Source organism: Ictalurus furcatus, chromosome 6 (assembly GCF_023375685.1).
Source record: "Ictalurus furcatus strain D&B chromosome 6, Billie_1.0, whole genome shotgun sequence".
NCBI classification, from domain to species: Eukaryota; Metazoa; Chordata; class Actinopteri; order Siluriformes; family Ictaluridae; genus Ictalurus; species Ictalurus furcatus.
In genome coordinates this window covers 34081103-34152602 of record NC_071260.1, presented here as the reverse complement: position 1 = coordinate 34152602, position 71500 = coordinate 34081103, and the positions used below count along the sequence as shown (strand labels likewise).

General features: G+C 40.4%; 6 protein-coding genes across 7 annotated transcripts in view; 5 read left to right on the top strand and 1 right to left on the bottom strand.

The window, feature by feature from the left end:
* LOC128609296 (E3 ubiquitin-protein ligase SH3RF3-like) overlaps window positions 1-1524 on the top strand; it is an 89709-nt gene extending 88185 nt beyond the window's left edge. Inside the window, exon 10 of the mRNA XM_053627820.1 lies at window positions 1-1524. This exon is cut by the window's left edge and continues 3856 nt beyond it. The gene's annotated coding sequence lies outside the window, so the exon portion shown is untranslated.
* A 5857-nt stretch (window positions 1525-7381) lies between these two features.
* Window positions 7382-13631, top strand: akap17a (A kinase (PRKA) anchor protein 17A). Its single transcript, XM_053627829.1, has 5 exons — window positions 7382-7584; window positions 8509-9272; window positions 9558-9706; window positions 10023-10263; window positions 10508-13631. Exons 2-5 carry the CDS (start codon window positions 8517-8519, stop codon window positions 11192-11194), a joined length of 1833 nt encoding a protein of 610 aa, XP_053483804.1. The 5' UTR covers window positions 7382-7584; window positions 8509-8516; the 3' UTR covers window positions 11195-13631.
* A 1242-nt stretch (window positions 13632-14873) lies between these two features.
* On the top strand, window positions 14874-20648 carry asmt (acetylserotonin O-methyltransferase). Its single transcript, XM_053627852.1, has 8 exons — window positions 14874-14945; window positions 15162-15339; window positions 16272-16401; window positions 16527-16595; window positions 17582-17700; window positions 19170-19310; window positions 19686-19808; window positions 20189-20648. Exons 1-8 carry the CDS (start codon window positions 14874-14876, stop codon window positions 20407-20409), a joined length of 1053 nt encoding a protein of 350 aa, XP_053483827.1. The 3' UTR covers window positions 20410-20648.
* Window positions 20649-29003: 8355 nt separating this feature from the next.
* On the bottom strand, window positions 29004-31610 carry LOC128609317 (serine protease inhibitor Kazal-type 1). The gene is made up of 4 exons (XM_053627851.1): window positions 31500-31610; window positions 30935-30972; window positions 30711-30820; window positions 29004-30359 (listed from the first exon to the last, which is right to left on the bottom strand). The coding sequence occupies exons 1-4, from the start codon at window positions 31546-31548 to the stop codon at window positions 30314-30316; spliced, it is 243 nt and encodes an 80-aa protein (XP_053483826.1). The 5' UTR covers window positions 31549-31610; the 3' UTR covers window positions 29004-30313.
* A 2941-nt stretch (window positions 31611-34551) lies between these two features.
* On the top strand, window positions 34552-38436 carry LOC128609307 (E3 ubiquitin-protein ligase TRIM35-like). The gene is made up of 6 exons (XM_053627841.1): window positions 34552-35290; window positions 35504-35599; window positions 35692-35922; window positions 36051-36073; window positions 36160-36278; window positions 36760-38436. The coding sequence occupies exons 1-6, from the start codon at window positions 34892-34894 to the stop codon at window positions 37302-37304; spliced, it is 1413 nt and encodes a 470-aa protein (XP_053483816.1). The 5' UTR covers window positions 34552-34891; the 3' UTR covers window positions 37305-38436.
* Window positions 38437-52130: 13694 nt separating this feature from the next.
* On the top strand, window positions 52131-56779 carry LOC128609306 (E3 ubiquitin-protein ligase TRIM35-like). Of its 2 annotated transcripts, XM_053627840.1 has the most exons (7): window positions 52135-52167; window positions 52484-52771; window positions 53159-53254; window positions 53347-53577; window positions 53706-53728; window positions 53815-53933; window positions 55333-56777. In XM_053627840.1, exons 2-7 carry the CDS (start codon window positions 52541-52543, stop codon window positions 55875-55877), a joined length of 1245 nt encoding a protein of 414 aa, XP_053483815.1. In that variant the 5' UTR covers window positions 52135-52167; window positions 52484-52540; the 3' UTR covers window positions 55878-56777. The 2 variants fall into 2 exon arrangements, with proteins under 2 accessions (XP_053483814.1, XP_053483815.1); XM_053627839.1 differs by having other exon boundaries at window positions 52131-52771; window positions 55333-56779.
* The last annotated feature ends 14721 nt before the right edge of the window (window positions 56780-71500 follow it).

Sequence of the window (71500 nt, the reverse complement as noted above, 5' to 3'; positions counted from 1 at the left end):
CATGACTCAGCTACACACAAATACAAATAAACAAACCCACCATTTCTGCCTTTTCCTGATAGAATACACCGTATAAACAAACCCCGATGCCTAGTGTGCTGTCCACATCGCCACACATTAAAGACAGCATCGTGTGCTGCTTGTATTTATTTATCTTTTTTATATATATATGTTTGTTTCAACATACCAATATTTCTTATTTTAATTCATGTAAGTTGTTTTTTATTTTTCTGTACAAATGTTGTTTAGGGTTTTTTTCTCCCTTTATTTATGTTGATTGTCATTGTTTTGGATTCGCCACACAGGATTTTGTGTGGATTTTAGGATTAGCATGCTAACTAGCTCCGTCACAATCATGTTGTCGTCATATTAGCTTGATTAGCTAACATTAGACCTATACAAGCTATACAAGCTATACACCTATACAAGCTATACACCTATACAAGCTATACACCTATACAAGCTAACTGTTCTTTGGTGCTTGTCTGTTGCTAGCTAGCTACTCGGCTAGTCATTTTTACAAACATAGGAAAAAACTGCATAAAAAAACTAATTATAAAACAAAATCCAAGAAGAGAATTCACTGTTTTACAACAAGCCATTTGTGAAGGTTTAAATGTTTAAGGCGCTAACACTGCGGTTAGCGAATCAGTTGTCTTAGCTTTACGGAGTCATTTTTTTTTCTTTCACTTTCTTTCCTCCAAAACAAAGATTTATAAATGTGGAAGAAATATGAAACATGGCTTATTTTATCTAGCTAGCTAATTTCTTACAACCTTACTGATTAGCATAGTTAGCTAGCAATAGTAGCTAATCATTTATTTTCCATTGGTGCTTGTTTGTAGCTAGCTAGCAACAAAACAGGAGTTTTTATTTTTTTCATCCAGAAGACATACAAATGTTTACCAAAGCGGATGGGAATAAACATTGATTCAGCGTAACCATGGTAACAGCTAGTGAAATGCAGTGCTTCAGTGAATGCTTATAAGGTTGGTTCTCTGGTTAAACCGCTGTCTATCTAGGCAGGAAGGGACTCACTAGGTATTGAGACAAAGCCTCTTTTTGATGTTTTTTATTTAATTTTTTTATGAACCTTGCAATGAAAAGACGAAGTTGCTTTCGATCTGTTTTTGTCCTGTTTTCTCTCTCATTTGTGAATTTAGTGCCAATGTTCTCACAAGCACAAGTGCATCTCCATGTTGGAGATCCGGGTTCCATGCCTGATTTTAAAGAGAAACATGACTGTGTTGAGAAGGAGAAAAAAGAAAAAAAAAAAGAAATATAAATATGAAAAAATATATATTGTGAAAACATATTTATAGGCCATTGGTGCTACAGTCGAGATACTGAGGAAAACTGCCTCGTGAACTTTTGACAGTGTGTTCATTTACACATCGTCTTGTACTGACTACTTGTGACTTTTTTTCCATGTAAAAAAGTGCATTTTAGCAATAAATGCCATTGTTTTAAAAACATAACGATTGTGCTGCTGTGCTTCCTGCGTAACACACTCGGAGGAACGCACTATCCGCCCTCTAATGCATACATCAACTCACTGCTGCCAGCGACTGGGTGTGGCTGTGACTGACAGGACAGAGGTATGAGGCAGGTAAGAGCCCGGCAGGTGTGCTCCCTTGGCTTCCTGGACATGGACGGCTGCCGCATTGTCAGGTTCATCAGCAATCTCTCCACGGCAAAGTGAACACGGTTTTCTGTTGTTGTTGATTTAGTATGTTTAAGTGAAAAAAACAAAACAAAAACAAGATCAGGTATGAAAATATATATATTATTTATTGAATGGGGAGGATTTCAGCATCATGACAAGAACTTCAGACACTTGAAGATCGGTGGGGTAGGACTGGAGGATTTCAGCACGGATCTGATCTGTAATCAAACAATTTGCTGAAAATTGCAGCAAGTAGCATTTACTCCCACTGAGCAGCTTTCAGAATGAATAGCTTAAAACAAATAGCTTCATCATTTCCAGAACCAGCCACCAAACAACTGCTGTCTCGCATATAATCACCGTCTCTGATGATGATACTGATCTCATATAGATTTGCTTTTTCCCTCCTAGCAAGCTTAAACAAATACATTTCATCAGCCATTGTCGTCGTGGTTATCCGAAATTCAGCAGGTTGATGTTCCAGCTACTCCCCGCTGGTGGAGAAACCCGGTGTGGTGTTGAGAAGGAGAACACCGGTGACTCTGTATCGCTGATGAAGGGATGATCAGTGGCCGAGTGCCAAGTTTTTGAAGTTTTCTACTCTGAACCTGCACTGATCGCCATCGCATCGTTTAAGTGTTGATGAGGTACTGCAATTTTATATACGGATTACGCTGTTAAGTTTAAATCACTTATTTATTTCAGTTCGCACCAATTTAATGAACATTTTGTGAAAGTCATTTCCTTTAAAGTAAGCGATTCAGTCAGGACAAAAGAAATGGCACCCTGTAAAAGCAGGAGGAATGAGTGTGTGTCTGTGGTCGATGGAACGGCGCTGCAGTGGCTGAGCCGCGTTAATGGAAGACTTAGCACACGCCGTGATTAGGACGCGCTCTTTCACCGTTTAGTCGTCATCAGGGGGTTTTGTGGCCGTGGATAAACGTGAGGGTGTTTATCGACATACACGTGAGTATGAATAATATCATTGTGTGAATTTTAGTTGGTTTGTCCATGAAAACATTCACACAAAAGATTGATAAATGAGACCAATTGTTTGTTGTTGTTGTTGCTAGAAGATTCCACTGACACTCATTATGTAATCTGCCCACAAGTGACAAACTCAAGTTTTCTTTTTTTGATGTTATAGCTAAACACTAAAGGTCTATGTTTGGTTTATGACTGAAACCATGTTGATGGAGACATTCAGAATATCTCCATCTCAAAAACACACCCACGCTTCCACCCACACACCTCCAGTTTCTATAAACAGACAGTCTCTGGCTCGCTGTGGGATATCCATCCTTCTTTCTTTGTCTGTAATGTGACAGTATCTCACTACAGCGTCTCCAGTTTATGCTGTGGATCCTTCTGGAGATCACAGAGCATCTTCAGCGCTAATTCTTCAGGTTCGTTATGATTCAGATTCAGCTCTCTGTGTGATGAGAGGTTTGTCATCAGAGCTGAAGCCAGATAATCACAGTCTTTCACTGCCGCACATTTCCAGCCTGCCGAGACAGGCCACACATTTATAATTATACGCCATTGCGCTGATAAATTGTACACAAACTACACAACTGACCTCTGTTTCTTTCTACAAAGAAAAACAAATAGTGTATCAGAGCTCCATAAGTAAGGAATAAAACAGGACGGGGTGTGATGTTATAGGAAAATCATCAACAATACACAAAGACAGCTATAAATATTCGTACCCTTGCCTCTTGAAGTTTCTGTTTTTTTGGAGGTGCCGCACGCATGCGTGGTGAATATGTGGTGCCTCTGGTGGTGAAATGTGGTATTACCGCCTGTGACTGACTGCCTGTCCCTGTATACGGTCTACCTTAGATTTAAAAAGCTAATATATATATATATATATATATATATATATATATATATATATATATATATATATATATATATATAAAATATAACCCTAAAGCTTCATACACCACAGTGCTGTTGAATTCTCAGATCAGAAGCTGTTGATTAATGTTCTATAACAGCAGCTCTGACAGTAGTGATTCAAATCACAGATTTATATTAAAGCGCTCATTTTAATACGTTATCATTTCTTTAGTAACAGCTCATTACTGTACAGTGGTTATTTAACATAAAAAATGTACAATTAAATGATATGGTGAAGTTTTCTGTTAGGAGATGCTTATTTAACATTTATGGAAGGAGTCTCCAGTGTCAGCACTTTGTAGGTTTCAGACACGGGGAAGTCTCCAGGACAGAGGAGTTTTTGAGAAGCTTTGTGCTTTCTCAGTAACACGACATGTCTTAACTTGACGAGAGAGACAAAAGTGGCTGGTGACGGAACGACTGTTTATAGCTGCTTCCACAACATTAAATGTATCTATAAATGGTTAAAAAGCATGATGCGTCATTCATTAATAAATGAAACATCACATTTCTTGGCAGACTGCTGCAGTAAAAGAGGAATAAAACACACTGGAATCACACCACACAGTCAGTGATTATTTTCCTATAACTGCGCGCCCCAAGTGTTTTATTTCTAACTGTGGACAGCACCACGGCCGAGCTTCATCTAGTGGAGTTAGCTAATTCACATCCACTACATAAACCTACATTTGGAAACATAAAAACATGTTGGTGTAAACTGAATAGAAAAAATGACTAATTGCTAAATTTTCATTAAAATGGTTCAGATTTAGACGACTAAAATTGCTATTATTATTATTATTATTATTATTATTATTATTATTATTATAAAATTGTTTAAATTGTCCTGTTATCTATCTTTTCTCAAATAGCTGTCAAAATTAAAACTTCTTTGTGGAATATTCCATGCATGTGACGTTTTTCTTCTTTTTCATGTCAGTCACACACGCACAGACATGTTAGCGCAGTGTTTGTGTGATATGTCTCCAGTGTCTCCAGTTTACAGTGTGGATTCTCCAGACCGGTAGAGAGCAGTAGAATCCTGCAGGTTATTGCAACTCAAATCCAGTTTCCTCAGACTGGAGGACTTGGACAGATATCTTCTGTGAGATTACAACCACACAGCCTGGGAGAGAAGGGACAGTATATCAGAGCTCCTGAGATACAAAACTCTATCGGTACAATAAAGTAAAGATTAAAGCATTAGTTTAGTGACGATTCTCAAATTCGATCCTGGACACAGTTGTGGTACGGCTATGGACAGTAATTGGCTTGCTAGTTAAAGCTATGTATTGAAAATACTCGATCATACGTCGGATTCAGAAAGTATTCAGACCCCTTTACTTGTACATTTTACTGTCAGATTTTTTGCAGCACGGTCTCTTTAGGCTAATTCGGATTCACTGCATGAATGATGTGGCTGACAATTCTCCATCAGACTGTTCACACCTAACAGCCGTCCTGAGCTGTAGCTCTCAGGTGATATCTGACTCCTACCTGGGGTCTAGATCACTGTGACTTCTGCACATGACTCATCTGTTTCAAGAACTGTCACTTTGAGATGATGAACACCAAGACATCAAATTCAAAAGTGATGCCTGTCCCTGGCTTTCAGACAGCGTAGACGTGTGAGTCCTGCATTATCACCATAACTTTCCTTTTTGTTCGCCAAGCTGTCAATAGTGGAACAAAAACATGTCTTTTTCAAGAAGGTCAGTTTTAGAATAATGCTCTTAGTGATGAGTCACAGAACTGCAATCCGAAAATGCACCGCTCGGTTAAGAAAAAGAAAGTTAAGCTTTATTGTGAAGAGTGGAGTTGGCAATTCTGTGACTCACGAGCATCCCTCTCAGCAATGCAGCACTGATAACAACACAGCATTGTAGTGTACTGTGACTGAAATATCACTGCGCAAACCCAGAGAATGAACTCTTCAACTTTCTGCAGATGAGCCACTGAGGCAGTAGGTCAGCTACAAGGGATTGAAGCCATGCTTGGCAATCTTGGCATTGCTTTGCTGAAAGATACCAAGGGTCATATTGCTCTGCACTGATAATAATGATATTGGTCTTTATTGGTCACATATACAGTAGAGCACAGTTTTCTTCACATACCCCAGCCTGTCAGGGGTCAGCTCTGGGGTCAGAGTGCAGGGTCAGCCGTGATACAGCGCCCCGGAGCAGAGAGGGTTAAGGGCCCTGCTCAAGGGCCCAACAGTGGCAGCTTGGCAGTGCTGAGGCTCGAACCCCCGACCTTCCGATCAGTAACCCAAAGCCTTAACCACCATCATATGCGTTGTGGTTTCTCTGTAAAATGACTGTATTTTTTATCTTTATAACTACAGGAGAGACAAAATAGGGGTGTGGTGAGGAGAGGACTACAGCTGCTATAACATCACAACAGGAACTAACGTCTCTTGCAGATGTTCCACAACATTAAATGTATCTATAAATAAAGTATGATGGATCATTCTTTAAATAATAAAAGAGTCATGGTATAAGTGGAATAAAACACTTGAAATGCTGTTATAGGGAAATAATAACCTCAGGGTAGTAACAGTGCTTCACTAATCTTAGATCAATTTATATAATCTGACATGTGTAACAAGTATGGTCCTGATCGTCCTTTGTGTAAAGTTCAAGTGATAGAATAACTTCATGACCTGGAGCTCTTACTGGTTTGCAGTGTGACAGAGAGGTCATGCAAGGCTGGGCCATGTTCTTCAGGATGTGTAGCGTTTATCTTCAGTGCTCCATCTCTCACACAGCTAAGATCCTCCTCATCCACCAGCGAACTGCATTAAATGAAGCCTTTTCAGGAACTGAACAATGTTCCTTTGTTGTCTATATTTGGTCCTTTGAAACTCACTGTTATTGCCGTTTAGCCTGTAATGGAAAACGTTCTATTTCAACGTTCCACGAGAAGATGGACACTCTGAACGAGAGAAATGACCGCTCCAACCCATATAAATCCCATATAAACCCATATAAATCCCATATAAACCCATATAAATCCTTACTTCATATTTACAAATCCACACAAGTTTCCTGTCACAAAATTTATCATCCAAAAATGTTTTATATTACAGTGCCATAGCTCCAGTGTGAGAACCACCGTTCATGATACACATATGTTCAGAGCAGTATATGTGCTGCTAGTTCTTTTTATTTGCATTAAATATTTATTCATACATACATATATATACCTCCCCCATGTAACACAACCTGCTATTCTCCATCTAATGGTTGGATATAATATTCTATACCCCACTGTACAGTATGCAGTGAGCATGTATACTGAATAAGAACAAAACTGGGAGTTTGCATGTAAGAGTTAAAGATGGTGGCTTTTTAAATGTTAATCTTGGATAATCTACATCTAAAAATGTTTATATCAGCAACAATATTATATGACTTTATATTATACCTTATATTAATGTAGCCTTTATAATAATGGCGTAAATAAAGAGTTACAGTAACATTAAAAAATAACCACGTGTAAACATTTGAATTAGATACACAAGACCATATTCAGAATGTGTTTATTATTTAGGGATATTCCAGTATTTAATGGAGTTTTATTTTTAAATATAGGAACATATCGGATTTATATATGTATAGGAATGTTGGCTTTATGTAAGATTTTATACTGAAAGTGAATCATTTCCAACAAAGTGTTCTGCCTTGCATAGACTACAGTTTCGTTTTAATTATGTACACAAATTTAATTAGACAAAGCTTCATTCGCATAAAAATCCATGTCTGATGAAAATAGTGAAATAATACACCGTAAAACATCACAAAATACCGATTTTAAAAAAGAGTACAAAACAGGTTACAGGGCGGTACTTCCTGTGAATTACTTCCGGTTTACTGTGACGTACCCGGAAGTGACCTCCTTCCAGGAACGTTTTGTGTGCACTGACCGATGAGAGTTGCGGTGTAGTGTTGGAGAAATATTTCATACGATGTGAAGAGAAAACCATCAGATAAATTCTCCTGAGGTTTATCCGGAAGGTTGGTGGAAAGTTAACAAGTTGAAAATGCAACGTTATTTATTTCAGGGTCGGAAAACCTCGCGGTACCGGCTAGCGGAGCTCAATGCTAACTAACCTAGCTCTGTTCCGCTCATACAAGAACAGTGTAAAGTTCAGCTGAATTATTGTCAAACATTATTATTTAACATTAAAGTTAAACCCCGTACACGGTACATGGAGAGGATTCGGAGTGCATTACACCACTGGAACATTTCCCAGTTTATTTTCCAGCGTCTCTGCACGGCATTGTTTCAGTGGCTCTCGGTAATAAAGGTGTGCCGATTACCGGCTCCGTGATATATCGCGATATTCAACACAATATTTCCATTGATATCAGTAATACCTGCATAGTATAGTTTTGTCTACCGCACTGTTTAAAAATACACATTCAAATCAAACTTGGTGTTGTTTGTACACCTCTTGTTGCTCTAGAGACGAATATGACCTCATAGATGGTTAAAAAAAAACGCAAACTCTAAAAGTGTGACATGTATTATTAAGCATGTGTAGTGATGTTACGAAGAAAATAAAGCTTGTAAGGAAGGACTACTACCTGTGTCTGAAACAGGACTGAACAGCCCTGCTGATAAAAACATTATAATCCCAGAAATTCTAACGGTTTCCACTACAAATAACATAACTAACCATTAAAACCATTACCAGTCCTTAATGGTATCCACTAGATGTAATGTGATACCAATAGAAGGCAACAAATTACCAGTAAAGACCCACAGGGACCATTACAGCTGCCATTAAAACCATTACAAATTCTGTGAGGGTTTGTATTGGGTTTTTTTCAGCAGGGAGGCCACGCCCACCTGCGTCATGAGTGACTGAGGGCTTGGGAGCAAACACAGGGTTAACCTGAGAACCTGATGATCTTCGTTTCTTTTGTTCCCCTCAGTGTACAAGATGACGACGATCGTCCACGACGCCTCCGAGTCCGTCCTCCTGTGTCGGGACTACAACCTGTACCTGAAACCCATCGCCAAGATGACCATCAGCGTTTCACTTCCTCAGCTCAAGATGCCCGGGAAGTCCATCTCCAACTGGGAGGTGATGGAGCGCCTGAAGAGCATGGTTCACCCGGAGCAGTTTTCCTCTCTCCGGATCTCCAAAAGCACCATGGATTACATCCGCTTCGAGGGCGAGGCGGAGAACAAGAGCGCCGTCAAGCGCTTTCTGAACAACTTGGACGGGAAGAGCATCAAACTCAGCGGCTTTACCGACGTCCTGAAGGTGCGCGCTGCTGAACCCAAGATGGACTTCCCCACGCGTCATGACTGGGACTCGTTTTTCCGGGACGCTAAGGACATGAACGAGACTGTTCCGGGAGAGAGACCAGACACCATCCATGTGGAAGGACTTCCCTGCAAATGGTTCGCCCAGAAAGACACGTCATCAGACAAACCTTCAGAAGACGTCCTGAAGTGCGTGTTCGAAAAATTCGGGAAGATCCGGAACGTCGACATTCCCATGCTCGATCCGTACAGGGAGGAAATGACGGGAAAGAACTTCAACACGTTCTCGTTCGGTGGCCATTTAAACTTCGAAGGTTACATCCAGTATGAGGATCACACGGGGTTTGTGAAGGCCATGAGCTCGCTGAGGGGAATGAAGCTGCTGTACAAGGGCGAGGACGGGAAAGCCATGGCATGCGGGATTAAGGTACATCCTGTTTCCCCAGACTTTCGGGCATTGTCTCTTCTCTTAATCAGCGTGGGCTGATCTCCATCAGATCTGATCTGTCTGTCCAGGAATGGTTAGTTAGACCAGGCTGGTTTAACTTTAAGCTAGATGTTTGTGTTTAGCAGAGCTCATAGCGCTCTGTAAGATGGATCAGGGAACACATGAGAAATCCAGGACATAATTACACTTAATAATATTATTATTATTATTATTATTATTATTATTATTATTATTATTGATTAATATTCTCTGAATTCCCTCCAGGTGAGCTTTGACACAACCAAACACCTGAGTGACTCCTCGCTGAAAAAGAGACACCAGGAGCGCATGAAGCTTCAGGAGCTAGAAAGGCAGAGAGAGGAGCTGAAAAGAAGAGAGAAGGAGGAGGAGGAGAGACGCAAGGAAGAAGAACGGTACTGCTTAACGTTATTAAACATAACGATAGATGCAGAATATGTAGTTGTATTATTGGTTAGGATTCCGTCATGTGGGGATTATTTAAAGGCTGGAGAGAAAACATCTGTGATCAAAACAGAGCCAGATGTTCCACACGCAGAACATCAGTACCTCAAATCACTAAACTCTTCATGGTCATGAATATCATACGAATCAGAACTGAACAGAATTTTAGGTGCTCGGTATCTTTGTGCAGTTTTTACATTTGTGTTTGTTTTTAAGTTTAAATGCCACCTTAGGGGGAAAAAGTCTGATATTAGTTTTTGTTTGTAGAAAGCAGCGTGAGCTGGAGGAGGAAGAGAAGGAAAAGCGCAGAGAGGAAAAGCTGAGGAAACGAGAGCAGAAACTGAGGGAGCGCGAGGAGAAGAAGAACCAGAAGAAAGTGAAGAAGCAGCAGGAGGAGGAGCAAAAGAAACTCCACCAGAAAATCGCCATGGAGGAACGGAAGCTGCTCCTGGCACAGAGGAACCTGGAGTCCATCAGGCTAATCGCAGAGCTGCTGAGCAGAGCTAAGGTTAGACTCCACACTTTTATCCGTTTATAGTTACATCTAGACCCCTCGTTTCTTCTACTTCACCACGGAAAAATAAAAAAGAGGAACATCCTTTTTCAAGGCGGAGAAATGAGCTGTTACTATAGAAACGATTCCATATGAGAACGGAAAGCTCAGACTCTGGTATTTGTTAAACCAGTAGCGAGCTAACGTTAGCGTTATTGTCTCTGTTCTCGATAACATGCCGATTCTGTACCATTCTCAGGCCATGAAGCAGCAGCAGTTGGAGCGAGAGACGGCAGAACTCGCCCGTTTGCAGAAAGAGGCTGAGATTCGTCGCCAGCAGGAGGCGGAGCTTCGCCGTGCACAGGAGGTGGAGCTACGGCGGGTGGAGGGTGAAAAGGCTCGAGCTCTGGAGCTCCAGAGGAAAGAACGAGAGCTGAGGGACCGATTGCTGGGGAACCTTCTGAAAAAAAGCACGAACCAGGGGGCGGAGTCTAACGGTGACGTTCAGGAATGGGAGGGGCCCAGCGCTGAACCTCCCACCATGGAGGGGCCTAACGGAATCCCCACCTCTGTCACTAAGAGTCGCCAAGAGAGCAAATCAAGGAAAGGAGAGGAGCGAAGAACCTCAAGAGAAAGGAATCGCAGTTGTGGGAGGAGCCAAAGTCAGGGTAGGAATGATCAAAGGAGGAGCACGAACCGACGTAACCGATACGGACACAGCCCGAGTCGAAGCGGGAGTGGTCAGAGACGCACCCGAAACAGGAGGTCCAGCCGTGGGCGGAGCTCGAGCGGTAGCCGAAGGCGGCATAGCCGGGATAGGCGGAGCCAAAGAAGTGGGCGGAGCCATAGGTACAGTCACGGATGGAGCAGCAGCAGTAGTAGCAGCGGAAGGAGCGTGAGCCGTTCCTCCAGTCGAGGGCGGAGTCGACGATCCAGGCGACACTGAAAGTTATTTCAAACAAAAATAAAATAAATAGCAAAAAAAACCCCTAATTACTAGCGATAATTTCGGGAATGGTGTTAATTTGCATGTGGTGCTGCTTAGAACCTCGGAAGAGAACCCTGGAGTCATGAAGGTGGAGCTACAGTGCTAAACACATGGAGATTCCACCAGAACTGCTAGGTTATATTTCACTCGCCTTAGCACGAGGATGCTGTAAGGTTACATGGATAGCGTTTTTCATCACTGAAACAGATTCATGCTAAACAAAGGATTCAGTAGGGCTTTGTACCCAATCGCTCAAATTATTAGGCTAGCATATTCATCCTGACTGATTAGCGCGATCCCACCGTTGAAGCACATTTATAAACAGATTACACCCAAATTCCTAGGTTACGTTTGGCTTGTTTTGATTAAGTGCTGTTAAAAATGTTCTTATAGAGCTAGCTGAAGTAATCCTAATGCTTAATTTACATTGAAATTGCTTCCACCATGTTGTTGGATACGTCAGCATGCTAGCTGTGTTGCGTTAGCGTGGTATTTACACACGGAGTGGGTAAAACGCTAACCGAAGTCAGCACCATGGGTGTTAACCTGTTGTAAACTTGGCCAGTAATTATTTCAGACCCGCTCTCAGTGTTAGGACGGATCGAGTCGAGCGACACTAAGAGTATAATCTAATAAACAAATTCCTAGCGATTGGTTCCACAATGGTGCTTTAAATACCGCTGCGAGAGCGCACGTGAGACGGCGAGATAGATCATGAGAGAAGGACTGTGTACACTTTTATACAAGCAAACATTTCTGCTGTTGTGATGTTCTGAGTCGTTATAAAGGGGCGGGTTTTATTTAGCGGAGTGATGTAGCGAATACCGAAGCTGCTCACTGAGCTTACTGAGCTTCGACAGCAGAGCTCCAGGGGATCGCACGGACCTCGGGGAAGCGTTACGTTATTGAAAAGGTCTGTGATTGGGACTGGTTTTGTTGGCAGCGTGCTATGTTTAACGTTAAATACACGTGGCGTGAGGTGACTTGATGGCATGTATCCTGCTGATTGATCAGCGTTCTTGGATCGTCGGCTCAGATTAATTTATATTTGATTACTCACGCTCAGTCCTGGTCTTATGTCCTCACCGGTAGCCTTAGTTTGAAGTTTTCTTTACCATCGTTAATTACAAAATATAATTCAATATGATAATGACTTCATATGAGCTAGGTAGTTAGCTAAATGCAGCGCCGCGCTAACGTCGGGCCTCGTTTATCCTGCTGGATACGAACGTGTAAATTGTTTGTATGAGCTCAAGTTCACGTGAGAAATTTAGTAAACTTTCGTGACCTGCTCGCGACCTGCTCGCGACCTGCTCGTGCTGCTGAGCGTGTAAATGTGTGCATAAGGAAAGTCAGTAATGTAAACCTGCACTGATTGGTTTGATATTCAGTTTGCGTTTATACACTGATTGCGCTCGCGGTTAAATAGCTCCTGTATTTCTAGTTACACAAATTAAATGAAACGTCTGTGAAACCCGGTCGTTTCCTATTAAAGGAATAATTACAATAAATAAAAAAAATAAAAAAAACAAGCAAACCGAAATGATGACAAATAAGACCAGTAATACAATTAAGAAGGAAGACTGGTGTGTGTGTGTGTGTGTGTGTGTGGGTGTGTGTGTGTGTGTGTGTTTCTCATTTTCAGACCATTTTCTTTTAACTTCATCCTGTGCAGAAATTGTTGGAGATTTGTGGGCGTGGCTAAATGCAAATCAGCTTGCTCTCAGAATAACTAGCAACATAGCTTATGGTATATTATATATTATAGTGTATGATAGTATAGAATATTATACAGTTAAAAGCCAGTGAGTTTTGTGAGGGCGAGTTAGGGAAACTTTATGAGGCTGTATGGTCATGTTTGTATTATTCCATTCCTTCTTTGTCGATCCAAGAACGCCTGGCCTTCAGTAAAGTCACGATGCTCGTGTTCTTTGTGCTGTTACCTGCTTTCTGCTTTCAGACACAGCAAAGCCAAAGACATTAGTTGGTTTTCTGTAGATAAAGCACCAATGTTCTGAAGAGGAGAGAGAGACGTTTTGCTGCTTGAATGTAAGAGACCTCACATCTCATGGACTTTCCCCCCAGTGTTTCCTGCTGTGTGATTTAAACACAGCACAGAAGTTCAGAGGAAGCTGAACACAACTGTGTAACTTTAATTTCCTGTAAGTGTTTCAGAACCTTTTTATTTGTAGTGAGTTAGCGTTAGCCTGCACTCTGCGTGTCGACATTTCTGAGGAATTTTCCTGTTTTTATGTCAGATTAAATTAGTGCTGTTTTATTCTTCAGAATGTTTTTGTGTTAGTTTTTTATGTTATTTTTGCTGTTTATGTTCAAAGGAAAAACAAGAACGAATATTCTCTGGTCAATAAATTTATTGCCGTTATTCCAGACTGAACCCGTGTTCTCCAGTTTGTTCTCATTCCACGATATCCAGGTCAAACGCTGATCACTTTTACTGTCGTTATCTGAAACGGTCACTTTTATCAGCTCGAGTGACGTTTATTAGGTGACTTTGTGTTGAGGCTCTGAAAAGATTCGAAATTTTATTCCAAAATGTAAAAATGTTGACCGCTAATCACAGTAATTACCTTTATATCACACGCTTCACCTTCTGTTCCTCATTCTGAAGCACGGAAACCCCTTCATTTAACCAGCAGAGGGAGAATCCTGTTCGTTCAGCCTGAGCAGTGGGACATGTCCCAGTTCGTCCCAGTTCACATGTCCCCACACTTCACATTATTGTGTTGGGGAATTCTGATTAAGAAGAGAAGAATCCTGTATTTAGTCACGTACATTACAGCACAGTGACATTCTAGTTCTTGTCAGGAAGTTGGGGTCCGAGCACTGGGTCCTCCGTGATCCGGCGCCCCTGGAGCAGATACGGTTAAGGGCCTTGCTCAGGGGCCCAGCAGTGGAAGTTTGGTGTTTCCCAGGCTAACCCTTCTGTAACCCAGAATAACCCTTCAAAGTGGTGAATTGGTTTAAAAACTCGTTATCAGTTTCAGAAGAACTTTTCCGTACGTGGGATCTTTTTATTAAGAAGGTCAGTTTAAGATATTATTCATGATGCACCAGTTTTGGTGACGAAAAACATCAAACGAGCAAAAAGGCCAAACGTTCTGTTATATTTGATATAGTATTTGTCTTCAGCACGTATCGAAAAGACACGTTTTTAAATCCTCGATATCTTGCAGTTTTTCAGTGAAGTATGATTTTTAATTTTTAAAAGTTTTCAGAACAAAATGAATACATTTTATACAACAATACAAAAGATCGTTTATTTTCTTAATCAAATCCACCATCCGGGTTTCAGTTTCTCCGTGAGTTCTGCTTCATTTCACTTTCACTCAGGTTTGGAAAAGTCCTGGTGACCGAATGCACCCGGATCCGACCTGCGTGTCCTGATTTGTTGCAGCACTTCATGTCGACTTTATTCCCATACTCGAACAAGTCCTGTGATTGGACCCACAGCATGGGTTTACAGTGAAGCAGCTCTGCGTGTTCAGCAAGTTAGAAGGTCCAGTAAGCTGCTGTAATCCGATTATTCTCATTGTTCGTCTGTCTCTTATATACACACACACACACACACACACACACACAAGCCTGAGTGGACCAGCACACACACACACACACGAACATGGCTGTAGCTAAAGAAGACATTTATCCTAAAAAGATTCTGGAGTACATGGAGGGTTTCATGATGTCGAAGGTAACTGATGTTTGTTTGTAAGATGTTTTATTCTGTAAACATTAACGATGCTCTATTTTAACCCTTTAATAAATAAAAACCCTGCAGTCAGTGATGCAAATTTCAATATTAAATGATTAGACTCGCAGACAGAAGTGTTACCCGTTCAGGTCTTTATTATTAGTATCAGGAGAACAGTCTACTTCAGTGTGTACATTTTTGCTTACTATCACTTAGACTCTGTTCGTGGCGTGTGAGTTAGGGGTGTTCGATCACCTACATGCCTCAGAGCGCCCCCTGACCGCAGAGGAAGTAGCGCAAGAGTTGGGGACAAGTAAAGATGGAACAGAGCGACTTCTTTCAGCTTGTGTTGGACTTGAGCTCCTGATCGCACAGTCCGATGAAACAGGGCAAGGTACGCTGACTTTCTTTCATGAGGAAACTTTAAAGTGTTTTGTTTTATGCCTAAATGCTATAAGAATATAATTTAACATTAGTATAAAATCCTGTCAATAACAACAACCTTTGAGGGGCAATTAATTTGAAGAAACTTCACAAATGGAAAGCAATGCTAGCAAATCTTGAACATAGTGTGTAGAACAGGACGATACCGGCGGCTGGAGAAAAGACAACCAGGAGAAACATTTTCCTGGAGAAAAAGACACCAGGTTTGTCTGGCTGTGCTTGTTGTTGGTCCTGACTCCCACCTCAGACGCGTTCCACCTGGACCGCGAATGCCACTGCAGGATCTGGATTCGAGTCATGTTAAACTTCCTCTTGATTGAGGTGAACACCTCATGTGCAGCTGGAAGCCAGCAGAGCCTGCATCAAGCACCTTTAATGGTGTGGTGATGGTGTTGGAGTTCCAGATATATCAGCTGGAGAAAGCATTCTGTATGGCTCTGGGCTGTGACCACTCCAGCACTGCCTTCACCTTTCCCTCCTCTCAGATCATATTCAAGGAGACCGTGGTTAGGTGTAACTCACATTTCCATGCCTTCACATAGAACTGCTGCTGCAGTGACTTCATAAAAATGGCTCTCGCATGACAGATATGTTCTTCTAGACTTGAGGAGTATAACAGAAATGTTGTCAATACACATGATTAGAAGATGTACGAGGTAGTTCACAGAGGGTCTCGTAGAAAAAGGAGTAGAACATTGGCGGGGTATTAGTTATGCCATACAACATGTCCACGTACTCATAATGTCTGATATTGTACAGAAGGTGGTTTTCCACTCTCCTGTCTGCTATATGTGCTTTTTTGGCAAAATATTGTGACAGAAAATGTTTTGTAAGCGTGTGTGCGTGTGTGTGTGTGTGTGTGTGCGTGTGTGTGTGTGAAAGTCGTCTACAGTAACGCAGAAATGTCCTCCATGTTTCTGACGAAATCGAGCCCGAGATCTCTTTATCACTCGATTGAGTACAACTCCAACACTATTTACCTGTGCTGGCGTTACCTGACTGACGCAATCAGGTGAGTTTCTCTTATCTTCTGCGTGTGGTGTACGTGTATGAACTAAGGGAGCCATTTCAGAGATGTATGAAATGTATTTTTTACAAATACCCCATGAATAAAGTTGAGTTTTTCTTTGTTTGTAGAGAGGGAACGAATCAGTACGAGAAAGCTTTCGGCATTAGCTCCAAGGATCTGTTTAAAGCCCTGTACAGGTGAGTGTGTGCAGTAGGTTTGTTTTGAACAGGTACAGTACATTTCTGTACTTAGTATTTACATTTATCACACACACTTATCCAAAACAGCTTTTTAGTCTGTATCAAAAACATATCCTCATGCCAGTTCACGAGGTTCAGAACTAACAGAACCATCATTGTAATGTTTTAAATTTGAAAAAAAATGTAAAGGAGAAACATGTTCAAGTTCAATTTCATTTTATTTATACAGCCTGAGACTGACCAAAGTGCTGTACAGTAAACACAATAAAACAATGCTAGAATACAATGAATAAATAAATAAATAAACAAACAAACAAACAAATAAATAAATCAGTTAAAAGCCAAAGAAAAAAGATCAGTTTTAAGAAGTGGGTAGGGAGGGCTTCATAAGCAAGTGACGTGAGGAGAGAAGGACAGTTGGTTGTCCACCTTTACCCCACGGTTGTCTCAGTGACAGACGGTGAAATCTGAGAGCTGTCCTGAGAGAGCAGAAGATCTCGACATGAGGCTGCATTTCCAGGGAGCTCAGTGCAGCTCAGTGTAGAGTGTCAGCAGCATAGCAGCACCATGTGAAGATATGACCTCATGGAGAGAACAAAAGAGGACTAACACTGAGCCTTGTGGGACACCAGTGGAGAGTGTAGATCCCCTCCATGTCACCTGATATGAACGACCCTCCAGGTAAGAAGCAAGCAGTTTGCTTATGAATTCCAAGACTCATAAAAATGGACGAGCGCCTTTTCATTGACTGTCAAAGGCTGATGAACGGTCAAGATGGATGAGGACTGATGACAGATCTAGAGCCATGAATCTTCACCGTAGCAGCCACAAGAGCAGTTTTCATGGCATGTGCTGCTTTGAAGCCAGACTACCAGTTAGGATCTTGGAGGTCATTCTAAATAGGGTTTTGAGCATGATAAAGTTACTCATGTCAGAGTTCTTGATAACTTTGTAGCTGAACAAGCAGCATGTTTGTATTACAGGTCTGCGGAGGAAATGGTGAAGTTCATGCAGCTGATGAACTCCATCTGGAACATCTGTGGCCAAGATGTGATCACTGCCTTCAACCTTTCTCAGTTCAGGAGCATCTGCGATCTCGGAGGTACAGCTCATGGTCTTTGGAGCCCTGGTCATGGATTACATCAGTGTAAATAGCTTGACTGAGGAGTTCACTTCCAGACTTTAATTCAGTTCTACTGAGAGATGTGTCCCTACCATTTCTATCCAACTTTGCTCCTAACTCCATTAAAGGGGTGACAAGATAATGATGTATATTTTTTTCTATTACATTAAAATTGGACTCATCAGTAATATATGTCCAAAATCAGCTGAAAGCAGCGTAGGTGATGGTATGGATGGATGATCGTATGGATGATGGTATAGATGGATGATGGTATAGATGGATGATGGGATGGATGGATGATGGTATGGATGGATGATCGTATGGATGATGGTATAGATGGATGATGGGATGGATGGATGATGATGGGATGGATGATGGTATAGATGGATGATGGTATGGATGATGGTATAGATGATGGTATAGATGGATGATGGAATGGATGATGGTATGGATGGATGATGGTATGGATGGATGATGGTATGGATGGATGATGGTATGGATGGATGATGGTATGGATGGATGATCGTATGGATGATGGTATAGATGGATGATGGTATGGATGATGGTATAGATGATGGTATAGATGGATGATGGAATGGATGATGGGATGGATGGATGATGGTATAGATGGATGATGGTATGGATGGATGATGGTATGGATGGATGATGGTATGGATGGATGATGGAATGGATGATGGGATGGATGGATGATGGTATAGATGGATGATGGTATGGATGGATGATGGTATGGATGGATGATGGTATGGATGGATGATGGGATGGATGGATGATGGTATGGATGATGGTATGGATGGATGATGGTATGGATGGATGATGGTATGGATGGATGATGGTATGGATGATGGTATGGATGGATGATGGTATGGATGGATGGTGGTATGGATGGATGATGGTATGGATGGATGATGGTATGGATGGATGATGGGATGGATGGATGATGGTATAGATGGATGATGGTATGGATGGATGATGGTATGGATGGATGATGGTATGGATGATGGTATGGATGGATGATGGTATGGATGGATGATGGTATGGATGATGGTATGGATGGATGGTGGTATGGATGGATGATGGGATGGATGATGGTATAGATGGGTAGTGGACACCATGTACACTTATTTACACAGATATAGTGTGGATGTGTCTCAGATATGAATAATCTGAGTAATGTATTATGTTAGTGTTTGATAACTGATTAAATAGAAACAGGTATTTACTGGTGTTATTAGGTTTGTTTTTATTTTACACAGTAGGAAGTTAGCCACTAGGTGGTGCCACAGTGTGTGTAATGTTCCACAGGCTTACTTTCCTTGTGTATAGGGTGTATTGTCTTTTACTGCATTTCAATGATGTCCTACATTATAAAATAGCATTGTGAATAATTCCAATATTATATATATATATAATAAATATTTGTTTTTCAGGGTGCAGTGGAGCTCTGGCGAAGCAGTGTGTGTCGATTTACCCGACATGCAAAGTCACCATCTTTGATTTGCCGGAAGTCGTAAGAGTGTGTCGTGATCACTTCCTGTCTGAGGAGAACGAGAGAATATTATTACATGAAGGTAGAGGACGGTTTCATAACGAAATGAAAACAGAGCATGACATTTTAAAGTTTCATCAATGATACGTAATGAGAATTTGTAAGGAATAAAGCATACCGTGTTGAGCTGGAATCAACAACAGGGTGAAACGATAATGTATTAGAACTAGCGCGTGAATATAAACCTATGATGTGTAGCTGCGCTACTGTCTGCTATAGAGAACTAATCAACACCTCCTGACCAATCACAGTCCAGCATTCAACAGCACTGTACTGTAATGAGATGCATCATTTCACTGATTATTGGACCGTTACTTATCACAGTTTACAGGCTAAAGTAAGTGTGTCTGTGTGTGTCTGTGTGTGTCTGTGTGTATGAGTGTGTGTATGTGTGTAGGAGACTTTTTTAATGATGATCTTCCCGAGGCCGATCTCTACATCCTGGCAAGGATTCTGCACGACTGGACAGATGACCGATGTATAGATCTGCTGAACAAAGTTTACCAAGCTTGCAGACCAGGTATACACACACACACACACACACACACACACACACACACACACACACACAGAGACACAGACACACACATACACACACATACACACACACACAGACACACACACACACACACACACACAGAGACACAGACACACACATACACATATACACACACAAACACATACACACAGAGACACACACACACAAATACACACTCACACAGACAGACACACACATACACATATACACACACAGAGACACAGACACAGACACACACACACACACACACACACATACTCACACTCTATTGGATTTATCCAGTTGGCGATGTGTCTCTGACTGATCTGAGGACAGTAGTGACGATGATGATGGAGTGTGTGTGTGTGTGTGTGTGTGTGTAGGAGGTGGTGTGTTAGTGATCGAGTCTCTCCTATATGAAGATGACACTGGCCCTCTCTCCGCTCAGCTCTACACACTCAACATGCTGGTTCAGACAGAGGGTCGAGAGCGAAAAGCGTCTGAGTACACACACCTGCTGGACGCCGCCGGGTTCAGGGACACACACGTCCACATGACAGGGAAACTCTACCACAGCATCCTCGCACGCAAAATGACAGAATAACGTTTACCAATACGGACAAAGAGACAGACAGATCATGTTTTACCAACAGTGAAAAAGTTTTGTGATTCTTTTACGAACCTTAAAATCAGCTTTAACTGTTCTATTCCTCATCCTTTTCTTTCATTTTAAACACAAGTAACATTTATTTTACTTTCTTTTACAACCTATGTGCATGTTTTAGATTAATTACTGGATACATTAATATATTTTTTTTCACAATGTATTTTTTTTTATTCCACTTCAACAATTTGGACTATTTTTTATGACCGTTACATAAAATCCAAATAAAAATCCATTTGAATTCTAGCTGTAAGGCAATAAAACAGGACAAACACCAAGGGGGTGAATACTTTCACAAGGCACTGTACACGGCGTGCAGGTAAACACCAAGGCAAGGTTAGAAAGTAGCTTAAATGAAAACATTTTCACAATGTTTTGACGAGAAATATTTATATCAAAGTATTATGATTGGCAGAAAAAACACTGGTTTAAAATCCCTGTAGAAAAAAGCATAGAAATACAGCACTGTCATTAAATACTACATACAGTCTGGTTTATCAGAACATTTCAGGTAAATATACAAATAATACCACAGTTAATTATTTAAACAAAGATTAAAATGAACAAACTTCAGCTCAATAATCTACTGAGATTACTACTGACAAATATTATTAAAACTTTATTAAACTAAATAGTTCATTATTGATGATTGTTGTAGTTTCCACTACAGGCTTATCCATCCATCCATCCATCCATCCATCCATCTTCAACCGCTTACTCCTTTTCAGGGTCGCGGGGGAACCTGGAGCCTGTCCCAGGGAGCCACTACAGGCTTATATCTGTACTATATATATATTAAAAACAACATTCGGTTACTGTGGACTTTATGAAGATTCACTTGTTAAACAGCTGATATAAACAGTGGGTCCCCTATAGACAAGCCAAGACTGTTACCATGGTAACTAATCCCGCTGCTTGTTTACAGCTCATTAATGTCGCTGATATAAATAGAAGTAAGGTGAGACCGGATGAGCCGGAATGACAAGAAGATTTCAGTTCGTTTCAAAACCCCATCAGCTGATTCATTTCCAGTGTCTGAGGAAAAACCCATCAAAAACACCTAGGCCTACCCGACGGAAAAAATCTTCCTTACTGTACTGCGTTACTGTACTGCGTTACTGTACTTTACTGTACTGCTTTACTGTACTGCTTTACTGTACTTTACTGTACTGCGTTACTGTACTGCTTTACTGTACTTTACTGTACTGCTTTACTGTACTGCTTTACTGTACTTTACTGTACTGCTTTACTGTACTGCTTTACTGTACTTTACTGTACTGCTTTACTGTACTGCTTTACTTTACTGCTTTAGTGTACTTTACTGTACTGCTTTACTGTACTTTACTGTACTGCTTTACTGTACTGCTTTACTGTACTTTACTGTACTGCTTTACTTTACTGCTTTACTTTACTGCTTTAGTGTACTTTACTGTACTGCTTTACTTTACTGCTTTACTTTACTGCTTTAGTGTACTTTACTGTACTGCTTTACTGTACTGCTTTACTGTACTTTACTGTACTGCTTTACTTTACTGCTTTACTTTACTTTACTGTACTGCTTTACTGTACTGCTTTACTGTACTTTACTGTACTGCTTTACTGTACTTTACTGTACTGCTTTACTGTAATTTACTGTACTGCTTTACTGTACTGCTTTACTGTACTTTACTGTACTGCTTTACTGTACTTTACTGTACTGCTTTACTGTAATTTACTGTACTGCTTTACTTTACTGCTTTACTGTACTTTACTGTACTGCTTTACTGTAATTTACTGTACTGCTTTACTGTACTTTACTGTACTGCTTTACTGTACTTTACTGTACTGCTTTACTGTAATTTACTTTACTGCTTTACTTTACTGCTTTACTGTACTGCTTTACTGTACTGCTTTACTGTACTTTACTGTACTGCTTTACTGTACTGCTTTACTGTACTTTACTGTACTGCTTTACTGTACTTTACTGTACTGCTTTAGTGTACTTTACTGTACTGCTTTACTTTACTGCTTTACTTTACTGCTTTACTGTACTGCTTTACTGTACTTTACTGTACTGCTTTACTGTACTGCTTTACTGTACTTTACTGTACTTTACTGTACTGCTTTACTGTACTTTACTGTACTGCTTTACTGTAATTTACTGTACTGCTTTACTTTACTGCTTTACTGTACTTTACTGTACTGCTTTACTGTAATTTACTGTACTGCTTTACTGTAATTTACTGTACTGCTTTACTTTACTGCTTTACTGTACTTTACTGTACTGCTTTACTGTAATTTACTGTACTGCTTTACTGTACTTTACTGTACTGCTTTACTGTAATTTACTGTACTGCTTTACTGTAATTTACTTTACTGCTTTACTTTACTGCTTTACTTTACTGCTTTAGTGTACTTTACTGTACTGCTTTACTGTACTGCTTTACTGTACTGCTTTACTGTACTGCTTTACTGTACTGCTTTACTGTACTTTACTGTACTGCTTTACTGTACTGCTTTACTGTACTTTACTGTACTGCTTTACTGTACTGCTTTACTGTACTTTACTGTACTGCTTTACTGTACTTTACTGTACTGCTTTACTGTAATTTACTTTACTGCTTTACTTTACTGCTTTACTGTACTGCTTTACTGTACTGCTTTACTGTACTGCTTTACTGTACTTTACTGTACTGCTTTACTGTACTGCTTTACTGTACTTTACTGTACTGCTTTACTGTACTTTACTGTACTGCTTTACTGTACTGCTTTACTGTACTTTACTGTACTTTACTGTACTGCTTTACTGTACTTTACTGTACTGCTTTACTGTACTGCTTTACTGTACTTTACTGTACTGCTTTACTGTACTTTACTGTACTGCTTTACTGTAATTTACTGTACTGCTTTACTGCTTTACTTTACTGCTTTAGTGTACTTTACTGTACTGCTTTACTGTACTGCTTTACTGTACTTTACTGTACTGCTTTACTGTACTGCTTTACTGTACTTTACTGTACTTTACTGTACTGCTTTACTGTACTTTACTGTACTGCTTTACTGTACTGCTTTACTGTACTTTACTGTACTTTACTGTACTGCTTTACTGTACTTTACTGTACTGCTTTACTGTAATTTACTGTACTGCTTTACTTTACTGCTTTACTTTACTGCTTTACTTTACTGCTTTAGTGTACTTTACTGTACTGCTTTACTGTACTGCTTTACTGTACTTTACTGTACTGCTTTAGTGTACTTTACTGTACTGCTTTACTTTACTGCTTTACTTTACTGCTTTACTGTACTGCTTTAGTGTACTTTACTGTACTGCTTTACTGTACTTTACTGTACTGCTTTACTGTACTGCTTTACTGTACTTTACTGTACTGCTTTACTGTACTGCTTTACTGTACTGCTTTACTGTACTTTACTGTACTGCTTTACTGTACTGCTTTACTGTACTTTACTGTACTGCTTTACTGTACTGCTTTACTGTACTGCTTTACGGTACTTTACTGTACTGCTTTACTGTACTTTACTGTACTGCTTTACTGTACTGCTTTACTGTACTGCTTTACTGTACTTTACTGTACTGCTTTACTGTACTGCTTTGGGAAGATTTGTGCTTTACTCAAGTCTTATTGAAATTAAATACTTCTAACTCTTTAGAAGAGTACTTTGTATGCATCTATTTGTATGCCTTACATCTTCTCTATATTTCAAATCAGTTAAATTGTCAGTTGATAAGGTTTGGTATATTTGCTCGCTGTGGTTTTATTTGTACAGAAACAGGAGGTTGAATGCATGTGTGCATGACGAGTGAAGTACTGCATGTGGGTGAGAAAACCTGTTTGGAAAGCTGCTTTACGGAAAGCGTTGGTCCGTGTTTGGATGGACCTCCTGTCAATCATGTTATAGACACGCCCCATGGCAGGAGTCTGTGAGCGCCTAGTGCAGCCAGATCTTCCTTTAACACACTGTGCTTAAGACACAATCAACACTGGCATTGCTTTTCCAAGATGGAGTCCTTTATTGCTGGTGAAGGTGACGTTCTATATAAAGTTATGTTTTCCGTAACGTTTTGGACTGAATGCCCGGCTTTACATTACGATTCAGCTGATAAATCCTTTAACTTTCCCCTTCTTACAGTGTTTACAGGTTTAATCTACGTGGTAAAAAACATACTGTCACTGTAATCTTGCTGAACACAGGTCTTATCTCTCGCATCCCTCAGGTCTTACATTTACTCAACACATGACCCTCCCATGCCTTCCTTTGTCCTTCTTAGAACAGCCGTGTAATGCAATGCCACTCTCTGTATCTGTTTACTGCTCAAAAGCATCGTATCTGGGTCACTGACAATGACATGCTTTTATTTTTTAACCGTCCAATCGAATATTTAATAGATACATGACATATATCACATTAATTTACTATAACCTCCAGGCCAATACATGTTTAGTACCTCAAAATAAAGTATTTTTTTGTCATTTATTTCCTCCCAAAATCTAAAAATGGTGGTGCGACCGTCTGTCCACATGTGCACTGATTAAGTAAAAAGTTTGAAATGATTGTTATGGTTGAAGCCCTTTACAGTCATAACATCATGTGTAATAAAACAGCTTTAAAATGACAGAACTCGTTGAAAATGAAATCTTTTGTCCATGAAAAGTTGTGTTTACCACATCAGGTGGTACAAGCGCCAGTAAAATCATTAAAATTTAGTATTATTATAATAATGTTTAAGTCAGTGGATGTAAAAAGTCTGCACACCCCTGTTAAAAGGGCAGGTGTTTGTGAAGAAATGAAAATAAGATAAATCATGTCAGAAGTTTTTCCACCTCAGGGTGAAACTACAACGTATAAAAATGAAGTAAAAAACAATCAGAAACATTTTACAATAAGCTGGTTGCATAAGTATACACACCCCTAAACTAATACATTGTTGGAGCGCCGTCTGATTTTATTACACCACTCAGTCAAGAGTCTATATTGACTAGACAATATTTTCCCACTCTTTCTTACAAAAACATTAAGATGCATTAAATTGTGAGGGCATCTCCTGTGCACAGCTGCTTCACATCACCCCACAGATATTTAGTTGGATTCAGGTCTGGGCTCGGGCTGGGCCGTTCAAAAACATTGATCTTCTTCTGGTGAAGCCGTTCCTTTGTTGATGTGCACGTGTGCTTCGGGTTGTTGTTGTACTGAAATGTGAAGTTCCTTTTCATCTTCAGTTTACTAGAAGACACCTGAAGGTTCTGCACTATAATCCACAGGTATTTGTAGATATTCATGATTCCCTCCACCTTGATAAAAGCTTCAGTTCTGCTGAAGAAAAGCAGCCCTACAGCATGATGCTGCCACCACCGTGCTTCATCATGAGGATGGTGTTCTTTTGGTGATGTGCTTCTTTTGTTATTATGGAATGATTATATCTTTTGGAATTGGTCTCACCAGACAAGAACACATTTTGGCACATGGTTTGGGTTGATTTAGTTGAACTTAGATGTTTTTTTTTTCTTTCTGAAAAAGGGCTTCTGTCTTGCCAGACGTGAAGAATATGAGAGATTGTTGTCACATTCAGAGAGTAATCAGTACTTGCCAGATGTTGCTGCAGCTCCTTTAATGTTGCTGTAGGTCTCCTGGCTGACTCCCTGATGTGTTTGTCTTGTCCTTTTATAAATTTTGGAGGGATCCTGTTCTTGGTGATGTCACTGTGGTGCCCCATTTTCTCCACTTGTTGATGATGGCCTTCACGGTGTTCCATGGTATTTGAGCTAATGTTTTGGAAATTATTTTATACCCCTCTCCTGATTGATTTACAGTGGCAAGAAAAAGTATGTGAACATTTTGGAATTTCATGGTTTTCTGCATAAATTTGTCATAAAATGTGATCTGATCTTCATCTAAGTCAGGGTATTGACAAACATAATGTGTCTAAAATAATAACACAAAATAAATTCTGATCTCTCATGTCTTTATTGAGAACAACCAAAAAAACCTCATAGTGCTTGTGGAAAAAGTATGTGAACCCTTGAGTTAATGACCTGAAAAAAGCTAATTGGAGTCAGGTTTCAGCACACCCGGAGTCTCGTTAAGAAAATGAGTTTGGAGGCGTGGACTACAGCTACTTTCACTGATAAAAACCACTCAAACTTTTGGTGTTTGCTCTGCACAAGAAGCACACGCTTATGTGAGCCATGCCTTGCCAAAAAGAGCTTTCAGAGGATCTACCATCAAGAATTGTTGATTTATATAAAGCTGGCAAGGGTCACAAAGTGATTTCAAAGACTTTAGAACTTCACCAGTCTGCAGTTAGGCAAACATTCTACAAATGGAGACACTTTGGGACTGTTGCTACTCTACCAAGAAGTGGGCATCCAGTCAAGATGACACCAAGAGCACAACGAAGACTCATCAGTGAGGTAAAAAAACAACCCCGAATGACCGCCAGTTCCAATGATGCCTTCAAATCTTCGGCTAACATCTCTGTTCATGAGTCTACAATACGTCAAACACTGAACAAGCAGGGTATCTACGGCAGGACACCACGAAGGAAGCCACTGCTTACTGAAAAGAACACTGCTGCACGCCTGAAGTTTGTAAAGAGTACATTGACACTCCACAGCGGTATGGGCAAAATGTTTTGTGGACTGATGAAATTAAGATTGAACTATTTGGAAAAACCACACAGCGCTACATCTGGCGTAGAAAGGGCACGGCATATCATCATGAAAACATCAATCCAACCGTAAAGTACGGTGGAGGAAACATCATGATTTGGGCCTGCTCTGCTGCATCAGGGCCTGGACAGCTTGCAATCATTGAGCTGAAGATGAATTCCCGAGTATATCAGACAGTTCTTCAGGATAATGTGAGAATGTCTGTACGTCAGCTGAAACTGTGTAGAAGTTGGGTGATGCAGCAGGACAACGACCCAAAACACCGGAGCAAGTCCACAACAGAATGGCTTCAGAAAAACAAAATCCGCCTTTTGGAGGGGCGGAGTCAGAGCCCAGACCTCAACCCTATAGAGATGCTATGGAATGACTTGAAGAGAGCCGTACACATGAGACATCCAAAGAATATGACCGAGCTAAAGCAGTTCTGCAGGAAGAACGGGCTAAAATTCCTCCTGAACGATGGGCAGGTCTGATCCACAGCTACAGGAAGCGCCTGGTTGAGGTTATTGCTGCCGGGGGGGGTCAACCGGTTATTAATTCTAAGGGTTCACTTACTTTTTCCACTGCCATTTTGAATGTTGAATGAGTGTGTTCAATAAAGACATGAGGGATCAGAATTTATTTTGTGTTATTATTTTAGACACATTATATTTGTCAATACCCCTGACTTAGATGAACATCAGATCACATTTTATGACAAATTTATGTAGAAAACCATGAAATTCCAAAAGGTTCACATACTTTTTCTTGCCACTGTATTTCAGTAAGTGAGACACCATGCATGCTTTGTAAGCTCTCTGAGGATCATGGCTTCAGCAGTCAGATGAAACCAAGAAGATCTGAAGAAAATATTACAGAAACAACTGAACTCCTTCAGTTTTTTATTATTAATCTACACACAATAACCCATAACGCCAAAGCAAAAATGAATCTAAATGTATTAAAATCCAACACTGAAATATCTCATTCAGTTCGAGTATTCAGACCCTTGGCTGAGGCACTAGGAGAAGAATGTACTGATGTACAGAGTGATGCGTGTTTCATTCCTGTAGCTTATGTCATACCGGGCAAAAGCTTTCAGTCTTTACTGTCGTCAGTTCAGTTTGTCAACAACCTCACTGCATGAGCTGAGCAGAAAAAAGACAAGAATTAAAGGTCACCACATCGCAATGCGGCTCAGCAGGCTGCTCCCTTCTCAGAGAGGATGTGGGGCTCTCGCCCAGTAAAACAGCAGGCCGCTGTGAGTATCACAAACATGGATATGGTGGCTGTGTCTCACTGAACGTCAAGTTGCTCCCGATGGCAAGTTAGCGCCTTGCATGGCAGCTCTGCTACCATTGGTGTGTGAGTGTGAGTGTGTGTGTGAATGGGTGAATGAGACACAGTGTAAAGCGCTTTGGATAAATTTTATTATTTTACCATTTACCTCAAATATAACAAATATTTTTCTAAAATGTCATGTATGAAATTAAATTTAATTAAAAAGAACAGCCTTCACACAGCAAGAAGTGATTCAGAGGAAGAGAATCTGATGAAGTGATCAGAAAGGCTCTAAGAAAAGTTTCCCATGTAGAAGATTTATTCAACAGTCAACGTCTTGAGGAATTACAAAGTGTGTGTTCTAGATGAAGATGATAGATCAACATGACTTATTTAACTTTTTTTTTAGCAGTTATTGTTTCTCCATTCAATAATAACACCATTTTCTGAAAACACATTTTAATGTGATTATTTCTTTATTTAATTTTTTTTAATATTACATGAAGATTACTACAACTGCTTCTGAAGGTTAAAATTCTTTCACGTTGTCAGAAACTAAACTTTATTCATTGTAATGATTGTATAAATAAACGCACTGCATAACGGACAGCAAGTGAAAATAGTCAAATTTATTATTTCCGATTGTAAAAGATTACAATAAACCAATTATATAATATTATATATTAAATATGAGTCTCTGAGTCGACTTTGATTCTTTCTAGAAATAAATGCTTAAAACCAGCAAAATGTAATAAAAATCTCAAACATTTACTTCATTTCATCGACACAGCTTCCTGGTCACGTGTTTAGGGTGTGGCCAAGCGGTGCTTTTGTGTTTGTTTGGGAATTGTTGTGAAAATTTCAGTTGGCAAACTTTCACTACTTACAAACTCCTTAAAGAAATTAAAACAACAACAATAACAATATTATACAAACACACATTACGCTTAAAAGAGGTAAAAATTCAAATAAAAAATATTGACTTCAGAGTTTTGGACTGGAGGACATAGAAATCATGTTTATTTATTTGTTTGTTGTTGATTCTACAGTTTTTCAGCATTAATAATGACGATGTTTGAGCATATACATTAGAAACAGATGATTATTTCTAGGCCTGGGTAATAAATATAGATTCTCTGATTTTAATCGAACTTCAATTTAAAGAAACGATATCGATATCTGTAGTTCGTCTCCCGTCCTGAAGATGTTTTAAATTTTGAAAACGGTTTTATTTCTTAAACATGTTTCAAGTTGTTAACGAATTTCACTGTTGCACATTTACAGTGTTTATATTTTTATTTATTACAGTAGTGTGCAGTTTGTGTTACCGTTTGTTTTTATTTATGATTTCTTTTTTACTCAAGTAAAAGAAAAAAAAATTAAAGATAATTGTGTGTGTTAAAGTAAATGTGTATTTCAGTAATGTAGCTAAGTAGCAGGGTTTCAGTTACCAGAATTTATATTAAAATTTGGATTCCATGTGTGCAAAACTAACATTTTAAATGAAACATTGATAACTAATTAATATTGAATCAAATCAATCTAACCCTAAATCGAATCGAATCAAAACCATATAAATAAGAATCGAATCGAATCACAAATTGGTCACAATACCAGGCCTAATTATTTCCACCATAAAATTATATGTTAATATTTCATATCATAACCACGATTCTTGTAAAAGTGCATCCATTAGTGCAGTGCAGAAAAACAAAACAAAACAAAAAAACGAACATTACAGCCTTGAAATCTTCTCATGTCAAAAATATATTATATTCATGAAAAAGAATCATTACTTAGATTGTTTTTGTCTTTGTGTGTTTTTTTTAGCATACTGCTACTACTGGGCCAAAAATAATAATACATTTCCTCTACTAATGTTACTGAGCAGTGTCATAAACACGTTGCAGCTAGGCGTTCTAGCATTGTCCACTCTTCACCACCATGACATTTTTATTCTGATGCCTGTAGAGGAAAAAAACACAGATTTAAAGCTCCTTGGAGAAATAGGACACTCCTGCAGATGAAAAACCTGCAGCTCTCATGATGCACTGAGGAAAATTAGAACCTTTTTTATTTTATTAATATTTACTGAAAGTACATTTCCTGAATTAAAGACATGGACGTAATCTCAGACTAATGATAAACAAATGAAGAACCATGCTGTTACCTCTGTTAGTTCCACTGAAGGGAAATCGTAATGCTACAGCGTACAAAGACATTCTATACAACAGTGTGGGGAAGAACCTCGTGTGTGTGATGGTCAGGTACTTTTAGTCATATAGCGTTTTATCATTCCTTAACTCATCAACGTACCTGCTTGTCACGCACAGCATGCACTCATTAGAGTAGGTTACGCCATCGTCGCCGCACACTGGAATAAGTTCACGTGTACACACATCAGTTACATAGTTCTGGCAGTTGGCCTGTGAAAAAAAACAAAAAAACAGGACACTTTTACGAAAGATTTCACCAAGTAAAAGTATTTCATTCTGTTTATTTACACTGGCACATGGAGGAGTACAGCATTTGCATGTTACCTCTCTGGGTGTGGTGCTGTCGTCTGCTGCCGTGACGGCTGAATGAGGGGAAACAAAAGAGGAAATAGACTCGATGACGTGACCAGAAATGGCAGGTGGAGATTGTATGTACAGAATGTAGACGAGCGACGAGTATCTTGCTAGGCTTAACTACATACGTCAAGTAAGTAAGGAATAAACACTTGAGGGTGTGCTGCAATGGGAAAACCTTCTGACCAATCCAACAGTACTTCACACGCTCGGACAAATTTACTACAAACAATATAAAGATCAGGGAGCAGATGTGATGTGTTATCATCACCACTTCCTGTTCTACCTGTTCCTGTGTCAATACGGGACATCGTACGCATGTACCCATGATGTACACTCTCAGAATAAAGAGTACTAAACCAGAACCCTCAACAAACACCTTCTGTATCTTTTATTGTATGTTTCTGGAAATACCTTCTCTTTCCGGGTAAAAGATATAAAGTGTATAAAGTGACAAAGGCCAAGAGCACAACAAACCACAGTATCATTAGCACACTGATATTTCTACGTATGTGTCAGTATAAGTCGTACTCACCAGCCAAACAGACGAGAACACAAACGCTGATCAGGAAAACCAGCCTCATGGTCAATGTGTGTGTGTGTGAGAGAGAGTCAGGAGAGAGAATATCTTACCGCAGTAAGGTGTGGTATGCATTTTGTGTCAGGTCATGAATACTCCTCTCTCTGTTGTCCCGCCCCTCAGTGTTCAGGAAAAACCTGTCTGACGAAATCCATAGATTTCCGAAAACATTAAATAAAACAGCTCTGAATTCAGTTCTGGAATTTCCCCCGGATTATTTTTCCTAACACTGGACATTAAACTCATTAAAAGATTTTTCCTGAATTGGCATGATTGTGTAGAAAACTCTAAAGTGTGGAGTCCAGAATCCGACATTAGAATTGTGTTCAATATAGCGTTCATTATTAAGACTTTAAAAAAACATTCTGTGAAAGTAATGACAGCATGTACAGGATCTCACTGTGGAAAGATTTCGATCAGGAGAGGGATAGAAAACAACTTCCAAAGCATTATATTCCATGGAACACCGTGAAGACCACAAGTGGAGAAAATGGATCAGGAAAATCACAGAGAACAGGACGTTCCTCCAAAATAGACAAAAGCACAAGAAGAAAACTTATCATTAAAGGAGCTGCAGGAACATCTGACAAACACTGATTACTCTTTACATGTGACAACAATCTCTCGTATTATTTACACATCTGGACTATGGGGTAGGACGGCTAGACGAAAGCCTTCTCACAAAAAACATTGAAGCTCAACTCAATCTTCCCAAACCACGAGGCTAAATGTGTTCTGGTCTGATGAGATCAAGGTAGAACTTTTTAGACATAATTCTAAAAGATATGTTTATCACAAAAACAAGACACACAAAGATCACACAAAGATCACCAAACCCACGATGAAGCATGGTGGTGGCGTCATCATACTATGGTTCTGCTTCTCTTCATTTGGGACTGGGGCTTTATCCATCCATCCTCAACTGCTTATCCGTAGTTGGGTCGCGGGGGCAGCAGCTCCAGCAGGGGACCCCAAACTTCCCTTTCCTGAGCTATATTAACCAGCTCTGACTGGGGGATCCCGAGGCTTTCCCAGGCCAGTGTGGAGATATAATCTCTCCACCTGGTCCTGGGTCTTCCCCGAGGTCTCCTCCCAACTGGACATGCCTGGAACACCTCCCTAGGGAGGCACCCAAGGGACATCCTTGTCAGGTGCCCGAACCACCTCAACTGACTCCTTTCAATGCAAAGGAACAGCGGCTCTACTCTGAGTTCCTCTCGGATAACCGAGCTTCTCACCCTATCTCTAAGCAAGAGGCCAGCCACTCTCCTGACAAAACCCATTTCGGCCGCTTGTACCAGCATTCTAGTTCTTTTGGTCACTATCCAGCCTTCATGACCATAGGTGAGGGTAGGAACGAAGATTGCCCGGTAGATCGAGAACTTTGCTTTCCGGCTCAGCTCTCTTTTCGTCACAACGGTGCTGTAAAGCGATTGCAATACTGCTCCCGCTGCTCCGATTCTCCGGCCAATCTACTGGCAGTCTATTCCAGCAAAACCCTGCAGGCCTCTGTTAGACAGCAGACGAGGAAGAAACACTTCACCTTCCAGCACAAATCCAAGTCCATGAAGAAACGGCTTCAGAAGAAGAAGATCAGTGTTTTGGAATGTCCCAGTCAGAGTGGAATAAAATTGCTAAATAAAGATGTGCTAAGTCAGGAGACTCTTACCCCCAAAACACTTTCGTTTTTTACATCACAAGAACATGTCGTTTTAAAGGGGGTGTATAGACTTTTTTTTTAATGTCCATTGCATTTCCACATGTACATCCAACATTTTGAAAATAAGAGGGAGGAAAAAAATCAACAATAAACAAGAGTGATAAGTGATGTGATAAGCAGGTGAGCGTCGGAGAGTAACTCCAAGAAAAATCACCAGGACTTCATCCGAGCTCAGGAATGCTAACTGAAGAGAGTAAGATTTCTCAGAGAAACACAATGTACAGCAGTAATTACATTACAGTACAGCAGTAATTATAAAAAACACATCCATATAGGGAAGATAGTGGCCTCTGGTGGTAAAACATGGAGTTGCAGTATGTGGCTGCGTCTTTCTGTACTGCAGAAATACAATTTAATATCCAGTGTTTACCACTGGCAGCTGGCTGATGACAAGATCTTCCCAATGTAGATTAGCGGACCAATCGGATCGCAGATCACATCTACCAACAAAGTACTAATAGTTTACAAACACCGTTCCTTTCTGTACATTTATTCATCTTCAATGCACATATAAAACAATATCAGTGTGTATGAGACCGTGACCCCTGGTGGTAAATCATGAGATTGTCAGGTGTAGCAGAGACAAAATTACAATCGAGCTACCCTGTGTGTACCCTTTAGTACCCATATTGCTACAAAGCAGTTAGTGTATTATAGGTTTTACAGATACCCTGGGACCCTGACCAGAATAACTGACTAAGGATGAAAGAATGAATAAATGAACACAGAACATACCCTAACGTTAGAATATGGTTCCTGTTTGGTTATTTTTTTGGGAACCAAATAACAACGTTCTCTGTAGGTTCTTTTTTTTTTAAACCAAAAACTAACTTCCCCAGAATGTTGCAGGGAGATCCAAGACTCAAGAGTTTATGTATTTGTCACATACACAGTTATATACAGTATCCAACATGCAGTGAAATGAGAACCTGGCCTACTCCTCCTTAGCTTTCTCACTGCATTGTTTGGAGAAGAGGGCTATCACTGCATTTTGTTTTCACACAGATGTCATTAAAGCTACATTAAAACTTCTAGAGTTTTGAAGTAAATATGTTTAAAAACTATAAACTCCCTCTGTATGTGTGTATTTATCATTGTAAATTTCCTGGGGGTGATGTCTTTGTTATTCAGGTACGAGGATAAGGTGCAGTATTTCTGTGTTTATAAGATTGCACTCTTCTGACTGAGTTCCAGTTCATCCTACTGGTGATTGGAGCATTCTGGGCCTTGTGTCGTAAACTGGAGGAGTGACTCCAACTCGTGTTAATGAACTCGTAGTCAGAATTTAAACAGAAGTGATCTTTATCTGCTGTTTCTGCTGTCAGTGATGAGTGGAACAGGTCATACCTGTCTCTCTAAAACTCCTCCTATTAAAGAAGTACAGAGTCCGAGACGACTGCAGTCCTTTTGCAGTGTTCTGCTCTGGTGAGTTTAGTTTTATTCTCGGTTTATGGAGAATTCTGAGTCTCATTTTCAGCTCTGTGAAAGGAAGTGATTACTAACTGGACCTGCAAAGTCGTATATTAACTTTAAACAAACCTGGAATCAGGGTGTGATTACTTTTGATCAAAGTGAAAGTGAATCTGAACATTCGGACTGGAGAGAACAGCAACAGCAGCAAAATAAAATGGCTTCTAAGTTTTCAGAGGAGGATTTCTCTTGTCCTGTGTGCTGTGAAATCTTCACGGATCCTGTTCTCCTGCGCTGCAGTCACAGTGTGTGTAACGTGTGTTTGCAGAAGTTCTGGGAGACCAAAGGATCCAGAGAATGTCCTCTATGTAGGAGGAAGTCGTCTATGGAGGAACTTCCCATGAATCTGGCCTTAAAGAACCTGTGTGAGACTTTCTTACAGGAGAGAAGTCAGAGATCTTCATCAGCGTCTGAAACAGTCTGCAGTCTGCACAGTGAGAAACTCAAACTCTTCTGTCTGGATGATCAACAGCCGGTGTGTGTGGTGTGTCAGACTTCAAAAATACACACCAACCATAAATTCTCTCCCATTGATGAGGCATTAACAGACCGTAAGGTAAATAAAATGTTCCTGTAAAAGTTGTTTGTAAAAACTTGTAAATGTTAGACTAAAGCAGTGTACACCAATAAACCCACATCCTATAAGTCTACACTTTTCATTGTTTCTTCTGTACTTGGTGCATTTGAAAAGCTCTAATGAGTGCTTGTAAGAGAGAATACAGCTATTACTAAACACAGAGTCTCCATGCAGTGTGTTGATTTGTTTCAGGAGGAGATGAAAACTGCTCTGAAGCCCCTACAGGAGAAACTGAAGATCTTTAAAGACTGTAAACTGAACTGGAGTCAGACTGCAGAACATATAAAGGTTAGAATCAATAAGATGCTTTTGATATTAGAATGATATTTTGCATCACTGCATAATCAGTTCTATTTCATTTGATTTCCTCTTCACTGCAGATTCAGGCCCAACACACAGAGCGGCAGATTAAGGAGGAGTTTGAGAAGCTTCACCAGGTTCTACGAGATGAAGAGGCAGCCAGGATAGCTGCACTGAGAGAGGAAGAGGAGCAGAAGAGTCAGATGATGAAGGAGAAGATTGAGAAGCTGAGCAGAGACATATCATCTCTTTCAGACACAATCAGAGGCGTAGAAGAGGAGATGAGGGCTGAAGACGTCTCGTTCTTACAAGTGAGGATCATTTAGTCAGTATTTATACTGTGAGAAAGTAAAACTTCTTTCCATCATCAGAAACGTCACATTTCAGTGGTGTAAAAATGTCCATCAGATCCACTGATATTTGCTTTGTTGTTTTACAGAACTACAAGGCCACAGTGAGAAGGTGAGTGATGTGCTTCCTGTCTCTCTCGTTCTCTGTGTTTCTGACTCCAAACCCACAGCAGCACTGACTCCTGAATGTTTTTGCAGAGCTCAGTGCACACTGCAGCATCCAGAGGAGCTTTCAGGACCACTGATCCATGTGGCAAAACATCTGGACAACCTGAAGTTCAGAGTCTGGGAGAAGATGCAGGACGCTGTCCAATACAGTAACAATCTTTCTTTCTTTCTTTCTTTTTTGGAGTGTGTGTTTTTTAGTTTTTTCCCCACTGGTTTTCTGCCTTTGTTAGTAACCCTAATGTGGTCATTATAATGACATTTGTTTGTAGTAGTATTAATAATAATAATAATAAAATGGATCATTGCAGCGGCTTACAAAAGTTTTAGATTTACAATTCTTATAAAGATTGTTTACATTTGTAATTTAAATACACCCGGTTATATATGTTTATTCATTAATATTGTAATTACAGTTATCATTTCTTTGGTTTAGGCTAATGTTAGCTAGTTCCATGCTAACGTAATGTTTAAGTTAGCTTAGCTCTATCGAAACAAAATGTAAAAAGGGAATCTAATGAAATGGAAAAGACACAATGTACAGTCACAATGGGTTTTCTTTTGTAGCTTTCATTTCTTATTCCTGTGTTTGTGTGTGTGTCTGTGTGTGTGCGTGTGTGTGTGTGTTTTCAGCACCTGTAACTCTGGACCCCAACACTGCTCATCCTAAACTCATTGTATCTGATGATCTGACCAGTGTAAGACGCAGTGGTGAGAAACAGAAGCTTCCTGATAATCCAGAGAGATTTGATGCTCATTGGTGTATCCTGGGCTCTGAGGTCTTTAACTCAGGGACACACTGCTGGGACGTTGAAGTAGGAGACTGTACAGTGTGGGATGTGGGTGTGATGTCAGAATCTGCTCAGAGGAAGGGAGAGATATTCTCCAGAAGTGGAATCTGGTTTGTGGGGTATTCTGATGGTAAATATAGAACATGGTCTACACCACAGTCACTCACTCTCCTCTCAGTAACACAGAAACTCCAGAGGATCAGAGTGCAGCTGGACTGGAACAGAGGAAAGCTGTCATTCTCTGACCCTCTCACTAACACACACATACACACTTTCACACACACATTTACTGATAAATTACTGCCATTTATAGGTCTTGGTGGTGACAAATCTCCTGTAAAGATCCTCCCACTTCAGTGCTCTGTAAGAGTGAATCAGTTCAGTTAGCGCTGATATTGTTTTATTCCAATTCATTAATGAAATATTGCTGATGAAAAGATTCATGTTCTTTGTGAAAGTCTGTTTTTACTGAAGCACTGAACACTTCATTGTGGAATTTATTTTGAAGTGTTCTATTATTATTTCGACTCACCTTAACAATTACATCAAAATAATGTGAAAACTCAAAATAATAAGATAATATCTCGAATATTAATATATCTTGAAGTTCCAAGATATTAAATGAAATATTTTAAGTGAAAATAACGACCTACTGTGTTGAAATAATGAATTATTAAATAAAAATAATGTGATAAAGTTCAAATAACTCCATAGTACATTTCCCCACAACGTTCAGTTCAGGGCTTCCAGAAACAAATAAACCACAGAATGAATTTAAAATCATAAAAATATGTTTAAACATAGATCTCTATCTCTATTCCTTTTATTCCTGAATTTAAATCATTGTAAATAAACTGAGGCTTTGAAGACTGGTGTTTTTACTGTATTTGTATTGTTAGCGCTATGCTGTTAATCCTGGGTGAAATGTTTAGCTGGATGTGTGTGTTATGTGTGAAACTGTGCAGTGGAGGAGAATTCAAATTGAGCTCTAAGTTTCCCTCAACCAGCAGTTTGTGGTTGTGTAAAGATCAGATGGATCTGTATGTTAATCCTGCATTATTAGTTAAATAGTGGAATGTGATTCTGAACAATTTCACATTCCCAGTTATATAAGGGTGTACAAACTGATAAAAGCTGGGTATTGGATTATTTTTGTTTTTATTTTTTCCCTAAAATATTTCTGTTTGTTTGTCACTTGACATTTATATGTTGAAATTTCACAATAAAAGGTGAAAAAGTTTCAGACATGATTTATTTTTACATCACAAAAACTTGCCATTTAACTTAGGGGTGTGTAAACTTTTTATATCCACTGTAGATATCAGCAATTCTGTGCAAGCTAAGAATTTTAACACAGCTGCAGTTAGCAATCAAAAATGGTCAGTATTTTATTTTCATGTATTAAGTAATTAATCCAATAATAATCAAATATCTCGCCACATTTATCACACACTACTACATGATTAGAGACGATTTCCAAAGATCAAACAGAGTTAAAGTTTATTAATATTCACGCATGCCCTTGTGCTGGCCGTAACGAATTACGCCACACGTACTTTGGTATATACTTTGAAAAGGCAAAACATATGCTGATCACATTTTCATGTAAAAAAAGTATTTGCCCCCATCTTGAATTCTTCTGTTTTTGTGTATCTCATACTGAACAGTTTTACATCTTCAAACGAAATACAACATAAAACACATCCAACTTGAGTAACACACCACAGTTTTATTTATTTATTTTATTGAAGCAAACAAATTATCCAACACCTATCACCAATGTAAAAAACTAATTGCCCCCTTAAACTTAAACTCTGGTTGTGCCGCCTTTAGAAGAAATAACTACAACCAAACACTTCCGATAACTGGAGATCAGTCTTTCACAGTCCTGTGGTGGAATTTTGGCCCGCTCTTACTTTCAAAACTGCTTTAGTTCAGCCACATTGGAGGGGTTTCGAGAATTAACTGCCTGTTTAAGGGCCTGCCACAGCATCTCAACTGGTTCATGTCAGAACTTTGACTAGAGAGTAGAATTCATGTTTCCCTCAATTACTGCAAGTTGCCCAGACCCTGAAGCAGCAAGACATCCCCACACCATCACACTACCACCACCATGCTTGACCATAGGTATGATGTTCTTTTTGTGTTTGGTTTACACCAGATGTAAAGGGACTCCTGTCTTCCGAACAATTCCACTTTCGACTCATCAATCCACAGAACATTCTCCCAAAAGGTTTGAGGATCATCAAGGAGTGTTTCGGTAAAATTCAGATGAGCCTTAATGTTCTTCTAGGTCAGCAGTGGTTTTCACTGAAAACCAGGGGAAATGAAAACCATCATGAATGCAGTTTCATAGATTTGGGGAACTAATAACTGGGGGGGGGGGGGGGGGGGGATACATTTTCACCCAGGTCCAGTTGGTATTGGATAACTTGTTTGCCTCAACAAATATCATTTAAAAACTGTATTTTTTGTTTGCTCAGGTTGACTTTTTACATTAGATTTTGTTATAATTTCTGAAACAATATAGCATAAGACACAAAAGCAAGAAATCAGGATGGGCAAATACTTTTTCACAACACTGTATATGTAAAATATGAAATGTCTGAAGCAGCATGCATACAGTGTAAGCCAAACAGAAATGGAGTAATTACATTCAGATGGGTTGGCAATACCTAGTTGCGGTGCATGGAGCTCCTCTTGACTTTTAGGAGATCTTGACCTTAGTCTGAGGCTTCTAGGATTATTTATAATTAAAAATCAGCTAATTCAGTTTCTGTAGTGCTTTTGTAAAAGCTAATCATACTTTTTTTTTACTGCCCAACTCCTTTATGTCAATCACCAATATATTTTGTTTTGCCGGTTGGAAACATGGGGGCAGGAAAAACAAAGAAGCAAGAATTCATTGAATAAAACATGCATTTATTTTGCACATCAGTTACCAACACACAGAACCAAACAATACTTTACAGGTCTGTTTACAACAAATGAAAAGGGAAGTTGCATATTTGCATAAAAACATCTATAATTTCTATATTTTCTTGCATTCAATAACAATACAAAATATTTTAGAGACATTTGAGGTACAAATAAATAGCCTGCACCTTTTGATGGAAGTAGGCACCAAAAGTTCTCAGGTATTGTGGCAGAAGAACATTCAGTGCTTTATAGGTCAATAGTAGTATTTTATAGTTAATGTGAAATTTCACTGGGAGCCGATGCAGGGTGGATAAGATCGGGGTGATGTGGTCATATCTTCAGTTAGTTCAGAATGCAGCTGAAAGAGTTCTTGCTAGAACCAGGAGCTTGTTTATGAACCTGCTGGAACATCCAGACAGTAAGGGATTACTATAATCCAACCTAGTGGTGACAAACATGAACAACTTTTTCTACATCATGTAATGACAATATGTCCGAGATGAAAGAAGGCTATCCTAGTAATATTATCTACATGAGCATCAAATGATAGACTGGAGTCAATAATCACTCCAAGGTCTTTTACTGCTGCACATGATGAAACAAAGTCCATCCAGAGTAACTGTGAGATCAGAAAGATTACTTCTAGCTACACGTGGTCCTAGTACAAGTTCTTCTGTCTTATCAGAATTAAGTAAGAGGAAGTTAATAAGCATCCAACGTCTAATGTCCTTTACACATTCCTCAACTTTTAAGCTGCTGTCTGTCCTCTGGCTTCGCTGAAACATACAGCTGTGTATCATCAGCATAACAGTGGAAGATCATTCCATGTTTATGAATAATTTGACCTAGAGGGAGCATATATAAATTAAAAAGCAGTGGGCCTAAAACAGAACCTTGTGGAACACCAAATTTAACCTCAGTATGCACGGAGAAGTCTCCATTTACATCTACGAACTGATAACGATCGGTCAGATAAATCCTGAGCCAGGAGAGGACTGTTCCCTTAATGCCAACAACATTTTCTAATCTATCAAGGAGAATAGTATGATCTATAGTATCACAAGCTGTGTCATAACTAAAATGACTAGGTTGCTGAATTTTCTTCTAGTTAGTCAATACAATAATCCTCAATTTACTGATCAAAATAAAGCCACGAACAAGATAGATGAGAGAAGCAAAAATCCAGTTTATTGTTCAAAAAACAACATGAGATCCCCTCGTGAGACGTCCCAAAATTGATCTGAATCTAAGCACAGATTCAATGCCCTTTTATACAGTCTTATCTGTAGGTTACGCCTACTTATCTCATTATTTTGGAATCCCAATATGCTTTATTAACGTCTTTTCTGATTCCCATTAAATCCAACTTTCCCCAAAACGAAGTACGATTAGCACGAGCTTTTCTCGTTCTGAATTCCCCTTAGAACACATTTTCTGTCATTGGATATCTCCTTATCTCCATGTTTTTCTTTTGGGTATTTAAAACAATTTCCAGGCCTTCACTGCCATTCCCACTCCCGGTAACCGAGCTGTGTGCATCTCATCGCTCATTGTCCTGAACAATTAATTGGATATTTTCATCACTTCTTCATTATGGGTAAGATATATTTTTATTATTGCTTAATGTTATATGTATTTCTTCTCTAATTCTAAGTTTGTTTATGGTTTTTGGTGCTCTTTAGATATTCTGTGAGTATATGTGTGTTTGTGCGTTTCTTTTGACCATATTTGTAAGTGTGTGTGTGTGCTCCTTTTGAACATGTTTGAGTATGTGGGTGTGTATTTTTCAAAACATTGTATGAGTGTGTTTTTCTCAAATGAGTGTGTTTCTTCCCCTTTTCCATGCTTTTATCCATGTATTGATACCTTTTTCTTACATTCTTTGCATGTGCTTGTTCATGTATTAATATGAATATATTTTAATTGTTACCACTACTGTTTTATCTCATTTCCGTCCTTGTGCTGATCTTCATCCAGCTAATCAACGCCCTGCTGCAGCCGGACTCTCTCTCTCTCGGCTGCTCAACCCCACAGGCCTCGGTGGCCAGGGTGAATATATACGTCATCAGCTGGCTTATTTGGCCATCAATGTTACAGCTCTGCTGGAACGTCTCTGCTCCTCACCTGCACCTACCAGGCCTCCCTATTCCCCTGCCTAGCGGATCATTCCATCGGTGACCTATGTTCATGCTTCCACTCAAACTGAAGCTCAATTTCTTCCCGTAACTTCTGTGGAGGGCCTGTTTATTATTTTCTTTGATGATGATAGTAACTTTGCTACAAACACATCATATGACCTCTCACCTACAAATTATTCACCTATAAGCCCTATTCCCTCCCCAGAATATGTGTATGATAGTGATTCTCAGTAAACTACATACTCTGTTACCCTTTTTCCTGTGTTTTAAATTTATTCCCACATTCCTCCCTTTGAGGATCTCTGAGCCTCACTCTTAATTCAAGGGATACCTATGTATAAATAATGTCTTTTACACCATTTGGCCACCATGCGTCAATTGTCTTATTGTTACTGTTATATACCCTGCGTGCCGTCTGTCCAATCTCTCCAGCCCTATATCATCCACTGCAGCTGAGACCTCTTCAATTGCCTGACCTGGGTGTCTCTCAAACAAATTTCGAGCTATTGGAGGTAAAAAGTCCACTCTGGTATTGCTATTCCATTCAAAATAACACGGCAGCTGTAAAACTGGACGTAATGACCTCTCACCAGGCTGAGCCGGACACACAAACCAATACACTGCCATGGCTTCTACTTGTGCAGATAACAAGATATTAAGATAATAAGTCAAGGTGCTCAGGTAATTGGTTGATGTGAATTGATACTATGTTGTTATACTGTATGTAAGTGATACGATTTGACTATATTCTGTTGACTACATCAAGCACTAACAATGCTCCTATTTTTGACTACATCTAATGATAATATCCCTATAGTGTCCTTATTTTCTCGGATAGGCCTTATTGACCACTAGCTTGTATCTTCAGGACTCAAGGGTTCATTTGATTTTCCCAAAAGAAGTCTGACCCAGGGGTGGACGAAAAAACCTCTTAACCCAGTTGCGAGGAAAAATTCCCACCCTGCCAGCACTGTGGGCTCGACAGTGGCTACACCTGGCTCAGCTTTTGACAATATGTGTCTCTGTAACCACAATATACATTTTTCATTAGGGCTAGTGTACTTTTCATTAGGGCTAGAGTGCAATGCTTGAACCCAGGTAAGCTGTGAGCTTTCACAGATCTTTGTACCCCAGCTTATGCTCCATACACAAAGCCTTGGCTACTGCCTTTATATCCTGATTAACAAAATGCGGAGAATTGTCTGAGCTGATGAAATCCGGAACTTCAAACCGTGGAATAACTTCCCTACACAGAAACTTAGCCACTGTTAATGCTTCTTGATTGGCTGTTGCAACTGCCTCTACCCAACGACTGAAGCGGTCTGTCACCACCAATATGTATCTCTTGCCCTCCTTCCAATTGTCACTGCCCATATCCACAAAGTCCATTATTATGTGCCTGAATGGATCCTTTGGTTCTGGAATATGCCCTATTGGGGCTGTGAAGTTCTTGCGGACATTGTGTCTTATGCATGTCTTGCATTGATTTAGTGCCTTATTAATCATGCTAGCTAAGTAGGGGAACCACCAAACCTCCCTGATTTTCCTCAAGGTTTCTCCTCTATTACCATGGTCCACCCCCATGTGCATCTTTTATGAGCAGCGGTAAGAGACTCAGTGGGGCCACACACAAGCTTTCTACACTCCACCACAGCCCTGTGCCTCGTTCTTTCTTTGCTCCTCTAGCTATCCATTTAACTATTTCTGCCTCACTGGCCTCTTTTTGTATTTCCACGATTTGTTCGACATTATCCTCTTGTGGGTTTCTGACCTCTTCCTCCCCCGGGTTTATCAAGGCCAGCACTGGTGATGATCCTAAAGCAGCTTTCTTTGCTGCCTCATCTGCTGCCGTGTTATCCCTAGTAACAAAAGTACCATCAGTCTTGTGAGCCTGAGATTTCACGATCGCTAGGTCAGCTGGCAAGGTCATAGCATACAACAAATCTGATATAGCTGCTCCATGAGTAATTGTGGACCCATCTGCCCTCTGAAATCCTCTTTGTGCCCATATAGGCCCAAATACATGACATATTCCATATGTATATGCTGAATCAGTATAAATTGTACCGCTTTTACCACTTCCTAGTTCACATGCAGCAGTCAGAGCCCTTATTTCTGCCAATTGTGCTGAGCAGGGTTGGGGTAAAGAGACCTCCCTTACTGTTTTAAACGAAAGAGGATCCACCCTAGCCTCTACGACAGCAAATCCAGCTTTACAACTGATCTATAAAGAACACATGTTGTGCATTTGACAAAGGCTGATTGACAAAAGCAAGTGCTTTTAGGAATCTTTCTGATTTGGACATGCATTCATGGGGCAACACATCTTGAGGAGTAACCATTTTGTCAGCGGGGTTAACCTTGTTACACCTTTCTATGTTTAACTCTGGGGCAGACAGAATGACATCGCACCCTGTGCGTCGTGAGTTTGTAATGATGAAAGACTGACTGGTCAATAATGCATGCAATGCATGTGTTGTGTACAGCGTGGCAGGATACCCCATCGTAAGGGAGGATGCCTTTTGGTATGAAAATGCGGCAGCCGCCAAGGCACGATAACATGGTGGCATTCCCTTCTCAACGTTATCCTGTGTAGTACTGTAGTACGCTATAGGTTGTTTACCTACACCTGGTTGCTGTTGTGTCAATACAGCAGATGCAAAGCCTCATTGTTCTTAAATATACAAGTGAAAGGGTTTACCATTGGGTTTGCCAATGCAGGCGCTGACAGGGGTGGCCGTGACTCAGGTGGTAGAGCGGGTTGTCCACTAATCGTAGGGTTGGTGGTTTGATTCTCAGCCCACGTGACTCCACATACCGAAGTGTCCTTGGGCAAGACACTGAACCCCAAGTTGCTCCCGATGGCAAGTTAGTGCATTGCATGGTAGCTCCGCTACCACTGGTGTGTGAGTGTGTGTGTGAATGGGTGAATGAGACACAGTGTAAAGCGCTTTGGATAAAAGCGCTATACAAGTGTGCCATTTACCATTTACATCAATGTGGCTTTGAGTGATTCAAATGCAGCTAACGCCCCAGGGGTCCAGGTAAGAGGAGCATTTTGCTGTGTTTGGTCTGCGCTTTTGATTAAATCACAGAGAGGTTGAACTATTAGGGCAAAGTCACAGACCCATGGTCGGCTAAAACCTGCCATTCTTAAGAATGCTAACATTTGTCGTACGGTTTGCGGTTGGAGTGCTTTCCTAATGGCTTCCACGTGCTTAAGCGAAATTTTGCGGCTTGCCCCTTCTAGGACACATCCCAAGTACTCTACTTTAGCTTTACAAAACTGGAGTTTTTCTCTACTCACTTTGTGGCTGTTTTCGGCTAGCATAGTTAACACCTTTACAGAGTCTTCCTGACATTGTTCTTTGGTCAGGCTACAGAGTAAAAGGTCGTCCACGTATTGCAACAAGGTACTACGACAATTCAGAGTCTCAAGGTCACGAGCCAGAACCTGGTTGAATATAGAGGGGCTTTCACAATATCCCAGGGGAAGTCTCGTGTATGTGTGTTGTTGTCCAGCATAAGTGAACGCAAATAGATGCTGTGAATCTGGGTGGAGAGGTACACTAAAAAATGCAGAGCACAGATCAATTACCGTATATCACTTTGTTCCCTCAGGTATGTTTGATAACAACGTGTGCAGGTCTGGAACAATTGGCATTTCAGGTATCACTGTTTGATTTATAGCTCTCAAATCATGCACTAACCTCCATTTATCTGAATCGGGCTTCTTGACTGGAAAGATGGTAGTGTTACAAGGGCTCCTGGTGGGAATCAATACACCTGCTTCAATTAGCCCTTGTATGGTTGGTCTTAAACCTTCCCTGGCTTATGAGGACAATGGGTATTGTTTTTGATATGGAAGGTGAATGTTTCCTTTGACTTTTATCTTTGCTAGCGCTCCTGATTCAACTAACCCTACATCTGTTGGTTGCTTTGTCCATAACTTTTCTGGCACTTTTCTTAGCAGTTCTTCCTCATCTGGATCTTTTCCTTCCTCTACCATTACCATCTGATTTTGCCCTGCAGCTACCTTATGAATCACAACGCATGTTGCTTCTATTGGGTCTACTGCTGTTACAGAGGTTTGTATGAACTGCCCATCAGGTGACCTGTGTAAGTATGGGTTTTCAGTTGGTTTCCATTCCCTCACGTCCCTAGCCTGCTTAACCATTGGTCCTAAATCGTTAGGTTCAAACTTATTTGCGACCATAAGAGAGACATCGGGGACTGCATCCTCCACCTGGTACCGATTTTTCAGTCTTTCTGGCAGTTGTACCATAGCCCAGCCCAGTCGGGTCACATTGTATCTTTGCCCCTAGTTTACACAGGGCATCTCGGCCTAGAAAGTTCACTGGTGCCCCTGGAGAATATAGCAGGGGTGTCTGTATAGTAACACCATTGAGTGTAAGTTCCTGAGGCTCTGTGAAGCGTAAACTCTGTATTTTTCCTGAGAAGCCCATAGTTTGAATTGCTTTACAGGTGAGGGGGAGCTGTGAGCCTTCTTTCCCGATGCTTGAATAAGCAGCCCCTGTATCAATCATGAAGGGTACCTTTAATCTCTTCCCGACCGACACCGGGACCGTTGGTTCTTGTTCCGGGTGCAGTGACGTACTGCATCAGCTCCCTCTCTGACTTCTCTGGGCCTCTTCAACTCTGTTGTAGGTTTGGCCCTCCATTAGGGCCCAACATCGACCCTCCAGGCGGCAACCTGGCTGCAATTGTTGTTCCATCCATTGGTTCCCTCGTCCCTGTGCCATGGCATGTGGCCCTAGGGTCTGACCTCTCCTCTCAGCCCTATCCAATTGATCTCCCCATGTGTTCCTGGCCATTGCCTGTGGACAATTTCTCCTGAGGTGACTTGGGTCTCCACATGTCCAACATCCTTCAGCAGACATGCTCTGTCGGGTGGGTCCTTGCATTGGACCTCCACGAAAGAACCCTTTGCCTCAGCCCCTGTTCTGAGGCATCAGTCCTTGGAATCTGTCATTCTGGGGAGCTTGGGGCCTTCCTGCATACATGTATTCAACAGGTGCCAGCTGCATTGTAGGTATCTGTACAGGAGTGTATGTTACTTGTGCTTGTGTCGGTACTGCCACTGGGACAGCGGCCACAATTGGCTGTTCCTGAGGAGCCGTGGCTTGTGGTGTCACCATCAGCACACCTTGTTTGGCACTCTCTTTCTTATTTTCTTTCTCTTCTTGCTTTGCTCTTACTATCTCTCCCAGCTGTGCCTTGTACAGTTGGGTCATCAATGCCTCGGGTGCTTCTTTAGTTTCCTTTTTCTTTTTCCTGTACTGATCTACATGATGTGTTACATGTACTATGAATGAGTTCCATTCCATTGTATTCAGTCCCACTACGCTTTCTAATTTTTCTTGCACATCCTCAGGTAGGGCCTTCTTTAGCATCATCCTGAAGAGTCCTGCACTGGCAGAGGACTCGTCCCATTTGCCTCCTGTCTCGTCTCTCCATTTGTCCTGAAACTCCTGAAACACAAATTTCATTATATTTTCTTCCTCTTTCAGTTTGATAGTTTCTAGCTGTCCTGGATCTAACTTTGTGGGGTACATTTTTCTTATTGCTCCCCACACAATATTCCGCCTCAGGCCAAACGGCATTGGATCGCACCTGGGGTCATCCATCTCTTTCTTCAAGTTGGCCATTTCCATTATTTCTTCAGTTGAACCTTTGCCCACAGTCTGACACAATATGACTTTTATGTCTCCAATGGCTAACAGTTGTCCTGTTGTTTTCTCCTCAAACTTCGTTATCCACCTTTGACTTCCATCACACAGATTTGGAGGTTTCTGTACCAATCCTGTTAAGTCCATAAAGGTCCACGGTACATATTGCACTGCCTTGTAGCAGATCTCTTGCTAGTGCCTTCATTTGTAAATCGATTTGGAGCTTGGAGTGAATTTCATTCACGTAATGCCATCCTCTCATATTGGCCAGAGCCACCTCTTTCATCGTGTTGGGCATTTGCAATAGTAAAGTCCATATCAGCTTCCCCTCTTTCTTCTATTTCATCTTCCTCCTCCACTGAGGTCTCCGTCCCTTCTAGTTCACGCAACCTTTGTTTAGTTAGCTTCAATAATTCTGTCTGATCTTTTATGGCGTGGTCCATCTGTTGTTTGATTACCACTATTAATCGCGTACTATCCAATTGTGCGTGACCTACATTGCGACTTTCCACAGCAGCCTCACATGCACTTCTGGCCAATTCTCTCACTTGGTGGAATTCTCTTCCTTCTTCCTGTACCAAACCCTCCAGATTCCCTAGTCTTGTCTTCAACCGTTCCCCTTCCTCGTTTCTCAGTGCAATTATTGTCATGTCCCCTTCCATGTGGACGATCTGGCCTTGTGAGTCCAGCTGTTCTGTTTGCGTGTCTGCATCATTAGTTCTTACAATTACAATCTGCCTTTGTCGTTCTTGTTGTCCATTTGCCACATCTTTCAACCCTTAGCTTACTTTGGGAGGGGGATCTACCGTCACTTCTTCTTTGAGTGTCTTTTTCCTTTTTCTGTTTTCTTCCTGTCTTTGTAGCTCCCCATCCTCTTCTTGGCGTACGCACTGCTGGTTGTTTCCCATATGGGGGTGCTAGTAAGTTGGAACCGATGTGCTTCTTCCCAGTATCCTTGCACCTCTTTGTCCTCAGCGCGTGTGTTCATATGGAGTACAGACAGCGTGCTTCTCTGTCTCTGTGAGATGTAGATATTGTCTCCCCTAGCTTCCTCTTCGTCCAATGGCCTGCACATCCCATCAAATGTTCCATACAATTTCATCCTAGCAAGTTCCCATCCTTCGATGTTTGATAGGTCGCCTTGTGTCAGTGATGGGTATATTCCCACCGTGCGTGGAGGTGGTTGGGGAGTGTACTGCATGTTGTATGGTGGTGGGATGCTGGGTCCCTGCTGCATCCCATATGGTGGCGCCGTCCCTTTTTCCCTATCCTTTTCTGACTTTTCACTCTCCCCCTCAGCTTCCTTCAGTTTCACTTTGTGTTCCTTAACTTCCATCTCCTAAGCATCCTCCTGCTGTTTCTTCTCCTGCTCTTTCCTTGCTTGTTCTTTCCTTTTCCTATCCATCTTTCCTTCTAGCTCAAACCACCCCACTATCTCCTCCTTTTTTTCTAGCCTGGCCTTGGCTTTTTCTCCCTTTTTCTTTTCATTCCAGCAAGCTAACCTCTGCATCATCTTTTAGCACATCCATTCATCAAATGTTCCCTCTGTTGGCCATTGCAACTCTCCAGCTGTCCTGTCATGCCATTTCTTGCAACAATGCCTTATATACTTTTCATGTTTTTTATGTTTTCTTGTTATTATCTCTATTGGAGACTCCATACTCTATGAATCATGCCTACTCCCTAGTTACTCCTAGGTTACTTATGATGTGACTTATCTCCAAAATGTATCAATTAGGTATTTTCCTGAGGCTGTACCTTGTGACCCACACCCCGTCTGCCGATAGCCTGATTGCTAACCGATCAACTCCTAGCAATAGCAGTAATAATTACACTACAGAGTTGTCTCAACTTACTATACTGTGAATTTCCTCTAAGCCTTCTTCAGTGCTCGTATGACTGGTGTTCGTGATAATAAATATTTACATTTACATTTATACATTTACATTTATTCACATAGCAGACGCTTTTATCCAAAGTGACTTACAAATGAGAAAAATACAAGCAAAGCGATATATCAAGCAGCAAACAATACAAGTAGTGCTACCATACAAGATCCATTAATTGAGTTCCAGAAGAAGCAAAGTGCACAGAGTAGAGGTGTAAGTGCAATTTTTTATTATATATATAAATATTTATAAATATTTACTCCCCTTACCTTTTTTCCCTTTTTGTCTGTTTTTTTTTTATGATGCTCATGCTCTTAATCTGTTTTTCTTTTTTCCAGTGCGTAGAGGTATGGTAGGTGTCACGTATCATGACAGAGTGGAGATAGGACGGATGCAAGTGCAGTATGAACAGTTGTTTATTTTAAAAGAGAGACAGGCAGACAAATCCAAAACGTGATCCATAAACGTAATCCAAAACAGGCGAAGGTCAGGCGATCGGCAAACAGGCATACACAGGGTTAAACATGAATCTAGGTCGTGGTCACGGAAAACAGGGTCGATAAACAAAACGAGAAACATGAACTATGACGAGGAACTGGGAGCGGATAATCCAGCGTGAACTAACTCTAAACATGGAACATGACTATGACTACTATACGAACTAATCTAACTCTATGATAATCTTCCGCGCCGTGTGCTGGGAGGCGCGCGGTATATATGCGGACATGATCAGCGTCTAAACTGCTAGCAGCTGAGGGCAATACAGACACACGTGAAATCCCAGCCAATGACAGAACAGGAAGGAGACATGACAGAAACATAAACAAAACACACGTGTCCAGATGTCACTACTGTCAACAATGGAAAAGCAGGTGCTCGCGCATTCGTGCTTAGAGCACGCTGCTTCAAGGAGGAATCGTGACAGAACCCCCCCCCAAAGGCACCTCTCCCGGAGTGCCATAAGTCATCCCATTTCATTGGCGGCCCCGGCACCCTGGGTTGAATGTCCCAAGCAGAGCCAGGAAACCGCACAGTGTTCTTGGCGGCGCAGGGAAGCGGAGCGACGTCCCTGGCTGAACAGGGAGGCAGAGTGACGACCACAGCTGAGCAGGCAGGCTGAGTGAAGTCCTCGGCAGAGCATGAAGGCAGAGCAACGACCAGAGCTGGGCATACAGGCTGGGCGATGTCCTCGGCGGAGCATGAAAGCGGAGCGACGACCACAGCCGGGCAGGCAGGCTGAGCAACGACCTCGGCGGAGCATGAAGGCAGAGCGACATCCTTGGCGGAGCAGGAAAGCAGAGCGACGTCCTCGGCTGAACAGGGAAACAGAGCGCTGTACTCAACAGACCAGGGAAGCAGAGCATGAAAGCAGAGCGACGTCCCCGGCTGAACTGGAGGGCAGAGCGACGTCCTCGGCTGAGCAAGAAGGCAGAGTGACGTCCTCAGCTGAGCAGGAAGGCAGAGCGACGTACTCAGCGGAGCCTGCAAGCTGAACTTGGCTGGTCATGTCAGCAGACTGGGATGTGAGCAGAGCTTGGTTGTCCGTGTCAATAGACACTTGGTTGTGCATGTCAGCAGACATGGACATGAGCAGAGCTTGGTTGTCCATGTCAGCAGACTCGGGCGTGAGCAGGACTTGGCTATGCGTGTCAGCAGACTCAGGCATGAGCAGAACTTGGCTGTGCGTGTCAGCAGATTCGGGCGTGAGCAGAACTTGGCTGTGCGTGTCAGCAGACTCGGGTGTGAGCAGAACTTGGCTGTGCATGTCAGCAGACTCGGGCGTGAACAAAACTTGGCTGTGCGTGTCAGCAGACTCGGGCGTGAGCAGAACTTGGCTGTGTGTGTCAGCAGACTCGGGCTTTGGCAGAACTTGGGTGGTTGTACCAGTAGACTTGGGTGTGACATCAGAAACTTGAGACTTGACCTGGACTTCAGAGACTGGAGACTGGACTTGGACCTTGGTCCATAAAAATGGGAAGAATATGGCACAGCAGGGAATCTGCATAAAGGATGGAAACGCATTGTAGGTATTATCTGCTTTTATTTGATGACTGTTTCTAGAAATGTGCAGTTTAATAAATGAGTAAAATATCTAGATACAAGAGATGATACCTGAAATATAACTACTCTTAATTTAATGTGCTAAGTCAGTACATAGCTCTACTGTATGTTTATATATACATATACATATATATCCATCCATCTTCTATACCTCTTAATTCTTTTCAGGGTCACGGGGAAACCTGGAGTCTATCCCAGGGAGCATCGGGCACAAGGCAGGGTACACCCTGGACAGGGTGTCAATCCATCACAGGGCACAATCACATACACATTCATACTCTTCAGACACGCCAATCAGCCTACCATGCATGTCACCCCCGACCCTGGAGTTGGGAGGCTAACGTGCTAACCACTAAGCCACCACGCGCCCTATACATATACATATAAGTTAACCAATTTAGTCAGTATTTAAACAGAAGTGATCTTTATATCTTTATCTGTTTCTGCTGTCAGTGATGAGTGGAACAGGTCATACCTGTCTCTCTAAAACTCCTCCTATTAAAGAAGTACAGAGTCTGAGACGACTGCAGTCCTTTTGCAGTGTTCTGCTCTGGTGAGTTTAGTTTTATTCTCGGTTTATGGAGAATTCTGAGTCTCATTTTCAGCTCTCTGAAAGGAAGTGATTACTAACTGGACCTGCAAAGTCGTATATTAACTTTAAACAAACCTGAAATCAGGGTGTGATTACTTTTGATCAAAGTGAAAGTGAATCTGAACATTCCGACTGGAGAGAACAACAACAGCAGCAGCAAAATAAAATGGCTTCTAAGTTTTCAGAGGAGGATTTCTCTTGTCCTGTGTGCTGTGAAATCTTCACGGATCCTGTTCTCCTGCGCTGCAGTCACAGTGTGTGTAACGTGTGTTTGCAGAAGTTCTGGGAGAACAAAGGATCCAGAGAATGTCCTGTTTGTAGGAGGAAGTCGTCTATGGAGGGACCTCCCATGAATCTGGCCTTAAAGAACCTGTGTGAGACTTTCTTACAGGAGAGAAGTCAGAGATCTTCATCAGCGTCTGAAACAGTCTGCAGTCTGCACAGTGAGAAACTCAAACTCTTCTGTCTGGATGATCAACAGCCGGTGTGTGTGGTGTGTCAGACTTCAAAAATACACACCAACCATAAATTCTGCCCCATTGATGAGGCATTAACAGACTGTAAGGTAAATAAAATGTTCCTGTAAAAGGTACATGTAAAAAAGAGTTTAATCTACATATCAATATCTACAGGTTCAATATAAACACAGTGTAATAATTAAATAATAAATTATAATTGCCTTGTGATAAATTTAGTAACATAATAAATGTGAGTCTGCTATTCCATCATCTTCAGATTTTCAGCATCTGAAGTGTCTCCTGTATAAACAGGAGCAGATCTTCCATGTTAGACTAAAGCAGTGTACACCAATAAACCCACATCCTATAAGTCTACACTTTTCATTGTTTCTTCTGTACTTGGTGCATTTGAAAAGCTCTAATGAGTGCTTGTAAGAGAGAATACAGCTATTACTAAACACAGAGTCTCCATGCAGTGTGTTGATTTGTTTCAGGAGGAGATGAAAACTGCTCTGAAGCCCCTACAGGAGAAACTGAAGATCTTTAAAGACTGTAAACTGAACTGGAGTCAGACTGCAGAACATATAAAGGTTAGAATCAATAAGATGGTTTTGATATTAGAATGATATTTTGCATCACTGCATAATCAGTTCTATTTCATTTGATTTCCTCTTCACTGCAGATTCAGGCCCAACACACAGAGCGGCAGATTAAGGAGGAGTTTGAGAAGCTTCACCAGGTTCTACGAGATGAAGAGGCAGCCAGGATAGCTGCACTGAGAGAGGAAGAGGAGCAGAAGAGTCAGATGATGAAGGAGAAGATTGAGAAGCTGAGCAGAGACATATCATCTCTTTCAGACACAATCAGAGGCGTAGAAGAGGAGATGAGAGCTGAAGACGTCTCGTTCTTACAAGTGAGGATCATTTAGTCAGTGTTTATACTGTGAGAAAGTAAAACTTCTTTCCATCATCAGAAACGTCACATTTCAGTGGTGTAAAAATGTCCATCAGATCCACTGATATTTGCTTTGTTGTTTTACAGAACTACAAGGCCACAGTGAGAAGGTGAGTGATGTGCTTCCTGTCTCTCTCGTTCTCTGTGTTTCTGACTCCAAACCCACAGCAGCACTGACTCCTGAATGTTTTTGCAGAGCTCAGTGCACACTGCAGCATCCAGAGGAGCTTTCAGGACCACTGATCCATGTGGCAAAACATCTGGACAACCTGAAGTTCAGAGTCTGGGAGAAGATGCAGGATGCTGTCCAATACAGTAACAATCTTTCTTTCTTTCTTTCTTTGTGTGTGTGTGTGTGTGTGTGTGTGTGTGTGTGTGTGTGTGTGTTGTTGGCTCAAATTTAGCCTATTACCCAAAAACACTTAAAATTCAACATAGAAGCCAATACTCACATCTACCTCTGAGCCCAGTTGGAGATAGAAAAAAATACACCATCCGTGTGTGAGAAGAAGCAAGGGTCCAGCTTTATTGTTCCATTCCACCACACGAGATCCACACCGATGAGAATTCTCAGAAGTGATCCCAATACCCTGAGCTTAAGCTCCAGTATTTATACTGTACTTACACAGTAAATAACCCATATGTTTCAAGAAGACTATGATCTCACTACCAATAGGGTTAAAAAAGAGCTCATCTACCTTACTATTATGTTCCAGAAAAGGGCTATTCCACTTACACATAGAATCAAAACCAGGGGTTTCAATTTACACATAAAATCAGAACCAAGGGATTTCTAATAACCCAGAAAGTCAAAACCAGAGAGTTTCAGTTACCCAGAGAACAAAAACCAGAGATTTTCAGTTACCCAGAGAATCAAAACCAGAGATTTTCAGTTACCCAGGGAATCGAAACCAGAGAATTTGAATTACCCGTAAAATAGAAAGTGGAGAAGACTAAACAATCTAGAGTGACCTTGGTCTTATTGTTATCTCGCCGGGGGGGGGGGGGGGGGGGGGGGCAGCTTGACTCAGCCACCCTTATAAATGGCTCCTCATGGTTCTTTCTTAAAATTACGGCCTTCCTTGCGAGACAAGAACCTTCACCATTTGAGTCATGAGTAAGTTTACATTTTCCTGTATTTCTAGTTTATAATTTATTTTCATATTTGCTCTATATTTCTTATTTTATATATATTTATACTACTTGAAAAGCGGTTTACTGTACTTCCAACTTCTTAATATCATTACAGTTCTACTGTCCTGCATATCCTACTATTCTGTTTTTTTATAGAGAGTTTCTCTATTACTATGAGATATTATAATATCTTATTACTCCTTTTTCATTATTCTTATAAAGTTATTCATGTGTGTGTATGAGAAAGAGAGAGTGTGTGTGTATGTTGTGTCTACTTGCCCGCCCTTGACTGTACGAGCGTGTGTGTGTGTGTGTGTGTGTGTGTGTGTTAGCACTCCTCAGCTCAGCTCGTATACCTCTTTTTGCCTTTTTTGACTACTACTGCTCTTAAAGATCTTTAAAGTGTAATTCCAATTTGTCAATGTCCGCCTAATCCCGCTTCTATGTGTCTAGGTGCCCGTCGTCAGTCCTTCCTCTCCCCTTTGCTGGATGCTAGGTCTCCCTTATGTTTATTTTATGACATTTTTTATCCACAACAGTGTTAAAACATGAATAGTTTTTTGTGTGTGTGTGTTTTCAGCACCTGTAACTCTGGACCCCAACACTGCTCATCCTTACCTCATTGTATCTGATGATCTGACCAGTGTGAGATTCAGTGGTGAAAAACAGAAGCTTCCTGATAATCCAGAGAGATTTGGTGATTGTTGGTGTGTCCTGGGCTCTGAGGTCTTTAACTCAGGGACACACTGCTGGGACGTTGAAGTAGGAGACTGTACAGAGTGGGATGTGGGTGTGATGACAGAATCTGCCCAGAGGAAGAGAGATATATACGTCAGAAGTGGAATCTGGTGTGTGGTGTATTTTGATGGTGAATATAAAACACGTTCTACAACATGGCCTCGCACTCTCCTCTCAGTAACACAGAAGCTCCAGAGGATCAGAGTGCAGCTGGACTGGAACAGAGGAAAGCTGTCGTTCTCTGACCCTCTCACTAACACACACATACACACTTTCACACACACATTTACTGATAAATTACTGCCACTTATAGATGTTGCTTGTAATAAATCTCCTGTAAAGATCCTCCCACTTCAGTGCTCTGTAAGAGTGAATCAGATCAGTTAGAGCTGATATTGTTTTATTCCAATTCATTAATGAAATATTGCTGATGAAAAGATTCATGTTCTTTGTGAAAGTCTGTTTTTACTGAAGCACTGAACACTTCATTGTGGAAGTTATTTTGAAGTGTTCTATTATTATTTCGACTCACCTTATCAATTACATCAAAATAATGTGAAAACTCAAAATAATAAGATAATATCTCGAATATTAATATATCTTGAAGTTCCAAGATATTAAATGAAATATTTTAAGTGAAAATAACGACCTACTGTGTTGAAATAATGAATTATTAAATAAAAATAATGTGATAAAGTTCAAATAACTCCATAGTACATTTCCCCACAACGTTCAGTTCAGGGCTTCCAGAAACAAATAAACCACAGAATGAATTTAAAATCATAAAAATATGTTTAAACATAGATCTCTATCTCTATTCCTTTTATTCCTGAATTTAAATCATTGTAAATAAACTGAGGCTTTGAAGACTGGTGTTTTTACTGTATTTGTATTGTTAGCGCTATGCTGTTAATCCTGGGTGAAATGTTTAGCTGGATGTGTGTGTTATGTGTGAAACTGTGCAGTGGAGGAGAATTCAAATTGAGCTCTAAGTTTCCCTCCACCAGCAGTTTGTGGTTGTGTAAAGATCAGATGGATCTGTATGTTAATCCTGCATTATTAGTTAAATAGTGGAATGTGATTCTGAACAATTTCACATTCCCAGTTATATAAGGGTGTACAAACTTATGCAAGCTGGGTATTGGATTATTTTTGTTTTTATTTTTTCTCTAAAATATTTGTCACTTGACATTTATATGTTGCAATTTCACAATAAAGGTGAAAAAGGTTCAGACATGATTTAACTTGGTTTCATTTTCTTACATCACAAAAACTTGCCATTTAACTAGGGGTGTGTAAACTTTTTATATCCACTGTAGATATCAGCAATTCCGTGCAAGCTAAGAATTTTAACACAGCTGCAGTTAGCAATCAAAAATGGTCAGTATTTTATTTTCATGTATTAAGTAATTAATCCAATAATAATCAAATATCTCGCCACATTTATCACACACTACTACATGATTAGAGACGATTTCCAAAGATCAAACAGAGTTAAAGTTTATTAATATTCACGCATGCCCTTGTGCTGGCCGTAACGAATTACGCCACACGTACTTTGGTATATACTTTGAAAAGGCAAAACATATGATGATCACATTTTCATATAAAAAAAGTATATGCCCCCATCTTGAATTCTTCTGTTTTTGTGTATCTCATACTGAACAGTTTTACATCTTCAAACGAAATACAACATAAAACACATCCAACTTGAGTAACACACCACAGTTTTATTTATTTATTTTATTGAAGCAAACAAATTATCCAACACCTATCACCAATGTAAAAAACTAATTGCCCCCTTAAACTTAAACTCTGGTTGTGCCGCCTTTAGAAGAAATAACTACAACCAAACACTTCCGATAACTGGAGATCAGTCTTTCACAGTCCTGTGGTGGAATTTTGGCCCGCTCTTACTTTCAAAACTGCTTTAGTTCAGCCACATTGGAGGGGTTTCGAGAATTAACTGCCTGTTTAAGGGCCTGCCACAGCATCTCAACTGGTTCATGTCAGAACTTTGACTAGAGAGTAGAATTCATGTTTCCCTCAATTACTGCAAGTTGCCCAGACCCTGAAGCAGCAAGACATCCCCACACCATCACACTACCACCACCATGCTTGACCATAGGTATGATGTTCTTTTTGTGTTTGGTTTACACCAGATGTAAAGGGACTCCTGTCTTCCGAACAATTCCACTTTCGACTCATCAATCCACAGAACATTCTCCCAAAAGGTTTGAGGATCATCAAGGAGTGTTTCGGTAAAATTCAGATGAGCCTTAATGTTCTTCTAGGTCAGCAGTGGTTTTCACTGAAAACCAGGGGAAATGAAAACCATCATGAATGCAGATTCATATATTTGGGGAACTAGTAACGGGGGGGGTGGGGGGGGGGGGATTCACAGGTCCAGTTGGTATTGGATAACTTGTTTGCCTCAACAAATATCATTTAAAAACTGTATTTTTTGTTTGCTCAGGTTGACTTTTTACATTAGATTTTGTTATAATTTCTGAAACAATATAGCATAAGACACAAAAGCAAGAAATCAGGATGGGCAAATACTTTTTCACAACACTGTATATGTAAAATATGAAATGTCTGAAGCAGCATGCATACAGTGTAAGCCAAACAGAAATGGAGTAATTACATTCAGATTGGTTGGCAATACCTAGTTGCGGTGCATGGAGCTCCTCTTGACTTTTAGGAGATCTTGACCTTAGTCTGAGGCTCCACGTCGCGCAGTATTAGAATAGAGACTGATGGGTGTAATGGTGCCACGCGGTAAAGTTCCATGTCCTGTCTTGTTTGAGTTTGATGCCATAGTTAAATGAGTGTTCATGACTGAGTTAAATGAGTGTTCATGCCTGAGTTAAATGAATGTTCATGCCTGAGTTAAATGAATGTTTCAAGTCATAGTCTTGTAATAAGTTCTGTGCTTCATGCTTCAGTTCTAGTTTTATGTTTAGACCTTGTTTCGCGCCTCCTCTGTGGGTTGACTTAAGTAGTAAATAAAGACTTTACTCCTGTGCTTACTTCCTGTCCAAATCTCATTCCATAACAACTAGAAGCACGTTTTAGACAGCCTCTAGCCCGAACGATCAACTTAATTGTTTATGGCACATTTGACAGCATCATCGAAGTGTCAAATCGCAGACAGATCCTGGTTGATTACTATTAATAGACAAAGTGGACACCATCCAGCTTATGACTATAATGGATAAGATCTCATGTAATACCCATTTTCTTGGCGTACTACCGTGTGACCACCTACCAAAAGCATCCTTAAGAAAATTACCATCCATGGTGATAATCAGCACGCATCCTGCAGGACTCCCGGATGAACACTGGCTAGCCATCTACATAAACGAGGTCGGCGTGGGTTGTTTTTTCGACAGTTTTGGTAATAAACCAGATGACAATCGTTTTCCACAGAATATCAAAAACTTTCAAAACCGCAATTCTAGAGTGATTCAACATTCAGCAGTACAAGTCCAAGATTTTTCATCAGAGACCTCCGGGCAGCATTGTGTGTTTCTTCTCTTCTTCTTTTGACTCTTTATTATTATTATTATTATTATTATTATTATTATTATTATTATTATACATACACCACATCCAGCAATACAGATAACAACAAGATCATAAACAGAAAACTCATGGATTAGAAACTTAGCCACTGACTCCTGTCAAGAGTGGGTGATTTGAATACAGGGCCATCTGAATAATTTGGTTGTGCTGATGGTGTTCTCGGCCGTATTTTCTGTTTTTTACGCTTCTTAGACGAGTTGGTTATAGGCGAAGTTGATTTGGTTTTGAAAGGGTTAATTGCGTGTCTGACAGAATGGTTTGGCACCGTTGAGTATGGTATGTTTAAAGTAGCAAAAGCCTCCAGAAATTCGAGCCAGCCGACAGGTCTTCAGGCATCAGAAATCTTTTGCGGAGCCGTGATGCCTTTAACTAAATCGAGCAATGTGAACCAGGGATTGTTCTACCATTAAACAGAAACTCCCCCGAATCGTCCCAAGATGTGACATCTTTCATTTTAGACATTTTATCTCAAATGTAACAAGCATTTTTTTTTTTACACTCCCCTACGGAACTTCAAAATATCGTCCACTACATTATCTAAATCGTCGTGGGGGTTTACGCCGGGCGGCGCAGATGGCTTTTCTTTTTCAGTGTGCTCAGTCTGCGGAAGTGTTAATGTGCTATTTTCACGGCCCCCTTGTCTAGCGATGGTTAAAAAGCGCTGTAAAACGCTTGTATACAGCTTCGCCTTTTCATAATTGTCAGATCACTGTAAAATATTTCTTATAGTTATGTCCAAATCGTTGTCCAGAACCTGCTGAATAGAATCACAAGGGTTCCGGTCTTTAGTTTATCCAACTGATGCTGCGGGACTGAAAACATCTTCACTGCATACTCCATCGCTGTTATCTAGAAGCAATGAGGCTGGAGATGAAAGGAATAGCGACGCTTAAGAGCAGTAGAAGAAAGCCATCTTATTGGTTTATTACAGGTCTCTTTCTTTTAACTCCAACAGTCTTATCCGCTACAAATTTGATTAGGCTTTTCCTTTTTCTTAGTTTCTGGTATTGTGATGTGAGAGGTATATTACCATAGAGAACATTTAAGAGCTACTTCACACAATGTCACAATGAGCTCGTCTCTGGCAGTTTGTAAAATAATCCATCGATGTTTGGGTGTCGCTTTTAATATTTTTAAAAAGCGGCAGGTTTCTAAAAACTCTGGCCGACTTTTTCGCTATCTTTTCTGGTGATCTACCACAGGGTGTGGTGCAAGTAAATCTGTTCTGAGCCGATAGTGTTCGGGCATTTTTGTTTTAATCAATAAGCAGATACTGGAAAGGTTTGCTGGTTGCATCTTGATAATACTCCATAAAAAATTGTGTTGCCGGGATACATTTGTCTTCCTAGCACACTGAACTGATTAGCGTCTCTGGGGTTTTTAAACATCAGATAATTTGTGTTTAAGCTGATGGTCCTGCTGGCTTTCCCTTGGCAAAATAAATTCTGCACAATATAAATAGCACTAAGATTTCAATGATGTACATATTGGGTCAACACTTTTTCCACCTCATTGCTACCCACTGGCCTCTTTCATCAGATCATCAAGGATCAACAAATTAGTTGTGCTGGCCAGAAACAGAGCATCAACATTCAGAGTCTGTGGTAATCCTTCAACTAATTTTATTTTGTACATTCAACAATTCATCATACAATGGTTACCAACAAACAAATACACAATTTAATTTTTTTTTTAGAAATCAACTGGACCACATTTTTCAAAATATGACTCCCGAGTTTGAAGGGCCACTTATCACACATGACAATTGTGTTGTAATCTGAAATCAAAATCATCTGTGTCTCGCACACCCCTATGTCCAAAAAGATTGTCAGTAGCCATATGGAAGTGTTGTGAAATCAGGGAACAGCACTTGTTTGTTGTACAACACCTTACACTTTTTAACCACTGACCTATTGTGTAGTGTGAAATGTTTATTATGTACAATGGTGTCTGTGTATGCCAGTATGAGACGACTATTATCCGCCCCCCACGACGTAGTGGTCAACAAGTTCAATCAGTGTGTCTAATTCTAAATGGTTTTTGAATTTACTGCATTGAGTATGGTACCTTTGGCAAACCTTGCCTTGGCAGTGCGGTAACCGTATGTTTTTGGCCCACCTGAACAAAATTCGATAATGTGATCACCCTCTCCAACCTCATCAGTTAAATTGTTGAGATAGGGTCACAACAGAGGTTCCCAATCACCCTATCTAGATGTAAAGATCATGTTGTCTGTGTCACTGTACAATAACCTATCACCCAATTTGTCCATCAACTCATACAGCTCTAGAGGTGCATGAGCTGATGTAAAATCCCCAAGAAAGATGTTGATGTCACGAGTCTGACCCCCTTTCCCATCCGCATAACACCACTGAATTAGTGCTACGCTGTCTGACACGAAGGAAAAGTGTTTAACGTCGTAACCGTCACTGAATATGTGTTGTGTAAACTGTTCCGGGGTCCGAAATTAGTTCTGTACATGGCAAGTTATCACGCATCAAGAAATGACCCCAAAGTGAGTTCAGCAGAAGTTTGTTAATAGAATGCCGTGCTTGGTTATGACTTATCAACGTCCATCTTAATCCCCTCTTTCTCAAAGTAATCTGAGATGTAGGATTCCTTGTCTGCATCGGTCACAACGTGTGTGGGGAAACCGCTGGCCTCTTGTTTGTATTGTAAAAATTTTTTCACATGGTCACAAAAAGTTTGACCGTTGTGGAAAATGCCACACCTCATCCACTTTCGTTACAACATAACCCTTTTTCACACCTTTCAACAGCTCGATGCTGACCCAACAGCCTGAAATCGCTCTTTCCTCATCAGTATGGCCACATGGGTCTGTCTGATTCTGCTGTTCTGCGCATGTACCACAGAGTGGAAACATAAGCTTACCACCAGTCCTATAGGGAAGGACGGGGTGAAGCAGTTTTCATGGTGGCAGCACTGTAGCTTTGACAAACCCATAATAATTTTCAAGAGGTTCGAAACCTTGAAAATTATTTGTGGATGTCCTATGAGGTAACATTTTTTGGCCTGGCAAAAGGGATACAAACTTGTAAAGTCGACAAATTTTTTCACTAATGTCAGCTTTGAGATACAATTTGTACACCTTAGTACGGCCACCAAATAGAGCGTTGCACGGTTTCAGTCTTTCAAGATGTGTGTAAGTGGGCATAAAGGCATTACATCGGCATCAGTCTGTAACCTTATTCCACTCACACATTACCTCAACATCCAGACCATACGCTTTTTCTAATATTTCGACTTTGTCATCAAATTGTCTTCTGAGCAAGGCGTAGGGCACTTTTGATAACGGATGTAAATGGTTGGGGTTATAACGACAATCATGCCCGTGAAACATACAACTGTTGAATTCGAAAGCGTATTTAACACCATCCTTTTCATAACCATCGAGATGGTATTTTCCAATCACCATCTCACCATGGTTTAATGCGTGTTGAATGTTTATGCTTCATGTTTAGATATTCAATTCATTCAATGGAAACGGTAGAGTATGTCTTGTTCTGATTTGTGTATGCATTATTATGGGTCAGAGCTAATGCGTCTTTTGGTAGGAAGGGGGTTTTATACATGGCCATGCAGCACACTGCTAAAGTGGTGTATCTGAATGGGTCGAGTTTGGTACACTATGAATTTGTGACAGTACTTTATGCATGCCTCATGGAGCAAAAATGACGTTCTTGCCATACATTGCAAGCTCTTTTTTAAAATCAAACACCTTATCCAATATCGTAACATACCACTCAAACAGAACCCTCTCTTTTTCAGACATTGATACATAGCTGTAGAAATGATTGTCCGGGTATGGTCCTACGTAGTCTTTGTTTTCTACTCTATTGAACAGGTGTGGAAAATGACCTCAGCACAGGTTAGATTTAGCACAGCGGACGTCATGGCCAGACGCATAGGGATGAATGAATAGCCATCAATGAAACATTGCTTGAATGTCGTCATACAGTAAAATGATCCGACAGCCTTGCATAGTACTTTGCCCTGCTTTTGCAAAATATTCCAGAAGTATAAAGTTGTCAAACCCAGAAGCATTGTGTGCAACCCATGTGAAATTCTTATAATGAGGCTGTCTAAACGTTTTAACAAGTTGAGCTAGACAGTCTGTACCAACGGCTGTGAGCTCTTCCCCTTTGAACGTAATCGCACATACAAAATTTGCAACGTGTTTACTGTCTACGTGTTGTGTCTCAAATTCATAATACATGTATTCGTCGCTAGGTGGCTCGAGTTTTATTGGTTGTATAACATACTGGTATACGCGGTCATTAACCAGTTCCGCACTACAATGGATACAATGTTCTGCTGTGCACACATGATTTGGGGTGGCTCCGTTGACATGATATCGCCTATTACATTTTGACAGTATTTAGTGACCTCACACTGAGCATACTGTTGTGCTATATGCAGGTTTGTGCATTTTATAACAGTTGGCTGATCTGCAGTACCACAAACAATCATGACAGTGCCTCATTGTAACAATGCATTTGTGACGGGCACATTACAAACGTATTTACACCTATGGTCTCTACAGCTAGTAAAACCATGGTGACAGTAATCGCACACGTATGGGGTACCAATGAACACTTAGATTCTTAATCATGAAATAATGTTCGTCGTGTAGGTCCAAGAACACGGCTCGTCATTGGTTGTAAAGTGTTCCAACATACCAGTACACCAGGAACACCACTATTTTAATGTGTAACAACCGTTCAAACCGTGTGATTTCATTAAACCTTATCTTTTGCTGTACTGAATACCCCGCAGTGTTCTGCAGAGACTCGGCTATCGGTTCTAGATCAGTACATGACGTTTGTGGATGTAGAAAATGGGCCAGACAGATTGCAAAACACAGATTGTTAGATAAATTGTTGGGGCAAAACAGATTCATTCTGTTTCTGGCAATCACTTCGTTATGGGCTAGATCACGTATCTTTCGAGAAGCACCACCATGTTTAGCACGAGCTATAGACACATTTAGACCCAGAAGTCATCAGCTCGTATGTTAGAACTGCTTTGCGAACACATCGTAATCGTTGTCAGGTGACAAGACAGCGTTAACATCAGAGGGTAGACTAGGGCCTCTCAAGGTAATGTTGATTAAACCCCCATCACCGGCCAGCAGTCTGGAGAACACTATTTCAGACATTTCGTACAGAAATAGTGTACGCAGCCAGGTAACACCCATTAACAACTGGAGCGGTTATCACACGCATATTTATACGGCACCGTATCTCCAAACTATTAAATCCGAGTCTTGGTACCACCGTATAACCACCAAGATCCCCACCCTCTCTTACAATAGATTCAATAGCGGATTCAGATAACTCAATTTGGCTCCAAATAATTAATCGATACGATTCACAGTCTGACCCCCACCCCACCTGTTGTGAATTTGAAGCATGGTCTAACGACGAAGTTGGAATTGATTCTGCTTGATCGTCAGCCATTGATCTCGCCGTGTTTAATAATTCCCACAGCGTATCAGTGGTAGACTCGGATCTATTCAGATCCTCCATTGTCTGAATTAAATACTGTAATGTCCTTTACCGTGATGTTCTCATTTTCTAGATTTAATCACTGCTCCCTCATTGCAAACTGTTTCACCCCAACACTTTGACATTAACAGATTTTTAAAATTGAAACAAACTAGTAAAAAATTAACAAATACAAAATAAATAAATAACACTGTAAACAGATATGAATCAGCAATTAATACACATATGTATAAAAAACGTATTCTAAGACAAGAATATAATCACCAGAGCTAAGCAGACAGTACACTAAACCATAGAAAGGGTCCAGTACAACACAGACAAATATTGGCGTGAAACGGCAATTAATGAGTTATTTAAAGAGTGTGGGTGATTGCAAACAGGTGAGTCTCATCAAGTCCAGAGCTAGGGAGATGGGATTTGCTTTGAGTGCCATGTGATTAGGTAATTGGCTGAGGATCATGGGAGTTGGAGTTCATGTCCTGCATGATAAATAAAATCGTAGAACCTAAAGTCAGTCTATTTAAAAATAGACCAAATTCTGCCACAGAAAGAACACGAAATGCTTCAAACCAGATCAGACCACACCCTAAGACCAAGTAACAGTATCTTATTCCATGTCATCCTCCAAGTGGGGCAAAATCAACTCTGATTTACCTGGTAAACAGCATATCTTGCTTGATGCTGCAAACAGATTTCTAGGTCTTTAAAAAAATCCCTGTGCAAGGAATAGGTGCGTTGACTAGGGATTGGCATGTTATGAGCCCACACTCTGCTTTCAAGATCAGTAAAAATTTAAATATCTGATGATGTTCTCATTTTGAGACTAATGAATCACTCCCATGTTTCCAGTTGAAAGAGCTTCTCTGGTGGAAGAAAAGTCTGGCGCAGGGCCATGTGCCATTCATGGTGGAGCAGTATAATGGAGTGGAGATGAGATATTCTCCAAACTGGAGGTTGACACGGAGGAAAGCAGCATTGTGAGACAGGCACATCTCAATCGAGCAATCAAGGTCTTATGGTATTCTGATGGTGCAGTGTCAAAAACCCATGCCAGACTAAATTCAATTGTATCTCCTTGGCACTGCAGTATTATACCATCGCCAGAATGATACACACAGGTCAGTTAAAGTATCAACTGATTACCAACCAAAGATTTTGGTGGCCATCTGGACCATTTAACCCTGGTTACATTGAGATAGTTGCATAATATACAACCTTTTCTTAAAATCCTCCAAAGCTGTTCATCTAAACCACAACAAATTATTATTTTTTATCCTGGTTAATATTTGATATTTGATCATTTTGAGAAAGCCTTCAAGTGGAGAGTTCTGCAAAACTGCTTGCAGAAAGTGAAGGAGGAAACCAATAAAATCAATATAATTCATTTGTTCAAGGCTTGACGTTTCATTTACAGCACACATTGGTGACATCTTCTGCTGTACATTAACATTGACATTAACATTATTCCAGTTCAGAAAATCTTAATATGCATTGTATTAATGTGCTGATATCAATAAAAAAGAGCCCAGATCCATAACTTGTGTCTTGTCCTTAACTGCACGACATCCACTTCAGCAGAAGATGTCACCAATGTGTGCTGTAAATGAAACGTCAAGCCTTGAACAAATGAATGCCTCCTTGATTCCTCAAGCCTGTGGGTGCTTCTCATTTCTTATTTGTGCATCCTCATTTCCTTTCCTCACATATTAGCTCCACCCCCAAGGCTGCAAAGGAAGGATGCTAGGATGAGATGTGAGGAGAGAGTTGTTGCCCACAAGGTTGCCCTTGTGGTTATAGTATTCTTTATTCTGACTGCTGTTCTGGTTCTGACTTTTGACTGGTTCTGACTGTGAGTTTGGTTATCCCTGTAGCTGTTTATGTTTTTCACTCTGTTTAATGGCAGTAGGGGTGCCATTAAACAGTGCCACTTCCATTTCTTTTGGGAGTGGGGTCCTTTTTGACTGTTTTTGGATTGGGGAGTTAGGGAAGTACATTTGTATTTTTATTCTTTCTTTTAGGTAAAAACCTCTCTAACCAAGAATTCTTGTTTATTATTTTGGCCATGGTCCACCCTGAAGATATACCTGGTGTTGTGTTCTATGTACAGTTTTATATACATATTACATATTACACTTGCCCACCATGGTAAACTGTTTGTCTGTCATTCCTGGCTTCCCTTATTTAGAGGTCTTTCCTTTTGAACTGCGAGCTGGTTACTCTGTGTGGCTCAAACTAGACTGGGTCATAACAGCAGAGCTCCTCAAATAAAATAAATGAGTAAGCCTCTTGAACTGGCAGGAACAGGTTTCAAACAGTAAAAGCACCTCAAATATGCACCAAATGAAATGAATACATGACTTAATTTTTACTTACCTTATATTTACCCAAATTACTCCATCTGGGGATTAATAAAGTATAATCTTATCTTATTTCCTCTTCAGATTGTCCCTTTTATTTTTTTAAGCAATCTGACTTGGTATCACAAATCTCTTCAGACCCATCTTCTCAAGTGCATCACTGTACAATACAAAACAACAAATTACATTTATATATATATATATATATATATACACACACACACACACACACACACACACACACAAACCATGACACATAATGATATTATGACAGGTATTAGCTAATACCTCATTGCATGTATCAAACAAAGTGAAGACAAGTTCTTACCATTTATAACTCAACAGACATCACGTCCAGGCTTTTTTGGCACTGTGCCTCCTCCCCATAAAGTCTGCATCTTTTTCCATCTGTATTTTGATGAGATTGTGGGTCTCCTCTTCAGTCCCTGTTGGAAGTTACTTTGCATTACAGTGGTGCAGTTCTGAACCATAATATTCTGAATATTTGGTTATCCCTAAATGCATAACCTTCAAAAAATATTGTGCGTGAACAGTGAGTTAATTTTAAATGAAATAACTCTAGGCCTATGTAAAGTTCATTCTCTATTGTCATATACGAGGAGCATTCATTTTTAACATAAACAATATGAAAACATTACATCTAAAGTTAAATACATTTGAGTTACAGTTAATATCGCCACAACATTAAACTAAAAAATACAAAACATGTTTAGACATGCTGTAAAATGTATATGGCTGTGTCAAACATATATTATATCAAAACAGTCTCTTTTACAATACCTTCCTGCAGAGTACTTACATTTATGAGAGGTTGGAGTTCCTGCCATTGTTTGAGACTGTGGCAGATGTACAGGAGGAGGAGAATTTATACATGTGTCAGGTTTTTTGACATGAATCACTTCCACATAGGATATACCTGTGTATCCTGGTTCCTAGCTCCTCTGGAGGCTTCCTCACTCCTCGTTCCTCACCTCCTCGTGGTGCAATTAGAGAATTGATATGTCCTTCAAGATGGCTGACTTTGATCAATCGTCGGGTCACGGGCTGGAGGACGGAGGAGAGAGGAAACGAGGAAGCATCAGTTTGTGTATTGAGAAGCACACTATGTTAGTCCCTGACCTGGAAATGGACTGAATTCCACCATCTTTAAGGATATACCAATTCTAAAAATGAAAATCCAATGAATCAGGTCTCAGGATTGAAAATTATTCTGCGTTTGCTGGATTTTTCAGCTCACAGACTCAGTTCAATTCTATTTTATTTATATACAGGTAGTGCTTTTAACAGTGATCATAAAAGCAGAGACAAACCAAAAGTCTCCAACAATGAATGCTTCATCTACAGAAATAACCAGGTTTGAGATTAAATTCATGCAGAAATACAGTCTGTAAATACTAATCAGTGGAAAGGATTGAATAGACTTTTATTATTATCTAATATTTAGTTAACAGGTTAGTTTGTCTAGATTAACGGCATATAATCCCAGTTAGGTTCATTTCAGTTCCAAAAAGGGGGGTGAATACTGTACACCACACAAATAGATGCTCAGCACCAAACGAAACTAAAGCTCTTATATTTGGGGATGTAACAGTGTGTGCATACCTGGCATTCACATGTCAGAGCAGCTGTACACAAAGTCTCCCTCCTCTGGAAACATAGCTGTGGATAAAAAGCTCTGATGGAGGTGTAACACATTCACGCCAAAGACACGTTGTGTGTGATGCTGCAGCAAAATGAAAGGACGTGTCAGCAGCTTCAAGATGAGGAACTGCACAGGCACGGAATTTGGTTTGTAAAGAAAGTTCTAGATGCAACACCTGGGCCCTCAAAAATGTATGCATGCACCTCAGTGTGGACATACCAACATTTCCCAAAGGCTAAAGTTAGACTTCACTGGCTACAATCGCTTCGTCAGTAAAACATTCAAGACACTGAGGCTTGAATACTGCGCACAAGTTCAGGCTTAACTCTAATCCTTGTGTCTGGAACCGAAAAGTCCAGATGGTTAACTCACAAATCCTGCTTTCTCATATGTCATGGCCTTGCTGAAGACCACAAGCATATCAACTCCACCAACGACCTTAGGGAAAAACAAGCTTTTCAGTAGTTCTGTAAGCGTTCTTTGTATAATTATGAGTTCTTCGCTTCAGTAATTAATTAAATTAGTGGTTCTTAAATTAAAGTGGGGTCCGGTAACCTCCAGGATGTCCATGACATCACAACTCAGCATCATCAACTTTACTGTATTCATGACTGAGTTATTCACCTATTTAACAATTTATAATGGGTTTAATCCAGACCTCGATAACTGAAGAACTCTAAAGATTATGTCCATTTAATGACTAATCTAATCTAATGTGTTGTGTTCTGTCAGTGGAAACCTCGGGAGTAAAAAAGCTCCAATAAATAGCAGGAATATTATTATCCACCTTTAAATAAAGTTTTATATTCATGTTATGTTTAAGAAACACACTGCACTGAGTGTGTGTGTGTGTGTGTGTGTGTGTGTGTGTGTGTGTGTGTGTGATTTATTTTACAGGTAACGGGGTCACTGGCTGTAAAAATGTTTGAGAACCCCTGAACTAAACGACATTCCGGTGTCAGAGTCAAGTTTCATGAAGAATTTAGCATCAAAGTTACAGAAATGATCAGAAACTATGCTTCTGGACTCACATTATATTAAATATAAGTCATATATCAGACTAGAGACTCTAAGAAAAGTTGGGTAAATCAGAAGGGTCACAGCACAGCAGGAGGAGAGGAGACTGTCAGGGTCAAAGGTCAGTCCTCTCGTCCGCATGCCGAGACATGCCGTTAACGTCGAGGAGTCACATGCAGAGGATGGCAAGGCTTTGCAGTTGTGCAGCGGTCTATGACACAGCGAGTATAAAGACTCTGCTTGACTCGATGCTTGTGGGTTTCTGAAGAGAATCTGCTGCACAAAACACATGCACATGCTTCACATAATCTAAAGCTAATAACCTAGCATATCTTACTCCTGCTCCTGAGTGTGTCTAAATTTACACATAAGAAGACTAACTAATGTAAACCTTGGCTTGATCGACTTCAAATCATATAATCCGCATGGATTACTGCATTTTTTTGTATCTGGAACATACTGTGGAGTTTAAACTGTTTATGTTTATTACGTTTACAGCGTTTAGCCGACACCCTTATCCAGAGCCACTTCTAGAAGAGCTTTGGAGTCTCAATGAGAACCATATCCTCATGCTAGTTCACTTGGTCAGGGACTCGGAGCTCCATCCAGAACATTTAGTGAAAACCAGCTGCAGTATTTAATTGACATAAATTAAAGAATATAAAAAATAAAGAACGGGAGCTGACACACACCCATAAATTAAAACAAATAAAACTAATCATTCAGTTATGATAAAAAAAAACTGTGGTGTATAAATGGAGGTCGGGCCGGTCTGTCTGTCTGTCTGTCTGCCTGCCTGTCTGCACCGAGCCGTAAGCTGTAAACAAACGCCTCAGCTGACGGAGGATTTTGTGCTGGCTTATTATTATTATTATTATTATTATTATTATTATCATTATCATTATTTATATTATATAATATTAAATATTTCTATTGCCATAGAAGTGAGTCAAAATAACTTCCACTTCTGTTGTTCAGTCTTTACCCTGATCACTCATTTCATGCTCCCAGCTGCCTGTGCACTTTTCCTTTTATGGAGTTTTGTGGGCGTCACTATATGCAAATGAGCAGTGTCAGGAACGTGCTTTGTATTTCACTTTTGAAAATGTTTGCTCGGTTTGACTTACACAAACATTTGCACACAACATTACTAAAAGATTGATAAATAATTCCCTGTAAAAGGATAGAAAGCATAACGTGGCACATTGCTGGTATTTCTATGCTGGTAACTGTAACAGTTGAAGAAAAACAGATTCTCCTCACCCGCTTTTTGGGGAATGTATAAAGTGAAGCTAAATGTATATAGTTCATATAAAACCAGCTGTTAAACATCCAGATGTTTAACAGTTCCTCCTGTGCCTTCACAGCATCATCAAAACAGAGAAGAGCGCTTACACACTCGGTACCAGTGAGTTTTAAAATGTTTAAGGTGACCTCACTATCAGAGATTATATTTCACCGATGTTAGCGTTAACAGAAATCAGTGGACTGAAGAGCTGACGATGACGCTCGTGTTGGAATGCTATGACTTTGACCTCTTTTTCTCTTAGAGAAAGACGTAGATGATGAGGCCGATAATCAAAGTGAGAATGCAGTTCACATTTTAAACATATACAGTAATTCTTACACAGTGTTGTTTTTTCATAAGTAGATAAATTTATACATGTAGAGGTAGATGCAGTGTCTTTTAGTGACAGGAACGTTCAGGAAAGTCTGAAGTTTTCCACATAAAGTAAAGTCTATATACATACTCAATCATCATTAGTTCATTTCTCCATGTTTTTCAACGGTCGAACAAATGAAATGAATCTCACTTTATCCTTTTGACCAGCGCACACTACTAACATGCACCGTGTT

Coding starts and splice junctions, on each gene's coding strand:
- akap17a (XM_053627829.1), top strand. CDS start 8,517: ATGACGACGATCGTCCACGACGCCTCCGAGTCCGTCCTCCTGTGTCGG. Junction 9,273..9,557: donor CCATGGCATGCGGGATTAAG/GTACATCCTGTT, acceptor AATTCCCTCCAG/GTGAGCTTTGACACAACCAA. Junction 9,707..10,022: donor AGACGCAAGGAAGAAGAACG/GTACTGCTTAAC, acceptor TTTTGTTTGTAG/AAAGCAGCGTGAGCTGGAGG.
- asmt (XM_053627852.1), top strand. CDS start 14,874: ATGGCTGTAGCTAAAGAAGACATTTATCCTAAAAAGATTCTGGAGTAC. Junction 16,596..17,581: donor CTGTTTAAAGCCCTGTACAG/GTGAGTGTGTGC, acceptor TTTGTATTACAG/GTCTGCGGAGGAAATGGTGA. Junction 19,311..19,685: donor GAGAATATTATTACATGAAG/GTAGAGGACGGT, acceptor GTATGTGTGTAG/GAGACTTTTTTAATGATGAT.
- LOC128609317 (XM_053627851.1), bottom strand. CDS start 31,548: ATGAGGCTGGTTTTCCTGATCAGCGTTTGTGTTCTCGTCTGTTTGGCT. Junction 30,821..30,934: donor ACAGCACCACACCCAGAGAG/GTAACATGCAAA, acceptor TTTTTTTCACAG/GCCAACTGCCAGAACTATGT. Junction 30,360..30,710: donor ATGCTGTGCGTGACAAGCAG/GTACGTTGATGA, acceptor TTTCCTCTACAG/GCATCAGAATAAAAATGTCA.
- LOC128609307 (XM_053627841.1), top strand. CDS start 34,892: ATGGCTTCTAAGTTTTCAGAGGAGGATTTCTCTTGTCCTGTGTGCTGT. Junction 35,923..36,050: donor AAGACGTCTCGTTCTTACAA/GTGAGGATCATT, acceptor GTTGTTTTACAG/AACTACAAGGCCACAGTGAG. Junction 36,074..36,159: donor TACAAGGCCACAGTGAGAAG/GTGAGTGATGTG, acceptor ATGTTTTTGCAG/AGCTCAGTGCACACTGCAGC.
- LOC128609306 (XM_053627839.1), top strand. CDS start 52,373: ATGGCTTCTAAGTTTTCAGAGGAGGATTTCTCTTGTCCTGTGTGCTGT. Junction 52,772..53,158: donor AGGCATTAACAGACTGTAAG/GTAAATAAAATG, acceptor GATTTGTTTCAG/GAGGAGATGAAAACTGCTCT. Junction 53,934..55,332: donor GCAGGATGCTGTCCAATACA/GTAACAATCTTT, acceptor GTGTGTTTTCAG/CACCTGTAACTCTGGACCCC.